At 37.8% G+C, this 72,089-nt stretch overlaps 2 protein-coding genes and 1 pseudogene across 10 annotated transcripts; 1 reads left to right on the forward strand and 2 right to left on the reverse strand.

The window, feature by feature from the left end:
• Window positions 1-32,931: 32,931 nt before the first annotated feature.
• Window positions 32,932-36,104, reverse strand: LOC149181195 (uncharacterized). The gene is made up of 2 exons (XM_089416484.1): window positions 33,233-36,104; window positions 32,932-33,078 (listed from the first exon to the last, which is right to left on the reverse strand). The coding sequence occupies exon 1, from the start codon at window positions 35,981-35,983 to the stop codon at window positions 33,245-33,247; it is 2,739 nt and encodes a 912-aa protein (XP_089272610.1). The 5' UTR covers window positions 35,984-36,104; the 3' UTR covers window positions 32,932-33,078; window positions 33,233-33,244.
• On the reverse strand, window positions 32,932-52,033 carry LOC149181196 (replication protein A 70 kDa DNA-binding subunit E pseudogene; annotated as a pseudogene). 8 transcript variants are annotated; one of them, XR_016256998.1, is made up of 5 exons: window positions 51,577-51,988; window positions 51,226-51,338; window positions 42,941-43,021; window positions 42,404-42,499; window positions 32,932-33,075 (listed from the first exon to the last, which is right to left on the reverse strand). The product of XR_016256998.1 is annotated as a replication protein A 70 kDa DNA-binding subunit E pseudogene, transcript variant X8 (transcript). The 8 variants fall into 8 exon arrangements; XR_016256995.1 differs by lacking the exon at window positions 32,932-33,075 and adding an exon at window positions 36,018-37,870 and having other exon boundaries at window positions 42,941-42,985; window positions 51,268-51,338; window positions 51,577-52,033; XR_016256996.1 differs by lacking the exon at window positions 32,932-33,075 and adding an exon at window positions 36,018-37,870 and having other exon boundaries at window positions 42,941-42,985; window positions 51,475-52,033.
• On the forward strand, window positions 43,370-48,646 carry LOC149181197 (leucine-rich repeat receptor-like protein kinase TDR). The gene is made up of 2 exons (XM_089416483.1): window positions 43,370-43,958; window positions 45,907-48,646. Exons 1-2 carry the CDS (start codon window positions 43,667-43,669, stop codon window positions 45,915-45,917), a joined length of 303 nt encoding a protein of 100 aa, XP_089272609.1. The 5' UTR covers window positions 43,370-43,666; the 3' UTR covers window positions 45,918-48,646.
• Window positions 52,034-72,089: the final 20,056 nt, after the last annotated feature.

Raw genomic sequence — 72,089 nt, forward strand, 5'->3', positions numbered from 1 at the left:
GTTTTTACCATCCTACGACGACGTCGCCACTCATGTATATGATCAGATATGTGGGTGGCAGTCGTCTGTTTTAAATTGGTAAGGAGTTCTGTTCCCGTTTCATACCTTATCGGTAATTGAAAATGGGTTAAAAAGGTTGTGGCTAAGGTACTGAAGTTGTCGAACGAAGCTCTAGGAAATTCAATGTACCATTTTGCCGCTGGACCCGTTAACGTCCTCTGAAAGAGGCGAAGTCTTATCGAATCATCATTTAGGGTGTTCGATGAACACCATAGATGGAATGTCATCACATGATTTGACGGATCTTCACCCGGATTTCCATTAAATTTAGGAATGTCTGATGGAAGTTTATGCGGAATCGCTGGCCACCAAGGGGCATAAGCAATTGGATCATTCGTCAGCCGGTTTAGATCTGGTAATTCTAGAGTTGCTACAAAGGGCAACTGTTGATTCAGGTTAGGCGAAGCATATCCAGGGTAAGATGGAATCGCCTGAGCAGTGGGTCTTTGCATACCAGCATAATGTTGGCAACTTTGACAAGGTTGATGGGCATAACCTTTATAGTATGGTTGCCCATTACTTACAAAGACTTGTTGCTCAGGTCCTTGATATGATTGTTGGAATTGCGGTTGTTGAGTTCGAACCAGCTCTGGTTGTTGGACCATTTGCTGATGCCCAATACTAGATGATTGACCAAGATGAGGAGTCACAGTACTTGTTTGATCCTGAGTCGCTCTAGATAAGGAGGCACTGACCTGAGGTTGCGATTGAGATGTCGAGACAAGAGGCTGTTGTATGGCAACCTGAGAAACTTGGGGTTGACATTCAGTAGGCAGCGCTTGTACTTGCGACGCAATCACCATACCAGGTATAGTGGCAACATTCGACACAGGGTGGACTGGTTGCATAGAATATACAACTCCTGGTTGTTGAGGCAATATTGGTACCCAACCGCTGGATGTAATTCCAGTTTGACCTGAACTTTGTTGTGAACTCACGGATGGGTATCTTCCCGGAGGAGGTAATGAAAGGGCATACTGCCCCCCATACGGTATCAATCCGGAACTCAATGGGATTGATTGCCCAGATTGACCTCCAAATGGATCAATTTGGCGAGTTTCAACATAAGAAATACCAGATGATAATCCGGATGAAGAAATAGGAACTAACCATGTCATCGTCCCTGATGGGACTCCGGCTTGTTGTTGACAATTTGCCGGGACAGATGGTATACCAGCGAACATCGTTGGAGTAGCAGCAGGAGGCTCTGCTGCTGCTGTGTCGGACGACACAGTCCTAGATGTCGACGGTTGTTCAGACATATCTAGTCTATCCAAAAGATTTCTTAGCGATTCTACAGGAACTTCCACTTGTGGTGGACTAACTTCGAAGATCAACGAGGGAAGGGTGATGATTATTCCGCTTAAAATAAATTTTATAACGACGCTTTAGACACAACTTGCTTTTTCAGTTTTAAAGAGTCAAGAAAAAGCTAAAGATGACTCTAGTCTCCTTCGATGTTTTAACGAGCCCGAAGTGACAAATGCTCGGATGGACTTTTTCAGTTATAGAGTTTGAAAAAGGCCAAAAGAAACTGCTCTGGAGTTCTAGGCAGAGGGTGTGCCAAACCTTTCGCAAAACCACGGAATACGTTTTACGGTACGTGTGGTCAATCTTCGTGAATGCTGTGTTCACTGCATTGCGATCAGTAGGGCGGCCGACACGGCTTCCTATGGATAAAGGCTTTATTCCTATAGGGGTCTCCCAATATATACGCGACGGTACGTGGGAGCACAAGTCCGTATTAGTGCCACCGACTCTCAGGAGGAATCACCCACCTTCGTAGAGATCGACAGTCACTAAGTTTAACGACGCCGGAACACGTCTCTAGCTTAGACCTCTATATGTTTGCGTTATGTTTCAATGCGTTGTTAGGTTCATTCAGTATATTTTAAGTTGATCTTTTTAAAGTTTGCCTTTCAAGGTTCACCACAAGATGTATATGACAAATTCCTAAATGCAGCCTAAGATGAGAAGCAAGCTTTTTCAAATCTTTTTGACTGATGAAAATCTTAACTACTGAGGGAGAAGAAAGGCATATCTTTTCACACAGTTCATACAGCACAAACTAATGCACTTTCTCCTAAATCATCATGCAAACTTTTTCAAATGCAAAATGCACAATGCATGTATTTTCTTTTTCCCTTTCTTAATGTTGATATATTACACAAAGAAAGTTGTTATTTAACTTTGATTTCGATTTAAAGCGAAAACAAACAAGCTTGTCCAAAATCAAAAGACACCTTAAGATTTACTTGTTTAATCACTGGAAATACATGAAATCAAACCATAATGACGAAAGTAAAAAGACTAATCAGCTATGGATAGCAAACAAGCTAACTCTTTAGATCAGCAAAATGCCTAACACAGGTTCAGATCTAAGAGGCCAAAGCAAGACTAGTTCACTTTCGTTATGGGAAATTGTAAATGACGTAAGAAATACAAAAGAACAAGTACAATTTCGTTATATAACCGAGGTGGAATAATGGCAAGTAAAGTTGGTTTCAGATAGGTACATGGACTGGTAACTGGCTGCAAAAAACAATAGTGAAAAAAGGGCAAGAAACAGGAGGAAACCCCAACAGCACTAGGCAAAACTGGATCAAAGCAGGTAGTACACTGCCAGTTTGACATTCAGCGCAGGTCCCGAAGGGGCTACCTCCGTTGCAAAGCAGGTAGCCTGTGTACAACCTGCTTTGGAAAACGAAAGTTGCGTTTTCACAGTTTCCGGGTCACAGTTTTCTCAAAAATTCACGGTTTTTGCTCAAATCAGAAGCTATCAGTCAAGCACACACTAAGGGATGACAAGGAAGATGAAAATCTATCACTAAGAGCTTACAAGGATCCTTGTAGATCAGCTCTTCAAATCATGAACATGCTCAGGAATGAGCTAGAGTAGCTTCCCTCTACTTCGCTTTTGATATAGTCAAAAGCTTTTCGATTTGGTACTCTTTTGTTCAGGAAATGAATAGAAAAATACTACAAATAATCAAACAGATACGATCCCCAGCGGAGTCGCCAGTTTGTTGTAGGGAAAAGTATCCGACTCGGATGACCCTATCCCACTCTAAGGGTGATAGTACCTCAGCAACAACTGTAAGGAAAAACTACTTAAGGTTTACTTCTTTATGAAAGCAAGAGAGAATGAAGAAATGCACTAACCGTTGCCTTGCGCTTAATGTCGAATCCAAACTCTTCTCTTTGCTTGCTTGCTCCCAGCTCCTTGCTCTTTTGCTGGCCCAGCTACAATGAGATCCTGCAAAATAACAAAGAAGGAAACTACAAGAAGCACGCAATCATAACTGATTCAAGGATTAGCATAAATCAAATATACAATTATCACAACACATCATTGAAACAAGTGCATATAGAAGAACCTCAATAGCTTTTATTAATAGAAGAAGTAAAGTTCTGAGAGTGTTACAACCATTGAAGGCTCCAATCCAGCAACACCTCCCAGCAGAAAGAATTTCTCCTCTTCACCTCCTTCAAGCAATCACCCAATAGCTCTATAGTGAAACCAACAGCATATCATTACTTTGCACAAAATTCCAGCCTCTTGAGCTCATAGGAGAGAGCTCAATATATAGATGAATTGAGAAAGGATGAGTCAGCTTGCAACTGATGTGTAGCTGCCTTGTGTCCTCTCTCTCTTCAGTTGATCTTCAGTTCTTGAGTCCACTTGGAGAACCTTGCTTCCACTTGGAGAAACAGAGCCTCTGACTCATCACAAGGTGAAATCCCTGATCCAAGTGTCATTTTTGGAAGATTCCAGAGCAATGACTCATTGTGCCACTTGTCCCATCTCGCTCAGCGCAGGTGGCCTTTGTTCCACTTGCTTTGCAACGCAGGTACACCATGGAGCAACTGAGTTTCAGCGCAGAAGCCTAGTGGAGCACCTGCTTTGATTTCAGGATTGCTTGTTTTTGAGTGTTTTCAGGTGGAGAACTGATCTGAGAGCTGTTGGCTTGCTTACCTTGTTCCTCTAGGGGTAGGAACATCATGTTTAGGGACTTTGGATCCCTTGGATTATTGACAATTCATGCAAGGCACAAAATTGTCTATAACAGACCTGAGCAAAATGGAGTTGCAAAAAGGATGAACAAATAGTTGATGGAAAGGGCAAGAAGCATCCTCAGTGGTGTCGGGTTAGGATAGGAATTCTGGGCAGAGGCGGTGGAGACATCATGTCACCTGGTCAACATATCACCTTCATCAGTGTTTGTTATGAAACCAACTCACAAAACTATATAAAAGATAGATGAACGCCTTAGAAATAAGCCTCTTCGAGGGGGAAACCTCCTTTACATTACACAAATGAACAATTCTTAGATGATTCAAATGACAAAACCTCCTTTTTATATATCGAAGTCTAAGGGGTCACAATGTAACCAAGCCGACCTAACAATAATAATATAAAGGCACAAAAAATAACAATAGAGGGATTCGATGGGGCACAGTAATAACAATATGGGGACAATAGGGGCACAACAATATTAATAAAGGATACAACTACAATATTAATTGGGGCATCACTAGTATTATAGGGACCTAACATGCCCCTCTCCTTAAAAAAAGTGTCATCCTGAATGCTTGAGTAGTTTTGGATGCTTCTATATAAAATTCTCATCCTCGCATGTGGAATCTTCAGCGGATAAGTTCTTCCACTTGATGAGATACTCTGAAATGGATTGATTTCATAGCTGTCGAGTTCTTGTTTCTATGACTGCTTCCGGTTCCAATATAATTTTTCCTTCCTATTCAAGTTTTAGCAATATTGTTTGAAATGGGAGCTTGTCGCCTATAACCTTCTTTAAACATGAAACATGGAAAATTGGGTGCACTCGAGAAGCTGCAGGAAGCTCCAATATGTATGCCATAGTACCAATCTTTTGCAACACCTTGTACAGACCATAATACTTTGGTGACAATTTGTTATCCTTCTTAGCTTGCCTGAGGGACATTTGTTTATATGGTTGTAGCTGTAGGAATACCCAATCACCTACATCAAAACTTTTTTCACTACGCTGTTGATCTGCCTGTTGTTTCATTCTATTCTGTGCCAACATGAGGTTATCCTTTAGGAGTTGGAGAACTTGTTGTTGATGCTCGATGTGATGTTCCACTGCTTGAACCTTAGAATTTTCTCTTAAATATGATGTGATGGATGGTGGCTAATATCCATAAAGTGCCATAAATGGGGTCATTTTTGTTGCAGTATGGAAGGAAGTGTTATACCACCATTCAGCCAGAGGCAACCATTTGACCCATTGTGTCTATTTATCAGATACAAAGCAATGAAGATATCCTTCCAAACATTTGTTTACTATCTCTGTTTTCCCATCAGATTGAGGATGATAAGATGAGCTATGAGCTAACTAAGTACCAAGACAAGAAAATAATTCTGTTCAAAAATTTCTTGTAAAAATGGGATCTCTGTCACTTACAATAATCTTTGGGTTTCCATGTAGCTTTTGAATTGTTTCTATAAATGTCATAGAAATTGTGCTGGATTTAAATGGATGTGATAATGCACAAAAGTGTGCATACTTGGTAAGTCTGTCAACTACCACCATGATGACACTCTTTCCTCAGACTTGGGTAAACTTGTGATAAAATCCATTGAAACATCCCCCCAACATTGGCTTGGAATGGATAAAGGTTGTAACAGACCTAGTGTCTTAATTGTTTTATCGTTATTTTGTTGGCATACCAAACATCCTGCCACAAACTTTTAAATATCCGATTTAATGCCATCCCCAAAAAATCCTTCTTAACCCTATGGTAAGTTTTTAAAAATCCTGAGTGCCCTCCTAAGGGAGAAGCATGCAATTCCAAATGAATCTTTTGTTTGAGTTGAGAATTCTCACAGAGGTATAAGCGATCTTTGTACCATAACGAATCATTTTTCTAGCTAAATGTATCAGATGTACTAGAATCTTGCTGGAACTTTCGAATAAGTTCCCACACTTCTTCATCATTCTTCCATTCCTCCCTTGCTTCGTTTATCCAATCTGGTTGGATAATAGAAATGGCGCACAACAATGCTTCCACTCCTCATCCTTTCTTGAGAGTGCATCTGCCACAACATTTTGCTTCCCTTTTTTGTATATGATTTCGAAGTCATAACCCAACATCTTTGTGACCCATTTTTGTTGTTCTTCAGAGGATAATCTTTGTTCTAAAAAGTATTTAAGGCTATCATGATCTGTTTTTACCTTGAACTGTCTTCCCATTAGGTAGGGTCGCCATTTCTTAGTTGCATGTAGTATTTCCAACATTTCCTTCTCATTAATAGATTTGTGTAAATACTTTCCCTTGATTGGATGACTTTCGAAAGCAATGGGTCTTTCATTTTGCATTAAAAAAACACCAATTCCATTTCTGAAAGCATCACATTCCACAATAAAGGTTTTTGTGAAGTCTAGTGTAGGTAAGACTGGTGCTTGGCACATTACCTCTTTAAGATATTCGAAGGCCTTTGTTGCTTCCAGAGTGCATGAAAATGCATCTTTCTTTAACAATGTTGTTAGAGCTGCTACTATTTTCCCATAATTCTTAACAAACTTGTGATAATATCTTGTCAACCCAAGAAATCCTCACAAATGCTTTATGGATGTGGGGATTTCCCATTCCTTAATGGCTTTAATTTTGTTAGGGTCTACCTTAACTCCTTCATGAGATACAATATCACCCAAATATTCCACCTCTTGTACTCCAAAGAAACATTTGGATCTTTTTGCATATAATTGTTTCTCCTCCAATAGTTGTAGCACCCTCTCATCGTGTTCAACATGATTCTTCCAAGACTTGTTGTAGATTAGTATATCATCAAAAAATACTAACACAAATTTTCTAAGGAAGGGTTTGAAAATGGAATTCATCAAACCTTGAAATGTAGAAGGTGCATTGGTAAGGCCAAAAGGCATGACCAAAAACTCATAGTGACCCTCATGAGTTCTAAATGTTGTTTTCGAAATGTCTTGAGTCTTCATTCTAATTTGATGATATCCTAAACGAAGATCTAACTTGGTGAAGTAAATTTATCCATGCAATTCATCCAATAATTCATCAATGACAGGAATGAGAAACTTATCTTTAATAGTGAGCTTGTTGAGCTCCCTATAATCCAGAAACATGCACCATGATCCGTCCTTCTTGTGCACCAATACTGCTGGAGCAGAGAAATAACTTTGGCTAGGTTGAATTATACCAGCCTCAAGCATTTTTGCAACCATACGTTCAATTTCACTCTTTTGGGCATAGGGATATCTGTACAGCCTGATGTTTCGAGGAACACTTCCTGGAATCAAATGAATAGCATGATCATGATGACGAATAGGTGGGAGACCTTTGGGAGTCTCAAATACCTTGGAATGATTGTCCAAGACATTTTTGAGATTTGGAAAAATAGATGATTTCGATATGGAAACATCTAGCGAACATAATTGTGCAATTACACCTCATTGTTCCTTTTTTAGAAGCTTTGTCATACCGTTAAAGCTTATTATTTTTCCCGGTTTCCCTGCAATACCCCTTAATTCAACTTCCTTTCCTTCTACATAAAATTTCATGAAAAGTTCTTGAAAATTAAAAGCTATTGTACCTAAGGATTGTAGCCATTGGACTCCTAGTACAACATCAGCACCTCCCATTAGAATGGAAATCATTGGGCTTTTCAACACATATTCTCCCATGGATAGCTTGATATTATGGAACTTTCCAGAGAAATTTATCATTCCTCCATTTGCAACCATCACTTGACACTCTGGTGTTGGATATAGGAAGCAATTCAATTCTTTTGCTATCTTACAATGAATAAAATTGTGGGTACTTCCTTAATCAATCAACACTATTACCCTTTTCTTCATGATTTGTCCTTTTATCTTGATGATTTGAGGAGTGGTAATTCCAGCCAATGCATTACAAGATATGGTCGGATTAATTTATTCTTTATCTAGGCTTGTTCCTGGAGTATATCCTCTTCTTTTGATCTTTCTTGCTCCTTTTATTCTTCCTCTTCACAATCTATGTAGAATAATTTCTTCTCAGCACACTTATGACCTTTAGTGTATTTGCTATCACAACTGTAACAAAGCCCTTTTACTCTTTTTTCTTCCAATTGTTGTGGTGTCAACCTTATAGTTTGTGGAAGGCTAGGGGCAACAACACTTCCATCCTTATAGTTGTGAGTGGTATGCTTCTTGGTTGCCATAATTTTGCTTTCCATTTTTCTTGCTAACCTAAATGCCTTCTCTAATGAATCAGGTTCCCGAAGGTGAACATCACGTTGGATATCATCCTTTAAAGTCCCTATGAACAAATCAATCCTATGCTCCTCTGGAATATTTTTGACCCTTATGTTCAATTTTTGGTACTCCTCAATGTGCTCCATTATTGAACCCTTTTGTTTGAGACTTATCAATTGGCTAAAAAAAGTGTTGCTTTTTGTATCCTCATAATGTGCTATCAATTCTTCCGTAAAAATTTCCTAAGTGATAATTTGTTTACGAGAACAAAGCCATTGATACCATACAAACTGATTTGGTTCCAAATATAAAGTTGCAATACGTACCTTTTGTGTGTTTTGCACATTATTGAGATCGAAAAATTGCTCCATCTGTAATATCCATGTTGTGGTATCCTTGCCATCAAACTTCCTCATATCGATTTTTGGAATATTGTGGTTCTTCGATCCAACATTAGAGTCTATGAAATCATGATTAACATTTTTTTTGTTCTCATCATGAGTTTCATTTACTACCCTTTCACCATTAGTAACCATTTCTTGTAGCAACTTATTCAAATTTATCTTAAATTCTTCCATCTTATCATCCATGCCATCCATTTTAGCGTCCATGCCATTCATCTTAGCTTCCATGCCATCCATCTTAGCTTCTACGCCTTTCTTTAAAAAATCCATCTTAGCTTCTACATGTTTCTTTAAACCATCCATCTTAGCTTCTACATCTTTCTTTAAACCATCCATATTAGATTATGTTACTTTTTGTGCAAGTGACACTTGTTGCACTTGGTCTCGTAATTTTGATATATCATGTTGCATTTCTTCCTCTTCTTCATGAGTCATGCTAGAGCTTTCAGGTTGCTTACTAGGTGTTTACATTTTCTTTCCTCAAGGCATCAATTACCGATAATAATGCTTTACTATGCCCTTTGAATTCCTTCAAACTAATTTTTCAAACCAAGCTTATGCAAAAATTTAAAAGAAAACTACACACCTTTTTTCACTTTGTAGGAGCTTGATATTGAATCTGATGTATCTCTGTAATTTCAGATCATCCAATTCTAAAATTGTGACCTATAATAACCCTCCGTGTCCTCTTTCCAATGCCACCAGTTTGATCAAATTTAAATTTTCCAAGGCAGTGTTATGCACAATCTCCCAAGTTGACCTGATTATAGACCTTTCCAGAAGAGCGAACTTGTATGAGGTGCCATGTCTCACTGTTTCGAACTTTGGTTCTAAAAAATATATACAAGAAACTATAGTCCGTCCTCTTTCTGTACCTTCTTACGAAATTTCAATCCGATTCTCAAAGAGAAAGTTATGAAGATTTTCCCTAGGTCACTTGTTTGGAATGTAATTCAGGAGTCTACAAAAAGACCAAAATCCTCAGATCATATCTCCGCAAATATAGCGCGAAAAGCTCTGAAATTCAGACCCGAGGTTTAGTGTAATTTCGTCTCAAATGGGTTTTTTTTCACTTCTGAAACATCACAGAAAAAAATTTTGAGCGAACATTCCACGATGACTTATTTGGAGCAGCGAAACCCTAGAATCCAAACCTCTAATACCAAATGTTATGAAACTAGCTCACAAAAAGATAGAAAAGATAGATGAATGCCTTAGAAATAAGCCTCTTCGAGGGGGAAACCTCCTTTACATTACACAAATGAACAATTCTTGGATGATTCAAATGAAAAAAACCTCCTTTCTATATATAGGAGTCTAAGGGGTCACAATATAACCAAGCCGACCTAACAATAATAATATAAAGGCACAAAAATAACAATAGAGGGATTTTATGGGGCACAGTAATAACAATATGGGGACAATAGGGGCACAACAATATTAGTAAGGGATACAACTACAATATTAATCGGGGCATCACTAGTATTATAGGGACCTAACAGCGTTAGAGGATAAGACTCAACAAGAGATATGGACTGATAAGAAACCCTCTCTTTCGCATCTGAGGGTATTTGGATGTGATGCATGTGTACATGTTCCAAAGGAGAAATGAAACAAGTTGGATAGTAAATCTGAAAAACGAATCTTTATTGGGTATAAGGATGGTCTAAAGGGTTATAGGCTTTGGAACCCAGTAATAAGGAAGGTTGTGTGCAACTAAGATGTGGTGTTCAAAGAGGTAAAATATGTTATTAAACATGAAGTCCAACAAAAGGAACCTGAGAAGATAGAGTTTGAGCTTAAGGAGGAAGAATCAGACTCTACAACAGAGGAGGAATCAGAAGATGAAGAGCCACAAACTCCAGGTGTGAGAAGATCATTTCAAGAAAGAAAGCAGCCAGAAAGGTATAGTCCATTTGCTTTCTATTCAAATTTTTCTTTATCTATTACTGACGATGATCCCAAAATTGTGAAAGAAGCAGTAGATTCAGAGGATGGAAAAATTTGGAAAGAGGCCATCGTTGATGAAATGGCATCCTTGCACAAAAATGAGGCTTGGCATCTGGTGGAGTTGTCGGCTAGAAGGAAACCCATTAGTAGCAAATGGGTGTTCAAGAAGAAGACAAAGGCAGAAGGAAAGGTGGAGAAATACAAAGCTCGATTGGTAGCAAAAGGTTATTCCCAGGTGTCAGGAATTGATTTTGGTGATATTCTTTCTCCTGTTGCCAAGGTAGCTTCTATTAGATTACTTTTATCTGTTGTTGCTTCTTTTTATTTTGAGGTAGAATAGATGGATGTGAAGACAACATTTCTTCACGGGATCTGGAAGAGGAAATATACATGAAGCAACTTGAAGGCTTTGCAGCAAAGGGTAAGAAAGAACTGGTATGCAGGTTAAAGAAGTCTCTGTATGGGTTAAAATAGTCACCAAAGATGGGGTATCAGAAATTTGATACATTTATATGGGGACTTGGCTTCAACAAAAGGAAAGCTGATCATTGTGTTCATTTCAAATTAATTTGTGATCGTGTTATTTATCTGGTCTTATATGTGGATGATATGTTGCTGGTTGGAAATGACAAAGAAATTAACCAGGATTTGAAGACCCAATTGTCCTCCAAATTAGACATGAAAGATCTTGGTGCTCCAAAATATATTTTGGGCATGGAAATTAAGAGAGATCGGGCAAAGAGGAAGCTTTGGTTAAACCAGAGGAAGTATGTTGAGACAATACTACAGAGGTTTAATATGCAGGATAGTAAACCACTGAAGGTTCTTATTCCTATAGGTATGAAGTTATCTGCTGAATAGTGTCCCAAGACACAAGAAGAGGAAGAGGACATGTCCCATGTTCCATATGCAAGTGCAGTCAGTAGCCTGATGTATGCAATGGTCTATACTAGACCAGACATTGCACATGTAGTGGGAGTATTGAGCAGATTTATGTCAAAACCAGGGAAGGAGCACTAGACAACAGTGAAGCGAGTTTTCAGGTATTTGCATGGCACTAGTGATTATGGTTTGTGCTACCAAGGGAGACCAGGATTGGACAGAGTGTTGGATACTCATGGCTTTGTTGATGCAGACTGGGTTGGAGATCTGGATCAAAGAAGATATACACGTGGATATGTGTTTAACCTATTTGGAGGTGCGGCCAGTTGGATGAGTAAGAAATAATCTGTAGAGGCACTATCAACTATAGAGGCAGAATACATGGCAGCCACTCATGCAAGCAAGGAAGCAGTTTGGTTGCAGAGATTGTGTTCAAGTATGGGGTTAGTACAGGGAGCTATAAGGATAGACTGTGACAACCAAAGTGCAATTTTCTTGGAAAAGAACCCTGCATATCATTCAAAGACAAAGCACATTGATGTTTAGTATCACTTTTCGAGGGATATGATAGAAGACGAAGAGTTGTTGTTGGTAAAGGTGGACACATTGAAGAATACTGCAGATGCATTGACAAAATATGTGAGCTCTGAAAAGTTCTCTTGGTGTAGAGAAACAATGGGCATTGCAGGGATGGATAAATGATTAATCTCTCTTGTGGCCCCATGTGGAAAGAAAACAACAAGTGGGAGAATGTTGGGTTGTGTTATATTTTCTCCACGACTAGCCCATGTAGTTAACCAGGAGGTTAGAGGAGGGGTAGAGCCCCCCCTTCGTTGCACCGATTGTGTAGCGAGGGGGTCACAGGGGGTTTGAGGGGTGCAGGTAACCCCCCTATATGGGGTCTGGGGTAGCGCCCTAGAAAATTTTGTTTTTTGGACACTATATTAGGTTGGGTGGACCTACCTATGGTTTTGTGCATGATTTTCCCACATGGTTTTGGACGCGATGGTTTTCAGTCCATGGTTCTGGATACGATGGTTTTCGGTCCATGTTTTTGGACGTGATGGTTTTTGGTCCATGGTATTGGATGTTTCGGCATGTATACATATGTATTGTAACATTGAAATGAACATAATGAAAAATCAAGTTGGTAGTCCTAGTTTTGGGATCCAGGTGGAAATCTATGTGTATATGTGTTTTATGTGTTATTCTCTCGCATTGTTTATTTTCTGTGTTTTAGAATTCATAGGCAAGTAATTTCTATACGGGGTTAAAACCTACAAGAACAGGCAGATCAACATTGTAGCGAAATAAGTTTTGATGTAGGTGACTAGGTATTTCTATGGCTACAACCATACAAACAAATGTCCCTCAAGCAAGCTAATAAGGATAATAAATTATCACCAAAGTATTATGGTCCATACAAAGTGTTGCAAAAGATTGGTACTATGGCATACAAATTGGAGCTTCCTGCTGCTTCTCGAGTGCACCCAGTTTTCCATGTTTCATGCTTAAAGAAGGTTATAGGTGACAAGCTCCCAATTCAAACAATATTTCCAGAACTCGACGAGGAAGGAAAAATCATATTGGAACCTGAAGCAGATACAGAAACAAGAACTCAGCAGTTATGAAATTGATCAATTTTTGAGTATCTCATCAAGTGGAAGAACTTACCTGTTGAAGATTCCACGTGGGAGGATGATAATTTTATATAGAAGCATCCAGAACTACTCAAGCATTGAGGACAATACTTTTCTGAAGGATAGGGGTATGTTATACCCCTATAATACTAGTGTACTCCCTTATTATTATTGTCATTGTAGCCCCTTGTTGTTATTGTTGTGCCCATGTTGTCCCATAGAAGCCCACTATTGTTATTCTTGTGCCCTTACATTATTATTGTTATGTTGGCTTTGACTATATTGTGACCCCTTAGATTCCTATATATAGAAAGAGGTATTGTCATTTGTATCATCCAATAATTGTTCATGTGGGTAATGTAAAGGAGGTTGCCCCCTCGAAGAGGCTGATTTTGAAGGCGTTGCTCTATCTTTTATTTTATTTTGTGAGTTGTTTGCATAACATGGAAAGCATACTAATGGTCCTTCCTTCCCATGTTAAGTGATTTTCTAACAATATAACATACCACCTTGCTAATTCGGGTTATGCAGATAGATCCCCTTCTACATTAGCTTCATGACCTTCTCCCTATGATCATCAATGACTTCCAAAATGCTAGAGACTTCTAATGAAAGACAATAGCCCCCCCATGAGGGTGACCCATCTAACTCCCATTGATCTAGGTGGATATTGGTGACCACCCTCGTATTCCACTTGGACCCTCACCATTGTTTCTTTCTAGTTTCCCTAACTTACTATTTTTGATAGTTTTTTAGGTCCAAAACATCTTAAGCTATTTTGCGGGACTAAAAGAGGCTTTCAGGGAAAACGGAGAGACCAGAAAAGTGTCAAACTCATTATTTAGTTTATTTTTGGCCTTCCCTTGAAGATCTTTGAAACAAGGTATTGTGATGGTCAAATGAAGATCGTATGCCAAAGTTACGACCACGGGAAGTTCATGTTCCAACTTACCCCAATGGGGCCCACAACCTTTTGGCGCTTCATCTCCTAGGGTTAGGTTTTTGGATGATTAGGGTTTCTCATTGTTTCAATGATAAAAAGGTCATCGAGCCTCATTGTAACACAGTTCAGAGGCATGTAGCCACCACATATCTTCTCATAGATAAGCTACTATCGCCCAAGCTAGTTTATTTCCATTATGTATGTAAGCATATTTCAGTTCTTTGATATTAATGAAATGAAGTTTTATTTCTGCTGCATCTATGTGCTTATGTTTGTATATGTATTCTGTTTCATTCTTGTATAAGTCTGGATCATTGGTATAAGACCGGTCTTCTCTTTCTTTGTTTTTCTTTGCATGTCCCCAACGAGGTCAGGGTATAATGAGTTAGGGCTTGAACTGATTGAACCTTTGCAAGAATAGCCTCGCAAACCTAGACAGTCTCCCATGGCGGAAGAAAAGAAAGACGAGGGAGCAGGAGATCCTTTCAAAATATTGCTCGAGGAAGCCCTCGAGTGATAAAGGAACGTGGTGATGGATAAATTTTCCTAGATCCTTCGACCGCTACTCACGGTGATGCATATTCATCCAACATCAACTCTGGAGGCACCACTTCCTTTAAGGTACAAGTCAACTTTGAAATTTCCATATTTGAAGGCTAGATAGATGTAGTCATTGTAGATAGATGGTTAAATATGTTGGAAGGATATTTTTCGGTTCATGTTTTTTCCAACTGGGAAAAGATTACTTTTGTACTCCTCAAGGCCACCCTCCATGTCAAGGACTAATGGGAAACCTATTGTGAACATAAAGATTAGAGGGAATCCTCATTGTGTTCAGTTGCACCCATTTTGGATTCATTATGAGGTGCCATCAAGGAACAATATTACCCTGTGAGGAGATATGAAGATAAATACATAAAGTGGACCACACTTCGGCAGGGAAGGGATCAAGACCTGTCAGAGTTCACAAATATGTTTCATACCCTTTCCATAAAGTTGGGTATCAAGGATTCTAAGCGGCATTTGGTACTCAAGTACCGTGACTGTCTACACAAGTACATCCAAAACGATATGGATTTATTGGAGATCTCCTCACTTGGCGCCTCCTATCGATACGCTGTCAAGATCAAGCATAAATTTCAACATAAGAAGTGAGGCTTTGGATCTGCAAATTTGAAGCAGGGGAAGGCACCTCCGAACCACCGAATAAAGGAAAAATCCAATGGGGTTGACCTAGGACAACCCGCCGAAGCCGCAAGAAAATAACAACACCACGAAGGCAAACAAGGACATAAGGAAATGGTGTGAGTTCCATAAGAGCTTGTTGAAGGCTGGAACTTGACTGCCTCAACATCAAGGAACACCAGCCAGTCGGGAGCTTAAAGAAACTCCGTTCCCATTGAAATTGACGGGTTCAAATCGATATAAAGGGACCAATTTCCTGTTTTAAAGAGATTTAATATAGTAACATAATGAAAAACTGATGAAATGATTTTATAGCTAATGGTAAAATTATTGAATAAACTTATTCTACTTATTTCTCAGGATAGTACATCTTCACATGTGATTCAAAGAAAGATTTCGAAAAGTAAATAGTGATATAGATCATTCAATAATTTAATGAATAGAAAGCATATATGATCAACTAAATTAATTAAATAGTTAATTAATTTAGTTGATTAAATCTCAATCACATAAAAATATCTTGTTATCTCATACATAATAAAAAATCATCCAATCCTACACATCAATAGTGATAATGGCTGGTTTTTTCAAAGCATTTATGTAACGAAATAACGCATAATAGATTCACTGTCTAAATCAACCATACATAATGATATCACAAAGATAATAATACCCGATCCATTATCACTCTACTTATGAAAAAGATAGCTTTCAGGCTCAGCTTCTTAATTAGATAACTCTGAATCAAACAATAAGGCAAGTTCAAAAGATGTCTACTCAAAATACTAGACCCCTTTCTAATTGCTTGAAAGGGGTTTAAATAACCTGTTAATATTACAAAAATTGTAAATTTAAAATAAAAGTCTTCAAAAAATCTTTAACAAACTAAGCTAATATAAAGGACAACTAAATTTGTGATCTGTTGCAACAAGAACTCATGACTTTGCTCTAGATTGATTCTTCATCTACTCTCTAAGATTGTATATGTCCGTGATGTTGAAAATGGCAACAAGAAATGCTAAAAATAGCACTGCTATAAATACCAGTTCGGGTACCAGTGTTGGACATAGCAACAAGGAATGAAAAATGGAAGTGCTAAAAATAGCATTGCTATAAAGAGCATTTCGGGATGGATTCCAATTTCAGTTAGTCCCTGAACTAAAATTGAGAAGTAAAATTCGAATTTGATCTTAGTAGCTGTTTGTAAAATAATTAATTGATTCATTTTGAGTTAATTAGTTGTAGAAAATCAAACATGAAGTCTATGTGAAGACATACAATAGTTTCTCCATTGATTGAGGAATTTATCCCGTGGTTAAAGAGATAAGGATGAGTTGTAATTTGAGTTGTAATTAGTTAGCTCAGTTAACTGAGTTAAGTCCAGTTGGATTACTTCAAATAGTTTGTTGAACTAATTGTGAGTTCAATTAGTTAATGAATGCATGCATGTAACTGTTGCACTTTAGATAACTGAATATTCTCTCATAAATAACTCATGCCTGTCAGTTCAGACAGAGACCTAGTTGAGATCAGATGGAGGGACAGTGTACTATCAGTTGGAGTATTTTTCCTAAATAATAAACTCATCCAGCCGAAGGAATTATCTCCTTCAGGATTGCGCAGTTATTTTAGAGGTCAGTGTTGTGTGTGAGGTGAGAATCACAGAGGTTGCAACTAGAGGACCCAGGAGAAACTGCGCAAGGAAATAGGAGGCTTGGAGGACTGAAGGAAGGCATATGTGTTGTCTATTCTGTCTATAAGCAGTAGTGAGGGATTGAACTGAGAGTTGGATGGCTTGTGAGCTTAAGTTTTTTGTAATCCTGAGATATTTCCACTTGTATGATAATACAGAGATCGGGGTTTTTTAGCTGAGGCTTTCCCCAGAGTATTCTTCTGTGCTTCATGTGTATGATTTCTTATTCTCTGCTAAGTTAAGTCCATTTAGATTAGTTCAAATAGTTTTTTGAACTAATTGTGAGTTCAGTTAGTTAATGCATGCATGCATGTAACAACTGCACTTCAGATAACTGAATATTCTCTCATAAATAACTCATGCATGCCAGTTCAGACAGAGACCCAGTTGAGATCAGATGGAGGGATAGTGTATTATCAGTTGGATGAATTTTTCCTATAAAGGAAGCTCATCCATGCAGAAGGATTTATCTCCTTCACGTTTGTGCAATTATTTCTGAGCCAAGTGAGCAGTTTGAGGTGGGAATTCACACATGTGGAAGCACTAGGCCCTAGGAAAAACTGCGTAAGGAAATAGGAGGCTTGGAAGGCAGAGGAGAAGGTTGTGAAAGCATTTGATTGTCTATGAGCAGCATTGTTTGATTATAGAGAGAGCAGGATAGCTTGAGAGCTAATTCTTTTTGTAACTTGAACAAGATTTCCACTTGCATGATAATACAGAGATTGGGGTTTTAGGCTGAGGCTTTCCCCGAGTTATTTCTTCTATGTTATGTGTGATTGATTTCTCATTCTCAGTTATATGTGTTCTCATTGATCTTGCTTAATTCGATTAAGCTTCCGAAAAGTTTGTTGTAGAAATAGATCTTGTATTTTGCTTTAGTATATTGCATAATCTATTGATCTACAATGGGAATTTCTAAATGGTATCAAAGCCAAGTTTATCGGAGCAGTGAATAGTATACGAAGAAGAGAATTTGAAGTAAAAAAAAATAAAAATAAAATAAAATAAATAAATAAAAAATTGTGTTTTGAGTTTTCAGAGTAGATCTGAATTTTTTTGTGAAAATTTTTCAGAAACAAATAGAAAATCTGGATTCCTTGCGGAAAAATACCCAAATTCAAAAAAAAAAATCGGTTGAATTAGAGTTTGAATGAGGGATATATCGCTGATTTAAATTCAACTCTTTTTCTAGAAAATTTCGTGACGGCGGGAAAGATGAAACAAATTGGTGTCCTAGCCAAGAACTTGTATGTACTTGAGGTAAAATATGCATGCAAAACCTTAAGGAGAAAGGCAAAGGTTAGATACTTAGTAGTTGAGAGGGAGAGCAAATTACCTCTCAACATGAAACCATAGAAAAAGTCTCAGATAATTATGGAGGAGCCACAATTGGTGAAGCAGCTTCAGGAGGTTGTGGAGCAACCACAACTGGACATGCTGAGAGGAGACTGAGTGTAGGCATCCACTCATGCAGAGACCTCCAGTAGGGGGAAATTTTGAGCCAAGTGGGCAGAGGGATCACATGCATCCATACCTCCAGGTCAGAGGTGGGGCAATGTGGAGTGACAGTCCCAAGAAGGCTAGAATAGGGGCAGGATCATTGAGGTACCCAACCTCTTTGATTAGACCTTGCTACGGGAGCCCCGATGAGGAGTAGCAAGACTGGCTGAGTGGGTAGAGACAGATGTGGATGGAGTGGAAGAGAGAGCTACAGTGCAGGAATCCCAAGACAGCGCAGAGCTAGCAGGCTGCAACAATGCAAGAGGTACAGGAGTGTTGCACCAGCGCAGGATGGCACAGAGAGGTTTGCAATGGTGCGAGATGCATGGAGTGTTGCAGTGGATCAGAAGTCACAGAGGGAGCACTTGTCAGTGGCAGAGGAAGCTTCAACATCAGAGGGTGTTTCTAGCCCAACAGGGAGGTCAGTTGGGAGATTTTTTTGTTTCTAGAGTTGCTGGAGTAACAACACTTGGGAGAAGTGTTGCATGCAGAACATTCCAAAGGTTCAGGATTGGGTTCAATTTGAATGCCTTTCTTGTTGAGAGGGAGTGTTGAAAATGGCAACAAGAAATGCTAAAAATAGTACTGCTATAAATAGTAGTTAGGGGACCAGTGTTGGACATAGCAACAAGGAATGAAAAATGGAAGTGCTAAAAATAGCTTGCTATAAATAGCATTTTGGGATGGATTCCAATTTTAGTTAGTCCTTGAACTAAAATTGAGAAGTAAAATTCAAATTCGATCTTAGGAATTGCTTGTAAAATAATTAATTAATTCATCTTGAGTTAATTAGTTGTAGAAAATCAAACATGAAGTCTATGTGAAGACATGCAACAATTTCTCCATTGATTAACGAATTTATCCCTTAGTTAAAGAGATAAGGATGAGTTGTAATTAGTTAGCTCAGTTAACTGAGTTAAGTCTATTTAAATTAGTTCAAATAGTTTGTTGAACTAATTGCGAGTTCAGTTAGTTAATGCATGCATGCATGTAACTGCTGCACTTCAGATAACTGAATATTCTCTCATAAATAACTCATGCATGTCAGTTCAGATAGAGACCCAGTTGAGATCAGATGGAGGGATAGTGTACTATCAGTTGGATGAATTTTTCCTATAAAGGAAACTCATCCATGCAGAAGGATTTATCTCCTTCAGGTTTGTGCAGTTATTTCTGAGCCAAGTGAGCAATGTGAGGTGGGAATTCACACATGTGGAAGCACTGGACCCCAGGAAAAACCGCGCAAGGAAATAGGAGGCTTGGAGGGTAGAGGAGAAGGTTGTGAGAGCCTTTGACTGTCTATGAGCAGCATTGTTTGATTGCAAAGAGAGCAGGATAGCTTGAGAGCTGATTCTTTTTGTAACTTGAACAAGATTTCCACTTGTATGATAATACAGAGATTGGGGTTTTAGGCTGAGGCTTTCCCTGAGTTATTTCTTCTATGTTATGTGTGATTGATTTCTCATTCTCAGTTATATGTGTTCTCATTGATATTGCTCAATTCAATTAAGCTTCCGCAAAGTTTGTTGTAGAAGTAGATCTTGTATTTTGCTTTAGTCTATTGCATAATCTGTTGATCTACAGCGGGAATTTCTACACGTGAGTGGCTTAAGTGGGGGGGGGGGGGGGGGGGGGATGTATCAGCTGCATGTGCATTTGTCCTGTAAACACTAAATCATTAAGTGATAGAAGAAACTGTATTGCTATGTTTGAGAGACACCTCAACACGAGCCACTGACTATGAGGCTTCACCAGAAAATGCCAATAACCTTCAAGGTTCGCTTGCGATAAAATCTAAATGTCTTGAACCTTCCTTTTAGATGTGTCTTTCCAAGATTGTTTCAAACTTGTGACATCTGTCAAGGTGTCCTTTGGCCATTCCTGAATTAGATTGGCTTGCAATAAGGTATCTATGATGTATTTAGTGAAATTTGAGGCAAGATTTCTGGCTCTAATAAATGCAATCTCTACCCATTCCATTTTGATATCCCAGTCACCAAATACGATATCCTTCTATGATTATTCAATTTGAGGAAGATCAAATGATCTTCCCTAAGCACTGTCTTGCCAATATATATACTCAGAGATTTTCTCGTCGATATCTTCCTAAAACGTCCTTAACTCAGACAATTGATTTACTAAAGAATCACTGGTCTTTGATAAGTTATGAATTAAGGCCAATTTGTGACAGAAAATGGCCTACTTCTTTGTTAAGAGTATATCCAGTTTTGATGCTTCCTTACGGACTTCATTTATATATGGATTTTCTCCCAGTTGGTCTATTCTTTGTTGCAACTTCAGTATCTGTTCATCCTTATCATTTACTTTAGCTTCAAATTGTATCTTTAAAACATTAAATCTCCTTTGTAGCTTAGTAAGATTTGTTTTCCACTGTTCCTCAATTGCTTTCTTTTCTATTTGAAAAGTTTGTTCCAACTGGACAATCCTTTGATCCTTTTCCTTCATTAGCAATTGTATTTCTCCAACTTTTTTGATGGTAGCACTACCATAAGCTCTTGCGAACTGAGATAATCTATGCAATTATTTGTTCGGGGTTGTTTGAGTTCCTTTCCAAAGAACTTGAAAATGAGTCTCATTTGTAACTAGTGCTTGCAACTGTTCTAGATTTATTTTCTTCCATGACCTACTCATTACTGCTTTATGCTTTATACTGTAAAATACATCCAAAGGTGGGATTTCTTCAATTTTGAGGACTATCTCAGTAGTAGGAAATGCAGGGATTATATCCATATCATCAGCAACATTTGATTGATTTACAACCTCTGCATTAATATTATTCTTAGGATTTTTAGGAATAGTATCTGGTTGGGAAGCTTCAACAGTAAATGTGGTTGTCCCTATAGTCTCTGGAACCTTCTCTGTTTCTCTTCTGATTGAAACTTTTTTTGCTTGTATATTGGCTGAGACATCTGTAAGCTGAGCTTCTTTTGTTATCAAAACATGGTTGAAATCCTCCCATAATTCATCTGGTTGATTTCTCTTATGTGCTCAACAACTATAGTAGTTGTTTCAGATACTTGGGGAGTAATTGGAGCATTTGAGGAGGAAGATGATGCATCTAAAGTTTCTGAGTTATGCTAGAATTTCTTTAACAGGGATTTAGGAAAATGGGTTATTCTTCGTTGACGATATTGATTGAATTTAATCAATTCATTAGGATTTAGACGGTATGTTGCTAATTTTTCTACCATGTAATATTCCAAAACCATTTCAAACATATCATCAAATTTGTCAGGCTCGTTTAAAAATGGTTTGAGCTTAGCTTGTGTTGTAACATATTTCGCTACACCATGCGAATCATATGGTCTATTCAATATGGTTGGAAAATTAAAGGTTCTTAATTGGTCAATCTCAATTGAAGAATTCTTGAAATTTTCTAAGGCATAGGTACCACAAGAAATAGGAAAACATGGCCAGGTAAATTTCTTAGCATCTTTAAGTACTTTAGTTAAGCCCTTACCAACTGTTTGATAAGTGACTTCTTTGGCCAGCAACTTACTTCTTTGGCCAACAACTTATCTTGGACAAAAAGGTGCAAAACATGAGGATGGGCAAGGCTACCAATTAAAACATGAATGTAGGTAAATGATTCTTCCCCAAACCATTTTCCTATAAGCTTTATATCTTTATTGGCTTCTTCAATAAGTCTAGGGGATTTTCTGACAAAGGCTTCTTGGTGGATGGGGAGCATGGCTTCATGACATATTTTGTAGAATTGAGCATGATATTTTGATTCCCAAAGGATATCGTGATAAACATAAATAGGGCTAGGAAATTGGTCTGTCCATTTCCATCCAAGAGATGCAAAATCATAAGAAAAAGAAATTGTGTCCATGACATAGGCACTCATAAAGAAAGGAGGACTCGTTCTTTTGATAACATTGTGCTTTTGTCTGTAATTTCGGATCTGGGTGGTCAAATTATTGGATAATATAGTCACCTAATCCATGATATAAACATCAGGAGAGGCTTCTATCAATGGCACCCAATCTTTAGAGAATTTATGCGTATTTGGATAACCATAGAGGCAACATAACATAGAAACAATATGAGAGAAAGGGACAATGATGGAGGCTAATGAATACATAGGCATTTCCTCTCACTTTTGTTTTTTCAGGTCCCTTCTCCATTCTTTGATCATGCCTGCAGGGTTTGGATTCTCTTGCATGAATTTATGGACGAATTGTATATCATACCTCTTCTGAGATGAAGGTATATGATACATTTTCCTTAAATCCCTATCTTTAAAAGACCCAATAATTATCTTCCTCGGTGTTATAAATGTTCTGTCTGTAATGTCCCACTGATCGACAACCCATGTTACCATATCTATATATGGTAGGATTTTAGGGCGAGCAACAATTTTGTGAAGGAATGAATTGGCCACATCATTCCATGTGGCTTCATTACTTGGAGGAGAATCATCAGTAGTAGCAGTCTGTTTCACAATTACCCTCATATTTTCATCCTTGAATGGTTTGTATATCACCTCCAAGGAGGCTGAACTTGCGTCTGGAGTGCATGTAGTATCTGTAAAAAATGGAGACATTTCAGACATTTCTTCAGGTGGAAAGAGTGGTTCTTGTTGTGTTATGGACTTCCTCCTTGCCTTGAATATTCTTGGCATGTCCTTTAACTACTCTTTATTATAATTTTTCTGTAAAGAATCAAACCAAGATAAGCAACAAAAGCTTTGAAGGATGCAAATGGTCATATCAATTCAATGCGAGCTATATGGAAATCCCTTCATATTAACTAAAAATTATTACCAAACAATAAAACCTTGAAATTAGAACTATGCAGAGTGGTCATTAGATTTCCAAACATTTTTTCACATGATACTCACACTTGTCATTATACTAGAAAATATTTTATTGGTGTGTGGTATCGGGCGACATTACATAGCTTAGCAATTTTGCGATTTTCGAAAATTTATATAGGTGTGGGATCTATATTAGTGAAAGAAAAGAATTTAACAAAATGCGATATGACCCGCATCCATCAATTGACAGAATGTGATATCGGCTCGAAATTTTGCATTTCAACTTATCACAATTTCACATTTTGCAATTTCGCATTTCGCATTTCGCATTTGTATTTGGCTTATCAGTTTATCACAATTTCACAAGTTCACATTTCAGCTTTTCACAGTTTTAGCTTTGCTGTTGTCCTCTAAAATCACCGATACTATGCATATTATTTAATAAGACCTACTATTTTATAGCTTTTTCATTAATTTCGGGATTCATTTAGACTTGTAATTCATCTTTTAAAACTACAAAAGTATTCCTAAAAAGGTTTATGACCTTATTCATAAACTTTTTTGTTTTATTCAAAAATCAAGGAGCAAAAATAAAACTTATCCTATTTTATTTAAACAAAGAAGGATTCTATCCTAAAATTTATAAAGGTTCCCTATTATTCTTTCTCCTAAGTCTAAAGATAATGGGGGGTTATTGAGTACCACAACAATTGGCGACACACTGGACGAAACAGTTAATCTCTGTAAAATGTTAATCTTTATTAAGAAATTTCTTTAGAAAGTTTAAAAACGATTAAAATCTAGATTGATATAGATAACTTTGAAATGAAATAATTTTTCTCATCGTAAAGCTTCTCAAGGTTTGTGATAGATGAAAATATTTTTTGTCTAAAACAATAGCTAATAGGTTCAAAAGATAAAGTAAAAACTATTAGAAGCTTAGCGTATTGAGTAAATTTATAAGTCGTTGGTAGAGACACTACTGCCAGCAGGCGCTTATAGACTCGACAGGGTTACCATTTAACCAAAATGAACCAGTATCCCATCCACGTTATAATAACATTTTTTAGAGGGAATGAAGAACCTTTTTTATTTTTATTTTTTATTATTTTTTATTTTAAAGTAAGTATCCTAGTCTGCTAGCCAGAAAATGATAATGGAATTCACAAGTTGTAATAAAATTGAATAAGCTGACTCGTGATGAGATCTCTTGTCTCAAAGTTTGGTGACTAAAAGCCACTATCTTGGTTTGGTTGTCAATAGTGATAATATCAATTTTATTAGTTTCCTATGATCATGGTAAACATGCTTGTGATGAGACCTCTTAACTTTTAAATTTTTTATATTTTTGAATTACACTCTGAAAAAAATTAAAATAAATAGATGGGGAGGTTTCATTTACTCTTTACGAGTCTTGGAGGACCTATTTAAGTAAAATATGCTAAAGACTTCATAGTAATTTCTACTTTTATAAGGATAACATTTGAAAACCAATTCACAACAAATAGATTTTTTAAAGAGTTTGAAACCAAAATATTTCATAACTAAATGATTATCTTATTTCAAAGCTTTAAAAGAGATTCAATACTTAGATTCCAATTTAAAGTTTTGGTTTCTAAATTGTCCCTTAAATAAGTTTAACAATTCAAAAATAAAGAGAAACTTCCAATGTGTTTTTCAAAAGTATAGTACTTTTAATAACAAAAGGAAATGATATATAAAAATATTTACATAGTGTACAAAAGAACTTATGTTCCTTCAAGAAAAATATTTTTTGAGTATAAGTCCATTAACATGAAGAATTTCCTTCTTCCCTTGTAAATCTTGCAAAATGAAGGTTGATGGACCTATCTTCTCAAAAATCTGAAAGGGACCAAGCCAGAGTTTTTGAAATTTTGTATGTTTTCCTTTGTCCTCATGCATTTTATCCCATTTCAAAACTAAGTCTCTGATTTCAAAATTTTTATCTTTGACTGAATTGACATCAAATGAAGCATTTACCAATTGTTGATGGTGAGCATGGACTATCTTAGCTTTATTTATTTCTTCTTCTAGCTTTAGGATTTGAGACATTCGTAATTACAAAGCGGAAGAAGGTTGTTCTTCAATAAATTGAACCAGGCCTAATGAGGGGATAGATAGATTTGGAGGTAGAATAGATCCTTTCCCATATACCAAATGAAAATGAGAAGTAGCTATTGAGGTTTTCTTGGTTATTCTATCATCCCATAAATCAAATGTTAAAGCTTTGTGCCAGTTCTTTTGATTTTGGTCGATAGTTTGTTTTACGATCCTTATAAGATTTTAATTAGTGGATTCAACTAAGCCATTTCCCTAAGGGTAATAATTTACAGAATACTTAAGTTTAAATCCTCTCTTTCAAGCAAATTCAGTCATTACATTTCCAGAAAAATAAGAAGCATTGTAAAAAATAAGAGCCTGAGGGATATGAAACCTGGTAATAATAAATTGGTCAATGAATTCAATGATGTTATCATAATTGGCTAGCTTCAGGGGTATTGTCTCTACCCATTTCGTAAAATAATTTTTTGTAGTCAAAATATACCTATGTTGTTTGGAAGAATGAGGAATGATCTCACCTATTATATCTAGTCATAATTGCTCAAAAGGTTGTTTGATGTTCACTGGTTGCAAGGGCATGGAAAGTTTCCTTTGTCTACCTAAAGCAGTTTGACAAATTTTGCATCTTCTTACATACATGTGGGTATATCTGAATAAAGTTGGCCAGTAATATCCAACATGTAGAATTTTGTGAGTCGTTGTATCTCCACTATAATGTCCACCTGCTGGTCCATCATGCATTTCCTGTAAGACCTTTTCTGCTTCAGGTTTTTCCAAACATCTTAATAAAATAGAATCATAATTTTTTTCTAAATAATACATCGTTGATGAGTTGATATTGATTGGCTCTCAATCTCAAGGCTCTCTTTTTCTTAACATCCATTTCAAGTGGAGCATAACCATTTTTCAAATAAAATATTAAGTCAGCATATTGAGACTGAGTATTAATAGGGATTACCTCTGTGATTTGTTCAATATTACCTGTTACTTCATTTATTGATGTATCATTCATTCCTATGACTAACCTGCAAAAACCTTGACCTTTTACAATTTTAGCGGGTTTGATTTCTAGATCATATTCTTGTAATGCAGTCACCCAGTTGGCTCTCTTTTCTCCTAACTCCTTTTGAATAAGTAATTGTCTAACTTCTGAGAAAGGAATAATAATGTTAACATGAGTTATTTGAAGAAAAGGTCTAAAATATTTGATAGCTTTGTAAATTGCAAAGGCTTGCTTTTCTACTCCTAAATAATTTAATTAAGCTCCTTGAAAATTTGAGTTGAAAAAAGCTATAGGAGCTTCAACTTTCTGTTCATTTGGTTGTGTTAAGACCGCTACATATGATAACTCAAAGGCAAAAGTATACAAAATAAATTGATCAGAAAAATTGGGGGTTGATAGAGAAGGAGCATCAATAACATCTTGTTTGATTGCTTTAAATGCAACTCTTTCATGATCACCCCATTTAAAAACTGAATCTTTTTTTATCATTGTTTGTAATGGTAAGACAATTTGAGAAAATTTGGGGACAAATCTCTTAACAAAATTGATTTGGCCAAGAAAAGACTGCATCTATTTTTTTGTATGTGGTAATGGAATTTCAGAAATGGTTTTAATTCTTTTTGGATCAATACAAATTCCATGTTTGGATACAATAAAACCAAGGAGTTTACCTTCACTCTAGAGAAAAAATGATTTCTTGGGGTTTAGAGAAATTCCATACCTTCTGCACCTTTCAAAGATCTGCTTTAAATCGTGCAAATGATTATTTCTCTTCTTTGAATATATTGTAATATCATCAAGATATACCACAACAGTGTTATTAATCAACCCTTTGAAAGCAATGTCCATAGCTCTCTGGAATGTAGCTCCTACATTCATTAATCCAAAAGGCATTTTTTGATATGCATATGTTCCCCACTTGATTCTGAATGTAGTTTTTTATTGATCTTCTGGATGAACAAGGATCTAATTGTATCCTGAAAATCCATCTAAAAAGTACATTAATTCAGAACCATCAACTGATTGCACAACTTGTTCCATTGATCAGAGAGGAAAATTATCCTTTTCACATGCCTTATTTAGATTCCTGAAATCAATACAAATGCAAATATCACCATTTTTCTTTCTAATCGGTACAAGATTGGAAACCCATTTAGAATGTCTTACTGGAAAGATGATTTTAGTTTTTAAAAGTTTATTTAATTCGCTCTTAACCTGAGTTTTCAAATTCGGATGTATCTTTCTAAGTTTTTGTTGAATGTGTTTAACATATGGTACCATTGGATGATATGTTGAATGATGGAGGTATCATATATTTTTAGATCTTGATAATTCTAGGCAAAGATATCTTTATATTTCTTTAATAGACGAATAAATGCATTTCTTTCTTCAGATAAGAGACCAAGACCTAAGTTAATATTTTGGGGTTTTGTATCAGATCCTAGGTTAACTAATTCAAATCTCAAAGTTGAGCTTTGAAGTTTGCAGTTGTTGACCTTTTTAAATCTATCTTTAAGATCATAAAGATCCTCAAGCTTAACTACAGGTTTTGGTAGAGAATTTTTTTCTTTTGATTTATTCAATTGAGAATCATGTTCGTCCTCATCAATTACTTGGTCAAGATAGGATTCTTTGGATGTTAAAAAATCTAGGATATCTCTATCATCATTGAATACTCGCCAATTGGTGACATTATCGGGAATGGATGGGCGAAAAATCAATTCTATAGAAAATATGTTTGGACTAAAATCTTCAGAAGGGATTAATTTGGATGCAACGTTGGCCAAAAGATTAGCACTGGCGTTTTGTATTCTTGGTATTGGAGAAATATTGAATGCTACAAAATGTGAGGTAAGTTTTTGAATTAAGGATTGATAATGTCTAAGGTGGTTTGAAACACAATGAATATTATTTCTGACTTGTTTTATAATGATTTTAGAATCACCAAAGACTTGAAGATATTCAACACCAATATTTATCACTTTATACAATCCTTGTACTAATGCTTCATATTCTGCAATATTATTAGTACATTCGAATTCTTGTCTACATGCTAGCATTGTTTTTTTACTAGTAGGGCTTATTAATATACATCCAGATCCTGCACCTTCACTAGATTTAGAACCATCAAAATAAAGCGTCCAAAATAAAGATTCATGTTTATTTACAACAGTATCTACAACATTAATACATCGAGTCAAATATGTTTGCAAATAATTTTAAATTTGAGAAGAAATAGAGTTTGCTAAAAAAGGAGATTCTTGAGCTGTAAAACTTCCAAAGAAATATTACGCAGAATAATTTCCAAGGATGTTATTCGTAAGAACTACATGCTCATTCTCTTCATCCAAATCACTAACCGAGTGTTTCATATGCTTTTCTCTGTCTACCCAAACCTGATTTGGTTTTCCATTATAAGGAAGCCAGTTATGCGACCAGTCTGTGGCGAAATAACCATGTAATTTCTCATACCAATCCCTTCTTAAGATAAGACCATAAAATTTAGGAATATGAGCAATCAATATATTAATAATCTTACAAACCCTTGGATTTGAAGATAATCTTATTAAAACATAATTTAATTCTTCTAAGACCTTGACTTTGGTTATAATTGCACAATTTGCACAACAGACTTTTCAGGTGTTATGTTCAGTTTGAGACAAACTAAATATGGCATTATATTTGAAGAAGCACCTAAGTCTATTAGGCAATTGTGAACATTTTTATTGAAAATATCAAAGGTCAATAAGAAAGGACAGGTATGAGAATTAGACCAATCTCCAATTAAAATTACATTTGAGGCAACAATATTGTTAGGAGTATCATCTGGAGGCTTTCCTTTTCCTAATGAGGCTTTTGCAGTTGGAAAAGGAGATGTAAGGAAATTATTTAATTCTTTTAGCAAAAAAATTTGTTGTTGCTTAAGTTTACTTACCTCATACATGGAAATATTGGCTTTCACTTTCTTCATATCTTCCATGATATTATACTCTATATCTTTATAAGAAACAATAAGAGTTTTTGATGTAGAAGGAGAATTGGAAGGGGATGGGATGGATTCAGTATATTTGGGAGGGGACTTCTTCATTGTGTTTTTATCCTTATTGACAGGAGTAATTGGTCTCTGTTTTGCACTTGAAGAAGGTGATTCAATATATTTTTTACTTCTAGTCTTTACTGGTAAGGCTTCTTCTTCTTCCTCATTTTCTGATGTAGTGAGGATGAAATCCCATAATCCATGTGCTTTGATTAGCTCTTCTTCTTCTTGGAATTTGTCGGCAGATAATGTTGTTTCTTCCTCTTCCTCCTCTTGATGAGATTCAGAATTTGATATGACATTAGGAGGTTGAGGGTTTGTTGTTTAGGATCTCCTAAAATATTGGAAAGTTTTTTAGAATACTCAGCTACCTGTTTTTTGATATCTACTATGTCATTTGACATAGTTTTAAGAAATTTTTGTAATCCTTCATGATCAAAAGGATATTTAGGAGTTTTCTTCTTTGGTTCTTCCTTAAAATTCACTTTTTTAAAGTTCCTCTCGAGTAGTTTTCTTCTCTAAAGCAAGAATCCTTTTTTCTACAACTATTGACTCTTTCATATTATCAACTAAAGTGGCTTTATTAGCCTTGTCTACAAAAATTGCAATGTTAGAAGGAAGAGCAGAAATATACCACTCAATTTGAACATCAACACTAGGTTTAAAGGCATCTGGAATTTTATTTAACAATTTATTAAACCTGGAATTGAAATATTTGATATTCTCATTGGGGTTGGCTTTAAGATTGGATAGATCATTTACTAGAGTAGCAGTAATGTGATCATCACCAAACTTGGTCAAACATTGTTCTTCAAATATATCCCAACTAGTGATAGATGTTGGTGGTAATCAGAAGCACCACGAATATGTAGATCCTTCAAGGGTATATGGGAATAATCTCACTACACAATCTTCTTCTACTACTCCATTAATATTAATGGCGAGCATAAAATTATGGAGATGTTCTTCAGCAGGAATTCCATCATCAATATGGAACTTTGGTAACCATCTTTCGGGATGCTTAGGTAGGGGATGGATAGATGTTGCCATCTGAACAGCTCCAGGACTAGTCCATGGTCTAGCCGTTGGTGGGTTTTGTTGCCTACCTACCATTATGGGAATTTCAAAAGAAGAAGTTGTAGTGGTAGAAGAGGTTGACTGTGTGGAAGAAGTAGCCCCTATGATAGCATCACTTGGACTAGCACCTATCGATTGGGAATGAATGATAGGTACGAATAGATTTTTTGATGGGAAGAAATGAATGAAGCAGAGTGAAACAATGGTATTTTTGGTGGAGATGAAGATAAAATGTCACTAGTGGATGATTGAAATTATGATTTGTGGGTTCTTCTTCGGTGAGAAGGTAAGGGAAACTAAAATGGAGTTATCCTGAATTTCTCACTTTGAGAACAAGTCAAAATACGTGAAGTGGGAAAAGATGAGGATACACTACCTTCAAATAACTCAGAATGTTGAGTCTTTTCTTCGGAAATAGATATTCCCTCTAATTTCTCAATTAAACTCTAAACTTCGGGTAACTCTTGTAAAGGGGTTTGATCAGTTGTCTTAGGGTGTGTACTAGGATATTTAGTTACAACTTTCGGTCTAGGGGTTGGAGATTTCGAGTGAGATATGGAAGCTGGGGGAGATTTTGAGGGCGAATGATTCTTCTGATGACCTTTTGATTTGAGATTTTATTTCCATTCATATTCAAGAGTGCTCCTTCTAGCGCCAAAAATGTTGAAGGTTGGAACTTGACTTCCTCAACATCAAGGAACATCACCTGGTTGGGAGCTTAAAGAAACTTCATTTCCATTGAAATTGGTGGGTTCGACTGGATATAAAGGGACCAGTTTCCCGTTTTAAGGAGATTTAATATAGTAACAGAATGAAAAACTGATGAAATGATTTTAGAGCTAATGGTAAAATTACTGAATAAACGTATTCTTATTTCCTGGGATAGTACACCTTCACATGTGATTCAAAGAAAGATATCACAAAGTAAATAATGATATAGATCATTCAATACTTTAATTAATAGAAATCATATATGATAAATTAAATTAATTAAATATTTAATTAATTTAGTTGATTAAAACTCAATCACATACAAAGATCTCATTATCTCATACATAATCACAAATCATCCAATCCTGCACATCAATAGTGATGACTCATTGTTTTCAAAGCACTTATATAACGAAATAACGCACAATAGATTCACTATCTAAATCAACCATACATAACGATATCGCAAAGATAATAGTACCTGATGCATTATTTCTCTACTTATGAAAAAGATAGCTTTCAAGCTTAGCTTTTTAATTAGATAACTCTAAATCAAACAATAATGAAAGTTCAAAATTTGTCTTCTCAAAATTCTTGACCACTTTCTAAATGCATGAAAGGGGTTTAAACTAGCATTTGCACCCAGTGTTGCAAAGGAAACGCCGTAAGGCATAGTGTGTGGAAGAATATTGAAATGTGAATAGGTTTTTGTGGGTTTTTTTGGAAGCAAGGGTCGATGAATGCGAGCTTTTATTTGGGGGAGCGATGCCGGAAACCGTTGAAATAGAATGCAAGCAGCCATAAATATGCATTGAACCTGTTTAGAGACCTTTGTTTGTTGTTGGAAAAACTGTGGAGTTAAAGGTGAAGATAAATGAATGAGTCCATGTGAACAACAAACGGGCAACCATATTGATTTGGAAAGGGGTATTTAAGAAATCATTATTCAAATGGGAAATTAAATTAATATGCGAACAACAACCGAGCAACCATATTGATTTGGAAAGGGCTATTTAAGAAACCATTACTGAAATTGAAAATTAAATTAATATGAAGATATTTTGAAAACATGTATTATAATCATTAAAGTCAATTGATTTTGTAAACAAAATATGTTAAAACCCATTGACAATGAAATGGTTGTGAGGAAATAAACTATCAAAATGGCATTGATGTCGAAACATCCCTTTTTTAAGTTTGAAACGGGAAACACAAATAGTTGGGAGGACATGAACTATCAAAATGGTATTTGATGTTGAAACATCCTTTTTTAAGTGTGAAATGGAAAATACAAATATTGTATTGTAACATCCTTTTTAAAGTTTGAAATGGAAAATACAAAGTGTGATGTAACATCCTTTTTAAAGACTGGAATGGAAAACACAAATAGTTGTGAGGAAACAAACAATGAAAACGGTATCCGATCTTGAAACATATTTTTTCAAGTTTGAAATGCAAAATACAAACAGTGAATTGTAACAAAAGAGGTTCGAGAAGGAATATAATAGTCTAAAGAACATTGTGCTTGTCATTCCATATTTGAAGTTGTATGAAAACATGGCGGAGGCAGCGAAGGCCTTGAAGATGCAGCAATGGGCCTGCAAAATTTATATTTTGTTAGAATTAGTAATATGTAAACCAGTTGCAGAAATGTATTAGTAATACTCTGCAGGTGAGTTGTGTTCAAATGAATCTGGAATGAATGGTAATGAAGTTACCTTTGCTATGGGGATCCATATATTGTTAGTGGAAGATGCATGGTGAATAACGGCATATTGAACACAATTGGAGGTCAATGCACAGCTGGAGATGCAGTTTTTTTGCTTGCCAATCTACATGTAGTTGTGTAGGTATATTATTTCTGAGCCCATGTGGCCTGCTGCAAAAGAAAGAAAAGGTAAGAATGAGATGTATAGACAATATAAAGACATCCTAATATTTGCTTATTTACTAATAATGATTAAAGTTTGTTGTTGTTGAAAGATATGAAAAGTATGTTAATAAAGAGAATGAGGTAAATAAATGGAGGAAACCTTTTGGCGATGTCAAAGTACGGGTTGGAGCAGATTATCTGGAGGCGGCATTGAACGGAGAATTTCCTCCGCGTGTTTTCTGCGAGCAATGTTTTTGTTGTCCTTCATTTTACCGTAACGATCGAAACTGAATGCGGGGTTAATCCGGAGATCTTGCAGAGAAGGCACTCTTGAAATAGCTGTGAATGTGAGACCTTGACGTTCTGTTTTTCCAATGTCAATTGTTGCTCTTGGAAGGGTCATACCTTGAGATTTATGTATGGTTAAAGCCCAAGCCATCTCCAGTGGAATTTGTGCACGACCATTTCTTTTTACTGCTGGAATAGGCAAGTGAGTGGGGTTTCTTTCATCCCAAGGAGGCCCAATGTACTTGGGGAAATCTACGACAACAAATGTTGGAATTTGTGGTGGTGCAGTTGATTCTTTGTAAAAGATGGTTACAATTTTTCCAAGGGAACCATTAACAAGACCGGCTGAAACCCAAAGGTTGGAAGTCAACATAACTTTTTCGCCATTGCATAGCAATACAATTCGCTCAAGTTGCTCATCTTCAGAGGAAAGGCTGGAATATGTGGTGTCATCTTCAGCAATGGATCGTGCGATAGGAGTGTTAAGAGATTTCATCATTTGCTTATTATGGACCGTTGTTTGAGCATTTGTTGGAAATAAATGCATGGAATCATGGAATGAACGTATTTCTTCTTCTGATAAAAAGGAATCTGTGCGCGACATGAGTATGTTGTAGTCATCGATTGTTGGATTTGCATCTCTAATGTTCTGTAGAATGTTCCTGAAAGTAACCTGTGCGATGTCGTCGCCTTGTTGACGAAATATTGTGTCCAATGTGATGACTGTGTCGAAGGTGCCCCACAATGCGCTTCCGTGGCTCGTCCCTGCATACAGAGGTATGTCTTTGACGGGTGGTAGCTGACCGAGATCACCAACTAATATTATGGAACAACCACCAAAAGGAGTGTTTCTTTGGTGGGGAAATGCCTCGCGAAGACGTGCATCAATATGGCTGAGAAGCTTTGGCCCAATGAAGCTCATTTCATCGATCAGTATGTATCTTATATGCTTGAGTTCTTCCTGGAATTTTGCAAGAGCACCACCTTCTAACGGCATAAGATCCTTTATAGGAAGGTGCAAAGCAGAATGGATTGTCGATGCTTGTATGTTGAAGGCAGCAACCCCTGTAGGGGCGAGGAGCATGATCGGTGAAGGTTCCAGGCTTGCAAGGCCTATGAGCATATCTTTGATGCAATTAATAAGGAGGGATTTTCCCGTACCAGCAGTGCCTTGTATTATCATTCTGAGAGCGGGTAAATAATCCTTCCTAGAAAAATGATTAAAAATAATATTCAGAGCTTTTCTTTGCATTGGAGATAATGTAGTAAGGGTCGGCAGGGTATGTCGATGTGTTTGAAGAATGCGGTGGATGGAGCGGCTATTCTCAATGAATTGTATTGCATTATTTTGTAGATCCAATGGGATAGTGGTATGATTCCAGTTATGGGTGTCATCAAAGCCACGAAGACCAAGCATGTCAAGGTCATTTATGAGAAGCTCATTTGTAGGGTGTAATTGGGAAAGTAATTCCCATTCATTTATTTCCATGGCGTCTGCTGGATTGGCTTCATTCATAGTTGAGGTATCATTTGCGACAGATTCAATATCAGATGGTGTGCGGTGTTGATGCCAAGGATTGTAGAATGGGCGAAATGTTTGCCAATTTGTGATGAAATCTGCAGCAGAATCTCCTATATCTTGTACGATACGGCGAAAAGGTTTGTATAGCATAAGCTCAACCCTGCAAAAGTCAGCGTAGCAAGGTTCTGTTGTGGATGGTATGGAGGAGTAGCGTGGTATGACCCGAACAATTGCCTTTGTAGGCCTTTGTTTCCATTTGTTTGTTTTGCGACGAGGATCATATGACCAGGATCTTGCCGACTCTATTAGTGATGTGGACTCTAGGGTAGAAGGGCGTTGGATATATGTATCTATGAAGTGCGGGGATGTAGTGGAGGGGGCGTCCGTTTGTGGAAGGCGCATAAGAATTTTTTGGCTTACATTTAAAGAAATGAATGGCCGACTACATAATGTTAACGGTAATTTTTGCAGCATATGGCAGGTTTCCTGGGCTCCAATGTCACGATCAACAAGGGTTTCAGCAAGAAATTTTCGGAATGCGGATGTTGCTGGGTCAGAAATGGGTGAAGCAAGGACAATTCTACGTAGCATGTCGTGGAAGCTTTCAGATTTTTTTTCAGCTTTGGATGCATATTTGGCGATATATTTTTGTACAGCGTGTATGGAGAGAACTGGTTGGTAGTCAACATTTGCACGCCAAATAGATAGGATGGTAGGGTTATGGCTATTGAGTCGATCGTCGTTCCGAGCAGGGGTGTATGTTTTTTGGCCATTGGAATCAATGAATAAGGCCGATTTTGGATGCAATTCCCACGGTGCTTTATAACGACATTGGAGTGAGGATCCATTTTTTCTTAGGCACGTGCTTTCTGAGCATTTTGTGTGACGTTCAACACAATTGACGAGTTGTTCATAGTCACTGAAAGGATTGGTTCTGAAGATTTGCGGTGTGGACAACAGGCAAGGGTCTTCGGGATTTGTCCAAGCATTTGGTTGGTTTGAACTCGAAGGAGCACGAGGGTTCCAAGCGGAAATATATTTGTCGAAGAACTGCCTTGCAATATCGACTGCTTCTGTGTCTTCCCAGTTGAGATTCCCCATATCAGGTGCATTTTCTATCCAAAGGAAACCATGGATGTGCACAGATCCCCTATGTTGCCATTCATACCTAACAAGAATGCGTTTTTGTAAGATAATTTTGCAATAGGTGAGGAATGATGTTTAGAGTTCTTGGAGGAAAAAAAAAATGCGGTAGAATGCGTACCTGTACCAGTAATCTTTTGTATTCAGGTGTTTCTCCAAGATAATCTCACGAAATGCTGTGAATCTATGGTGCATATATAGCGATGTTAAATGTGGGTTAGAGATAATGTTATCATTTCTCCACTTTTGTTGTTTTCCAATATCAGTAGGAAGGCATCCGGGCATGACTGCATGAAGATCAGGCCATTTTGTATCAGCTGCACTTAATGTGAAGAAGAATGTCGGGCAACCGAGTTGAGATATCATGTCCATTAGCTCATTTTTAGCTTTGTGCCAAAATGACCTTGTTCCACGTAAAGAGCTACCGAAGCGCATGACTTGCTCCGCCAATTGCTCATCTGGAAACTGTTCTAATCGAATGTTCAGTTCTCGAATAGATATTGGAAAGTTATCTGTGATGTTTTTTTTCACAAAAATCGACGCTGTTGCTTGACTGCGATGCCGCATCATGAGATTATATATGTAATAACGAAAGCGTGGGTGGCTTCCAAATCTGTTATCGCAGTAACGTATGAGATGAAGTGCATATTCATGTAACTGCACTGCTTTCATTCTTGGCTGATTTGGCATTGCAGCGCCTGTTGGGAAAAGGGCGGGGAAAGCCATAGAGAGTAGACCTTCTGTGTTGTATTCATTGACTGGCGATAAACCAATTGTTGGCCACTCAATTGTAGTATCAGATTGGTGGTTGCAAGCATGCAAATAATGGCGGATTTCTTGAATTTCTGTATTTGTATTGGGTATGATGGGTACGAACGATGATGTTTGGGCAGCAGATGGGTCTGCGAAATCTTCGGTGAGCTCATGGGGTGGTTCAAGTGGAAGGCGAACAGTGGTTTCTGTAGTATTGGAATGGTGAAGCGAGGAGGAGACATCGGTGGGGATTGCTGGTAAGGATGCCAGTGCATTGGAATCAATACGAACATTCTTATAGTATGGGTCATTAGCCAATTTGTATTCCAATGCAGCGAGAACGCGATGTCTACTGACAATGAAATCATAAGCCTTATGGTCATTACCATGACGCGTGACAATTAGGATGTCCAAGTGCTCAACACGTCGTGGCAACATGTTTGCGATTTTTGTTATGTCTTGAGGAAAACAAATTGTGTGGCCACTGTATTTATACTGGCCACCACGTGCATGTGTTACCTGCAATATAGGGTTAACCCTAGCAATGAGCATTTCTTCTATTTGCGAAAGAGACGTAAGAGCAGCTGGTTGAGGGCCAGGGTCCATGTTGTTTGATAATGAGAAGCGATGACCCTTTGTTTCAGAGGCACATCTAGAGCAGCAATCCATGTGGTTGGAATTGCGGATATGTATTCCAGGATATGATTCAAGACAAATGGAGCATGGACATTTAGGTGGAAGTTTATCAAGCTTTGAACGGAAATCTCGATGTGCTTGATCGGTATAAACGTTGTTGAAAGCATGTGCAAAGGAGGGGTTAGGGCAATGAGGCATGGCTGTATTTGTTTGAGAGGTTTGCTGAGAAGATAAAGAGCCTGATAATTGCAAGGGAGGATTGTTTTCAGGGTGGGGCATTTCAGACGAGGAAGGTTGGTCACCCTTTTGTTTTTTGTTTTTTTGACATTCTATGATGTTTTTTTTTGCTTGGTAAAGCTCACGGCGTCGTGCATTTATTCGTTCTTTATTTGTTGCATAGTATCTTCGAGCACGTTCATTATTAGAAGAAGAAGCCATTCGCAAAATTTATGGTACCTATAAGTAAGGGAGGGGAAAACAAGAATGTTATTTAGAGACAACAACCACGTTATTGTATGAAAGCGAAAGAAGGGTAAAAAATGCAAGCGAAAGCGAAAGAAGGGGAAAAAAAATCTAAGTTCTGAATAGTGCCATGTGATTTTTTTTATTTGAGAAATGTTTTTGAAAGAACGTATTAGTATTTTTGATGCATACATGTAGGTAGTTTCATGTGTAAAGTTGATAAAAGGAAAAAAAAAATGTGATTTTTGCTACTAACATAATGCTAGATACAATGGAGAACAAATATTTATTTCAATGGTATATAAGAAATTTTCATAAGAAGACATGCAACAATATATCTTGTAAAGTTGTATTTTTAAAATTGGGCAATAGGAATTGCCAAAAAGCAAGGAACACATTCTGCAATATTTATTTACAATGTCGAGATGCTCTGAATTTCTCGAAGGATGTTTTTGCATTCTGTCGTGAAATGTAGTTTTTCTTCTTTTATGATAACGCATTTCAATCGTGGGACTTCTTTAAAAGTTTCTGTCTTCACCGAAAGTGTGAAGATATGATCTGTCCATAGAGCTCTAGAGACAATTTCCTTGATTAGTTCTGGATCTGAAGATAATAGATAGAAGTCTTTGGCATTATTTCCAAGAATTGTAGAGCCCGCGTCTTCGAAAGCAACAGTTGAAGTCAATTCACCAGTGTGATCTTGTATGTCGATTTTCAATAAGTATCTGTAATCACAGTCGCTTACTTCAGCGTTGCACTTTGGACAGAACCACACCCCTGTATTTTGTGGAATAAGTTTTTTCATGCATTTTTTCCCACCAACAATGGACGGGCAAGAAATGTAGTAAAAACTATCCATACCAATTTTTGTTATTGTGCCCTTTAATTGGAAAAATGTTGGTTTCTCTAAGGAATCCATACTGTAAATGTCAGCAATTGTTATTTTTTTTTGTTGGGGGCAAAAAGGAGATCTTGTTGTCAAAGATGTTGAAGCAGCAGTGGAGCCTTCTTTTTTAAACCACGACTTTAGCGTCTGGGCCTCTTCAATGTCAGGATCCACAAGAACAATGGATCTCGATGTAGTGCCGATATTTTTCCCATTAAATTCGCCAACACGTGCAGATTTGATTGCAACGATGGGGTTATTGCCTGTAGCACATAGGGAGGAGATTTCCTGTGAAACGGCTTTAAAATTATCGCCCCAAAAGATTGCATCTATGCTATACCCTGACATGTCTTGAAGCTGCACTGTTTGTTTATTGACTTCAGAGCCATCTCTTCTACGTATAGTGCATACACTGGAAATGTCTGTGACAACACCCAAAATATCAACAATGGAGTTGACGTTTGTTGTTCTGATATCATCAATTGATTTTATACTGAATTGAACTGCTGGATTATGTTTTTTTTCACTGGCAACATGTTCTATGGTAGATGTTGCATTCAACAAAATTTCCCAGTCATTGTTCAAGTGGTTGTATTGCTTATTAGCCATTTTCACATTCCCTTTAGAAACAATGTAGACATTTCCATTTTGGATTTTGTCGAAGAAATAATCTGCGACATTGTTGAAACATGTAATATGGATTTCTCCACCCTCTGTGTCGAACAGGTCAAAGCCAAACACTTTACCGGGTCCGTATTGATTCTGAAATTGTCGAAGAGCTGTTTTCCTTTGGACATATCCTTTTATGCACCAGTTTGAGTGGTAAGGGTTTAAAGATTTGATGGGAATTTGAACCGGTTGAACGGACGGGGCTGGAGTAGTTGGAAGAGGGCAGGGCCTTTTTGATGGAGGATGTGGATCCGATGAGGATGGAGAGTTTTCATCAGATGTGATGGGGAAACTCATAGTTGTTGGATTGCCAATTAAGGGTGCAAATGAAGTAGATATTTCAAAGTCTAATAGCTTTATAGACCTACACGACAAATGAGAGTCAAAGGAATAACTGTTAGAAGTGGTTGTGTTATAAGTAAAAGAATGTTAAATTTGAAATAAGAATTTTATAACAAACTTACGTTGAAGGACCAATAGCTGAGGTAGTCCAACTTTTAACATTTATAATAGAACCCTTTTGTAGCAAGCCTGTTGCTACGAGATCATTGAAATCTTTTGGAAGCATGATGTGTTTCTTATGTGTTCCGTCTGAAATTGCAGTACGATATCGTGGAGTTGAGTTTTGCATTGGTTGTATTGGCTCAAGCTCAGCAATTTGCAGGTATGGTTGAATATGAGCTGATCCAGATAACATTGAGGAAATTGCATTTTCAGTGAGGTTTGATGTCATTTTCTGGTACAAAACAAAACACAAAAATGTTGTAAGAAGCATGTTTAGTTTTTTTCTAAATGAGTGGGCATCTAAGCTTATAAACATAATGAAGAAAGATATTTATTACAACATCTTTATACGTTCATTTTTTGTAAGCATACTTCCACGAAGCGCAGAGGAAGGAGAGGGAGAAACAAATGAAATAGAAGGTTTGGGGATAACTCCAGTATCATCTGGTTGCTGATTTGATTGCCCAAAAATCATGGTGCTTTGAACGACAGAGGTCGAGAAAAGCCATACCAGCAGGCGAAGTGCAAGCCATGGAAGGGACAATGTAGCCATATGAGGTACACCAACATCTCCCCTAGAGGAAAAGGGAGTAGGGGAAATCCTTAATTGGCGGACACCATTTTGTCAAACTGAGACCAACGAGGGAGCAGTGTTGTTATTCCGATTTGAATAAATTGTATGACACTTTGACACAACTGCTTTTTCAATTTTTAAGAGACGAGAAAAAGCTAAAGACGACTCTAGTCGCCTTCGATCTGGGCAACTCTAGTAGCATCTGGTTGCTGAGTTGATTGATCGAGAATCAAGGTGTTTTGAACGGCAGAGGTCGAGGAAAAAGTATATTGGCAGGGCAATTGCAAGGCCTGGAAGGGTCAATGTAGCCATATGAGGTGCACCAAGATCTCCCCTAGAGGAAAAGGGAGCAGGATTCCTCCATGGGGAAATCCTTGAATGGTGGACTCCATTTTCTTACCCTAAGACCAGCGAGGGAACAGTGAGGTTATTCCGATTTAAATAAATTTTATGACACTTTGACACAAGTTGCTTTTTCATTTTTTAAGAGTCGAGAAAAAGCTAAAGATGACTCTAGTCGCCTTCGATTTTTAATGAGCCTGAAGTGACAAGTGCTCAGATGGTCCTTTTCTTTTAAGGAGTCTGAAAAGGAATGAAAGTGACTACTCTGTGAGGTTATTCCGATTTAAATAAATTTTATGACACTTTGACACAATTTGCTTTTTCATTTTTTAAGAGTCGAGAAAAAGCTAAAGATGACTCTAGTCGCCTTCGATTTTTAATGAGCCTGAAGTGACAAGTGCTCAGATGGTCCTTTTCTTTTAAGGAGTCTGAAAAGGAATGAAAGTGACTACCCTGTGAGGTTATTCCGATTTAAATAAATTTTATGACACTTTGACACAATTTGCTTTTTCATTTTTTAAGAGTCGAGAAAAAGCTAAAGATGACTCTAGTCGCCTTCGATTTTTAATGAGCCTGAAGTGACAAGTGCTCAGATGGTCCTTTTCTTTGAAGGAGTCTGAAAAGGAACGAAAGTGACTACTCTGGATATCTAGACAGGGGGATTACCAAACCAATCGCAAAACTGCAGAATACTTTTTATGGTACGGCAGTCAATCTTCCTGAATGCTGTGTTCAGTGCATTGCGATCGATAGGGCGGCAGACACGGCTTCCTAAGGATAAAGGATATAGCCTACTGTGGTCTCCCAATATATACTCGACGGTACGTGGGAGCACAAGTCCGTATTGGCACTTGTCATTTCAAAGAGGAGGAATCACCCAACCTACGATGAAAGTGATAGTTACCAGGTTTTACGACGCCGGAACACGTCTCTAGCCTAGACTTCTAAATGGTGTGCGTTAGGTTCCAAAGCGTTTTTATGTTTATTGAAATGTATTTTACAGTTGATCTTTCTTAAGAAGTTTGCCTTTAAGGTTGATCGCGTGATGTACAGATACAATTCCTAAATATGCAATCTAAGATGATAAACAATCATTTACTTTCTTTTTTTTGCAATGAAAAGCCTAGCTACTAAGGAAAGAGAAGCGAAACTGTTTGAACATAGAGCAGAGAGCACACGCAAAGTCCTAAATCAATTACCACATGCATTCTAAATGTAAATGTACATGCATGTATTTGTTTTCCGCTTTCTTAATGTGTGGATGACAAAAAAAATGACAAGTGGAATATAATATCAACACACACTAAAAAACAAGACAGCCACGATGGCACCACTTTGCATTAGTTAAACACAAAGGAATAAAGTTTAAATTATCAAGAAAGCATATATATAACTGAATCATTTCAACCGGAAAATAATTTTGAATGAAATTTATAAGACTCTTTAGTTGCTCAGTGGCTAATGTACAATTGATGGAAGAGGATTTTGTATCATGGCCCATGGATGAAATAGAAATGGAGCAAAAGCTCGGAAAGGAGATTAAGGTTGTTACCAGAGATGAAGCAATATAGAAAACGCCCAGAAATGTCCGTCAACGCTGAAAGTTGGATTGCCCAGTGACAAAACAAAGTAGGCCAAGGCAAAGTATCTGTATTTAACATTGTTGTGTGAGTAACCAAAACAAGCTGCACATTGCTATGCAAATTAATAGTCTTTGCGAGAAGAAAACCCAACATAATCCACACAATCTAATCCTCGCAAGGAAGGTTTTGCAGGGATTTAAAGGCTTTCTTATGCTATAAAATCCTAGGCAAATGTGGGTGCCCCAGCAAATAAAAATGTTTACCATAATACCCACTTACTATTAAGCATTGTCTCCAAAGGAACTTGAACAATATGATAAAAGACTGATCTTTTACTTCTATAATATACATAATGTTAAATATATGAAAAACACTTTCTGCTTGCAAGTAAGACTCTATAGTTGCTGAGTGGCTAATGTACAATTGATGGAAGAGGATTTTCTATCATGCTCCATGGATGAAATAGAAATGAAGCAAAAACTCGGAAAGGAGATTAAGGTTGTTACCGGAGTTGAAGCAATACAGAGAACGTCCAGAAATGTCCTTCAACGCTGAAAGTTGAACAGCAACTACAAATTAGTTTGCAACTGCTTCACACATAGTAAAAAATGGATATTGTCAGATAAAGGCAGGGAGAAATTCAATAACAAAGCAGAGATTAAACTACGTGCAAGATGATCCGAGAACAAGTAGTTTAATATCATCTGTTAATATAATTTGATGGTTAAAAAAATATGTTGCATCATTCAAAAGTTATCAATTCAAATTTACAGATTGAATATGCATGACTTTGCACACTAAAAATAGAATATGCATAACTTTGCAAACTTAAATAGTGATTTCAGAAGTAAAATATATAAATACATTTTATGAGTCAAATTACTTCCAAAGTTAACAAGACTGGATCTCGTTACAAGAACTTCCAGCCACCTTGTTGTAAGACCTTCATATTTAAAAACATTTTACCCTACTTATACTCTGTAATTGAGAGTATAGCTAGAATATAAGGCTGTACTTCGTTACACGGGATATATAAATATGCACATCAAAGCCTGATCGAATAACATGAGAGCATAGTTCAAAACACCAAGTTGAAGCCTAGATTTATATTTAATGTTGCACAAAATTTGGCATAAAGCATAGGATAAACCACTGACAAAGTTAACAAAGCCTGATTGAATAACCTGAGAGCATAGTTCAAAACACCAAGTTGAAGCCTAGATTTATATTTAATGTTGCACAAATTTGCAAATGACAGATATGGTGGAAATTCATATATCTGTATTGTTCAGAGTTTTAAGAAGCACATGTATCTAAGAATCCAGGAACCTGAGGCTCTGGGCTTATGCTATCTTCATCAAGATTGCCGTCCTGCCATTGTACACAGAGATGTTAAGCCTAGCAATATATTGCTTGATTCTGACATGACTGCAAGGGTTGCAGATTTTGGAGTTGCAAAGCTGATTCGAACTGGTTCGGAGGCCATGTCTTCTGTTATTGGCTCCTATGGCTACATTGCTCCAGGTAAAGTAGTTTCAAACTTCAGAACTATAAGTGGTCATTCTTTTTATGGTAACATTAATTTTCTTTTCAGAAACCATATACATTCTAACATCTTAGGATATAGCTTGTTCTTGAATGATACTCTGTCCATCCATTTTATGTTACATGATTGTCTCTGATGTGAGCAATTTACTTACAAAGTGTCTAACATCTTAGGTTACTCCATCAATCCATTCTATGTCAACATGGTTGTCTCTGGTGTGAACAATATACTTGCAAAGTGTCTAACATCGTAGGTTATACTTTGTTCTTGAATGATACTCCATCAATCCATTTTATGTTAACATGATTGTCTCTGATGTGAATAATTTACTTACAAAGTGAGTTAGGATGGTCTAAGTGCATTTTTCTTTCAGTTTCATGATTGTGTACCCTGGAAAATCTAAGAATACAAAAGGAGAATCTTGTATTGGTTTTACATCCCTAAAGCATTAAGATTAGCTGAACACAAAAGTAAAAGGGAATCGGTTTTAGCTACTGTTTGGATTTGAAGAAGGAATTCAGAAATATGAGTATTCTCAGATCAGACAACCTTATGGAAAAGGTCTTATTATTTTTATGTATTTGTAAGTTAGTTTGTGTATCAGATTCTCAGTGATTGATGGGTATGGAGTTGTGTTTAGCCCAGCTTAGTTCAAAATCCTAAATTTGCTATAAGGTAGCATTCATTGTTTTCTACATAGCCAATCAAATTCTTACACAGATTTTCTCTTGTAATATATACCTGAAAGTTATATGTTAAACCTAGCACAGACTTGTACTGTTTCATTAATTGAGGATGGTAGCAATCTATTAAGTCCATGAGTCTGGAAGGTTCCCATAGATGTAATTGCCTTCACTGCTATATCTCTTGGATTGATCTATGTTGGATCTTGCAATGATGAAGTGTCTCAGTCAATTATTATTGCCTTGATGGAGAGAAGTGATTCTGAGCTAGGAGAGCCACTTACTCGATTTCTTTGTTTAGGCCTTGGCCTCTTATATCTTGGAAAGCAGGTGAGTGGATTGATTCTGAACAGAGTCCATTAACTGCCATTATATCCTCCAGACATATATTGGTCAATGATTTGTGCTTACTTTGGGAATATGCTGTAAGAAAAAGAAACATAAGATATGCTGTTTTTTTTTAAAAAGAGTGAAGAAAGAGGTATATTTAAAGGAAAATTATGAAATATTTTACATGAGATCCCGTCCACACAAACTCCAGAGGAGCTGCTCAATTACCAGCTAATACAGTGATTAAAGGGAAGTGGTCCACAAAATAATTGAAAGGAGATAGGACATAGAGGTTTCTGGGAGTGATGACTGATTAGAGATTGCTGATGTTCTCAACTCCCTGGCATTCCCAGAAAAGTGTTAGAAGCTCTATTTAATGTTGTATTTGTACTAACATTGAAGGTTGTTACCGTGTTGTTTAGCCAAGAGGTCGTTTTTAGGAATCTTGTTTGTTGCCATCTGTATGATTTTCTAAAGCACTCAACTATACAAACGTATGCAGGGAATTTATAGTTTAGTAACTTCTAGAAAAATACCTTTTGATAGCATTTTGACAAGGAACAAGTAAAACATTCATTTATATAACATACTGTTGCGGATTCCTGGGTGCTATTTTTTCTGCTTTCTGGTATTTCAACTTTTCCAAGGTGGAAAGATCTAGGTAAGCGCATGTAGGTAATGGTTTAAGCTAAAGATTAAATGAGGGTCACCATGCCGTTTCCAATATGTTGAAGAAGATTTATTGCCAATGATGCTATAGGTATTAAAGAAGTGTTTTGTTTGATTTTTGTGAGATGTTATGGCACTAGGTAGTGATGTATGCCTTGCATAATGTCTGTGCTAACAAGAATACAGGTTTTCCTTGCTTTTGCTCAAAGTCACAGGCTTTTAACTCTTCTCTTGAAATAAACAGGAAAAAGTTGATGCAACTTTGGAAGTAGCAAAGACATTCAATGAGAAAATATCAAGATATTGTCAAGTTACGCTGGAGTCCTGTGCATATGCAGGGACTGGAAATGTTCTCAAGGTAAGAAATGAATTGGCTGAAATGAGACCTGTTCTAGATGAAGCTATTAAAGCTAAAGAACAGATTACAAGAGATTTGAATGTTATAAGCTGGAGACATGTCCTACAATGGTTGAAAAAGAACAACTTGAGACAGAACCTATGAGAACAAGGCAGCTGACTGATGAACTTAATGGTCAAATATCTCAACTTAGTGATGAAATGCATGAAATAAAGGCTGAAAAGGTTAAAGCGATGAATGATCTTGATGAATTCAAGGTCTTGGTCAAAAAATTAGAAAATGAGAGAGCAGAGCTATCTGAATATCTTCATGTAGTGAGAGCTGAGCTGGAGCAAATGAAAAAAGAAGCTGATTTCCACCAAAAACATGAAGAAGAAAGGAATCGATTCTCTGAGGAGAATGCCAAACTTTCTGCAGAGTTATATGATTGCAAGGAATATTTATCAAGGAGGCAAGATGAAAAATCAGAACGTGATAAGCAATTGAGAGATATGGTACTTGAGCTTCGTAAAGCTACATCAGAAAATATGAATTTTGCAAGCAATGTGTGCAAGCATAGACATATGTTAACAGAGGTAGAGGGTGAATGCTTTCTACCTATCCCTGAGGCAAGATGCGACTCAGCTTTGTTGCAGAGACAACCTTATGGAAAAGGTCTTATTATTTTTATGTATTTGTAAGTTAGTTTGTGTATCAGATTCTCAGTGATTGATGGGTATGGAGTTGTGTTTTAGCCCAGCTTAGTCCAAAATCCTAAATTTGCTATAAGGTAGCATTCATTGTTTTCTACATAGCCAATCAAATTCTTACAATTTTCTCTTGTAATATATATCTGAAAGTTATATGTTAAACCTAGCACAGACTTGTACTGTTTCATTAATTGAGGATGGTAGCAATCTATTAAGTCCATGGGTCTGGAAGGTTCCCATAGATGTAATTGCCTTCACTGCTATATCTCTTGGATTGATCTATGTTGGATCTTGCAATGATGAAGTGGCTCAGTCAATTATTATTGCCTTGATGGAGAGAAGTGATTCTGAGCTAGGAGAGCCAATAGTGGAGCGTTTACCTGGAGTTCTTTGGTGAAAAAATAAAAACTATGAACAGGAAAAACCATATTAAAGATTTATCTGGCATAATCTTAGAAAATGTTTTTACAGACAAATTCAGTGCATGTATCATTGTAATAGGGATTTTGGCCCTGTTTCCTCCATGACCTCACGTGCAGCACACTCCTCCCAAGTCTCTCATGCACATATGTGCGAATAAACAAGGATTTTGCATTCTACCCATTAATGAGTACAAGGGAAAACAATAAATTTGCAAGAGAGAAAGAACAAACAAAAAAGACCACTATTGACATTGTGGATGCAACATTCACTAGGCCTTGTAATTTGTATATGGATAAGTCCCTGAATCTATGTTAAGTTTGCAACTTAAAGCATGACCAAAAGCAGCACATTGGTAGAATTAAAGCTATTTTGCCACAGTAGTTGCAGGGCACAAAAGCCTCTAAAGACACCAATGCAATGATTTTGAATCAGGTTTGATTTGGACATGGAAGGCTCCATTAAAGATATCCTTGTAAGGAGCTATGTTTGAAGCTCTCAACAGGCTTGATCTGTTTGGCCCCCTCCTCTTGTGAACAGCACTATTGGATCCATTGAGCGGAGGCAATTTGAAGAGTGCCCAAGGACCCAGGTCACTTTGACTGCCATGAACAAAATTATAAATGGATGCCGTACTCATTAGGCGTTGTCTATGGGCAGACCCTAACCCTGGGTTATATATGTTGTGACAGAAAGCAACACAGTTAAGTCCCTGAATCTATGTTAAGTTTGCAACTTAAAGCATGACCAAAAGCAGCACATTGGTAGAATTAAAGCTATTTTGCCACAATAGTTGCAGGGCACAAAAGCCTCTAAAGACACCAATGCAATGATTTTGAATGAGGTTTGATTTGAACATGGAAGGCTCCATTAAAGATATCCTTGTAAGGAGCTATGTTTGAAGCTCTCAACAGGCTTGATCTGTTTGGCCCCCTCCACTTGTGAACAGCACTGTTGGATCCATTGAGCGGAGGCAATTTGAAGAGTGCCCAAGGACCCAGGTCACTTCGACTGCCATGAACAAAATTATAAATGGATGCCGTACTCATTAGGCATTGTCTATGGGCAGACCCTAACCATGCTGGAACCATATGACAGTGAGGAAAATAATAGACAGACCATCAATATACGAAACATTCACACAACTGTAGAATACTATCAAATATGTCACAGGGATTGCCTGTAAGGCAATCTATACATCCTTGACATGCAGATCGAATCCCAGCACTAATGTAACATTGGTGCATAAATCCATCAATCAGTATGAAAGGCACGCACATAAACTTTGCAATTATTCATATTTCTCTAGATGTCATAGCATCAACCATTGAGTAGTAGTCACCATATAGGTAATACCCTGGATTCTTACAGGCTTAAACTTTACAGCATATTGGGTTTTATTCCAACAGTTTGTAGTAGTAATAAAACAACTTACATTGTTACCCAAAATCTTATAGTGAAGTTGTATATACAAGAATTTTAAACAGAGGATATAACAACATGTTATAATAATGCAATTGCTACAGCTATTGCTGAAAGTTCATGATGTAGCAACGTATTAAAAGGTAACAGCATTTTCATATCAGCAGTTTGAAACAATACTTGTCAACTACCTATGTGTGATAGCAGATTGCTTGTGTTCTTTTATTGATTGTATTAACACACTGAGACCGTGCAATACTAGTGGGTGACTTCATAATTCGAAGTTGCAAGGATCACTTGCTGTCACGAGTTCTCTCTATGAAACAAAGATTCATGCTGAATCAATTACTGTGGTTATAACTTGGGCTTTTTCACATAGAGAGAACTCGTGACAGCAAGTGATCCTTGCAACTACGAATTATGAAGTCACCCACTAGTATTGCACGGTCTCAGTGTGTTAATACAATCAATAAAAGAACACAAGCAATCTGCTATCACACATAGGTAGTTGACAAGTATTGTTTCAAACTGCTGATATGAAAATGCTGTTACCTTTTAATACGTTGCTACATCATGAACTTTCAGCAATAGCTGTAGCAATTGCATTATTATAACATGTTGTTATATCCTCTGTTTAAAATTCTTGTATATACAACTTCACTATAAGATTTTGGGTAACAATGTAAGTTGTTTTATTACTACTACAAACTGTTGGAATAAAACCCAATATGCTGTAAAGTTTAAGCCTGTAAGAATCCAGGGTATTACCTATATGGTGACTACTACTCAATGGTTGATGCTATGACATCTAGAGAAATATGAATAATTGCAAAGTTTATGTGCGTGCCTTTCATATTAATAATTGCACAATCATTAGAAAGAACACATGTTACTAGCACAATTGTAAGAGAATCTCAAAGCTGCAAATTGCCCAGAACAGAGTAATATTAGATCACAGTCAATGTACAAAAGCTAGCAATGTGCCTTTAAATAATTTTGATGTATTCTTCCTATCATAGTCAAAGATTATATTTGAGACAGTAAGAAAATTCCCTCCCTAATTTCACAAGGTCTGTTACAGTGCCTGATGGCCCAAACTTGTTAAGACCTTGCATCATTATGCAGAGGTATATTGGTAAATATATTGATTCAAAATCCATTAGACCACCCCCTACTAAATCCAGTCGGAAAACCCTGATTTTAAGGCGTTTAATTCCGAGCGACCTAGATTGGTAATAGCATCAGGACCCTAATTCTCCTCCCAACCATTGACAGTCTGTCAATAGAGCAGCTGCCACCCCCTAGCCTAGGACCAAACCAGGGATTCCAGAGGTTTTTTCCACCTCCACCCTGCAAAGGTAAGCTTATACCGGGATTCCAGAGAAAATCCTCCTCCACCCATCAGCCATTAAAGGGATTCCAGACTCAGAGTGTCTCCACCCAGAAGAATTGCCGCTTCAGTACCACCACCCTATGTTGGGAATCCAGAGGGTACTATAACTGATTATTCAGTAATGGAAACCAGTGTAGGCCTCCACCCATTAGATACTGAGGGACTCCAGAGTATAATCCTCCACCCTCGGTTTAGCTAAGAACCCTAGAGAACTAAGCAATAACTATGTTTAATGGAAGTCAAAGGGTTTCAAAGTTATTTTGCAATGTTATGGGATATGAGAGCCATCCCAAATATTCTGGAGTTCTTTGGTGAAAAAATAAAAACTATGAACAGGAAAAACCATATTAAAGATTTATCTGGCATAATCTTAGAAAATGTTTTTACAGACAAATTCAGTGCATGTGTCATTTTAATAGGGATTTTGGCCCTGTGTCCTCCATGACCTCACGTGCAGCACACTCCTCCCAAGTCTCTCATGCACATATGTGCGAATAAACAAGGATTTTGCAAGCCTCAAATTTTTTTTAAATTACCAATCATATTGAAATACCGCAAGAGAAATCATGAAGATTATATAGCCCTCTGCACACAAATATGTATAAAACCATATGACATAAAAGAAGCCCTCTGCTAAAATAGATTCAGTGAAGGTTAAGTGTTGAATGTGTAGACTGTACTGTAACCAACACTACAGATGATTGTGTAAAGAATTTCAATGATATAAGGTGTTCTACGTGTCCATCATTTGATAGTTTTATCAGCGCAACAAGAGTTTCCATAAACAGGATACACAGTGGCATCACATAGAGTAGAGATAGAAAGTCATATACAACAAAATAGAATAATGGCTGAAGAGCTAGAGACAGTGAAAAAACAAAAGGATGCTTTACAGGTACAACTTGAGGAGGCAGAAGAGAGATCATCAGTAATAAGGGAGAAACTGACTATGGCAGTGAAAAAAGGTAAAGGGTTAGCTCAACAACGAGAAAATTTGAAACAATCTCTGGATGAAAAAATAGTAGAACATGAGCAGCTAAAAACGGAGTTGCAATTACGTGACTCTGTGATTAATGAACATAAGCAGAGAATCAGCGAGTTGTCAAGTGAGCTGGAGCGCTTTGAAAGTCTAGAAACAGATGTATTTTCCTTAAAAAGTCATTGTGCCGAGCTAGAGAAGAAGTTACTTGATAGTAACAATACAAGACAGAGTATAATGAAGACATTAAACATTATTGACTTTACAGATGAAGTTTTATACCAGGATCCGGTCAAGAGTACCTGAATGTCTCAGTCTACCAGTGACTTGCAAAGCTTGAGTACCTGAATGTCTCAGTCTGCCAGTTCAGTGGTTCAATTCCTCCCCAAATTGGTAATCTGTCTGAGTTAACAACCTGGAAAAACATTGAACAGGAAAAAAAATAAGTTGGGAAGGCTACCTTCCCATCTGAAGCGATTTAAGTAAAATAAAAAAATGATATCAAAGGATTATGTGTGCAGAAGAAGAGGACTTGGATCATAACTGGATACCTGACAAACCCAGAAAGCATGTAAGCTTATAGAAGAGACAGCTATGTAGTATGAACAGTAGGAAAACGTAAACGATGAGGGTTTGATAGCTGTGGGTCGAACCTTAAATAGCTACTAATCCACTGAATCATGGAGGCCAAATAACTGTCGACAAAGAATCTCTGCCAGCATGCGAAGGCAGCAGAAGAGTCTCATCGCAGAGTCTCTTTGCCAGCATGGGAAGGCAGCAGAAGAGTCCGCCTCCGCAGGTCGCAGGTCCGCCATCGCAGAGTCTCTTTGCCAGCATGGAAAGGCAGCAGAAGAGTCCGCCATCGGAGAGTCTCTTTGCCAGCATGGGAAGGCAGCAGAAGAGTCCGCCTCTGCAGGTCGCAGGTCCGCCTCTGCAGGTCGCCTCTGCAGGTCCGCCGCCGCCCCCTCAACACTCTCAAAACCCTAAAAATCTTTAAACTGTTAATCAACGGCTCATTTTTCTCCCATCGTCTAACACTAGATCTAAGGGCTACAATTTCGACACGAAGACATTTTGGGAGGTCCCTCTCAGAGGGAACGCCTTACGGCGTAATAACCTATTAATATTACAAAAATAGTAAATTTAAAATAAAAGTCTTCAAAAAATCTTTAACAAACTAAGCTAAGATAAAGGACAATTAAATTTTTGATATGTTGCAACAAGAACTCATGACTTTTCTCCAGATTGATTCTTCATCTACTCTCTAAGATTGTATATGTCCGTGAGTGGCTTCAGTTGGGGGGGGTGTATCGGCTGCATGTGCATTTTTCCCGTAAACACTACATCATTAAGTGCTAGAAGAAAATGTATTTCTATGTTTGAGAGACACCTCAACATGACCCACTGACTATGAGGCTTCAATAGAAAATGCCAATAACCTTCAATTTTCGCTTTTGATAAACTCTAAATGTCTTGAACCTTCATTTTAGATGTTTCTTGCCAATATTGTTTCAAAGCTGCGACATCTGGCAAGGTGTCCTTTGGGAATTCCTGAATTATATCGGCTTGTAATAAGGTATCTGTGATGTAATCGGTGAAATTTGAGGCAAGATTTCTGGCTCTAATAATAGCCATATCTTCCCATTTCATTTTGGTATCTCAATCAACAATTACGATATCCTTTTGTGATTCTTCAATTTGAGGAAGATCAGATGATCTTCCGTGAGAAATGTTTTGCCAATCTATATACTCAGAGATTTCTCATCAATATCTTTATAAAATTTCCTCATGTCAGATAACTGATTTACTAAAGAATCACTAGTCTTTGATAAGCCATCAATTAAGGCCAATTTGTGACAAAAAATGGCCTACTTCTTTGTTAAGAGTATATCTAGTTCTGATGCTTCCTTGCAGACTTCATTTATATCTAGATTTTCTCTCAGCTAGTTTATTCTTTGTTGCAACTACAATACCTTTTCGTCCTTATCCTTTACTTCAACTTCAAATTGTATCTTTAAATCATTAAATATGTTTTGCAGATCGGTAAGATTTGTTTTCCATTGTTTCTCAATTGCTTACTTTTCTATTTGAAAAGTTTGTTCTAATTGGACAATCCTTTGATCCTTTTCCTTCATTAGAAATTATATTTCTGCAACTTTTTCAATGGTAGCACTAGAATAAGCTCCTACAAACTGAGATAATCTATTCAATTCTTGATCTGGGGCTGTTTGAGTTCCTTTCCAAAGAAATTGAAAAGGAGTCTCATTTGTAACTAGCACTTGCGACTGTTCTAGCTTTCTTTTCTTCCTTGACCTGCTCATTACTACTTTATGCTTTGGACTATAAAATATGTTCAAAGGAGGGATTTCTTCAATTTTGAGGACTAGCTCGGAAATAGGAAATGCATGAATTATATCCATATCATGAGCAACATTTGATTGATTGACAATCTCAGCATTAATATTATTCTCAGGATTTTTAGGAATAGTATCCTCTTGGGAAGCTTCAACAAAAACAAGGTTGTCCCTGTAGTCTCTGAAGCTTTCTCTGTCTCTCTGTTGACTGTAACTTTTTATTCTTATATAACAATCGATACATTGGTAACCCGAGCTTCTTTTGTTGTCAAAATGCAGTTGAACTCCTCCCATACTTCATCTAATTTGTTCTCCTCTTTGATTCCTCTTGTGTGCTCAACAACTATAGTAGTTGTTTCAGATACTTGGGAAGTAATTAGAGCTTTTGAGGAGGAAGTTGATGAATTTGAACTTTCTGAATTATGTCGGAATTTCTTTAACATGGATTCAAGAAAATTGGTTATTCTTCACTGACAATATTGATTGAAACTAATCAATTCATCAAGACTTAGACAGTATATTTCTAATTTCTCTACCATGTAATATTCTAGAACCATTTCAACCAAATCACCAAATTTGTCAGGCTCGTTTAAAAATGGTTTGATCTTAGCCTATGTTGTAACATCTTTCGCTACACCATGTTGTTATAGACATTTTTGGGCACTGCAACCCCAAGCATAAAATGTCCATAAACCAAGGGCTCCTAAGTCCCTAAAAGTGTTGTTCCAACCCCTAAAGGAACAAGGTCAACTGATTACAGCTTCTCCCAGAAGTTCTCCATGAAAAACTACTCAGAACTGGTCAAAACAGGATCATTTCACCTGCTCCATAGGCAAAGTGCGTTGCATCTCACCTAAGTACACTTAGTGGGTGCATTGCATTTCAAAAATCCCTTCTATGGGGTGCGATGGGTGAGAAGAGACAAATGGCAGTGTCAATCCGCGAGGTGGAGAAGCATGGAATCTTCCAGAAACTTCTCCTGTGACACTTTCCTTTCTGAATTCGACCAAGGATGAGTAAGAGATCATCAATCTCCAAGTGGAAGCAAGAACTATCAGAGGGAAGACACTAATCAAATCACAAGCTGACTCATCTCCCTTACAGATATCTATATATGGATCCCTCATCCCAGAGATCCAGAGGTTGGAATTTTGCATCTTGTAAGGAATTGTTGTTGGTTTCTTGAGGCAACATCATAGTGTTGGGTGATCTAAGCTTTGCATGAGGTGAAGAAGGGCTTACTTGCTGAGAGGATGATGTTGGGTCAGAACAACTGGTTGTAACTCTCTTGGCTCTTTCTTAATTATCAATAAAGCTATTCAAGTTTTCCTCCATACTCTTGTGTAATCTATGTTTTATGCATTTGTATGGTCAATTTACATCTGATCCTAGATTGTTTATGATAATAGATCCATGTTCTCGTATAGTGTTATGCTGCTTTGATTCTACAGGTACTCTATAAAGCTGGGTATACAAGGAAGCAAGTAGCAAAGGACTATCAAAAGAGAGAGGAAACGAGCAAGGAACCAAGTGCAAGACAGAGGTTGGTCTCCTCTATTCTTCTCTCATCTATCTTTCATAAAGGAAAACGAAAGTAGTTTTACTTTGTTTGTTTCTAAGGTAGCTACCACACCTTAGTGGGATTAGCAGTTCTGCATAGACACTTTTCCCTGTAACAAAATGGCGACTCCGCTGGGGAGCGACTAGGTTGTTTGTTTATCTACATTTGTTTACTTTATAAACTTACAGACGAAGCCTAAAGTTGAGGCAGGTAGCTTTCGAACTGCATTTGCTATGCAAATGCAAAGTAGATAAATGTCGCTTCAGTCAATCTCTGGGTTTTGTTAATGAATTAAACAACTGATTTACAAACTCTCTAATTGCCCTTGTGGTGGCTCTAGTAACCTCCTTAGATCTACCCCTGTTGTTGATTTGCTGATTACCACTTGCTCGGCCAAAATCCCTGAACTGAACTGCAAATTGTGACCCGGAACCCAAGCAAAGTCTCGTCCCTGGCCCAACGCACTCTCTGTTTTGTGAATCTGAAATTCAACGCACTTCCCGAGTGTAGTAGGTGCACTGCATTTCAAATTCACTGTGTTACAGGTGCGCTGATCAGACTAGGCATTGTTCCTGAATTTTGGTTTTTGTTCACTCTTTTCAGATCTATTCAAGAATTTCACTGCCTGTAGTCAGTACACCTCTATTTGAAACCCCTTTCCTTGCTGATATTCCGACTCCATTGTGCAAAGAATTGTAAATGTTTTTATGTATTTGTTGAGTCATTTTCAGTTCTCCTTTGCAAAAAAGTAACGTAATTGTACTGTCGTTTCTTGATTTGAAAGTGTCGCAAGTGTTGTTTTCAATCATAGAAGAGAGTATGATTGCTCTTGATAGTCGATTACCTTGTTACTATTGTATTTGATCTGAATTAGTAGTTTTTCTAGTGTCGAAAGCAAGTCTTCATTTCCAAATCGCAAAGTGTTGTCATTGTCTTCATTTTGATTTTGAAAAGAAACTTGTTAGTAATTGTCGCTTTGAAAAGTAATTCAGATTTGCGCATTAGCTTTCTTTTTATCATTCACATATTAAGAAGGTTGAAAACAAATACATGCATGTGCATTTGCATTTAGACTGTTTGATTGGTTTGATTTAGGACAGTGCATATAGTGTGTGCTCTTTGCTCTTTGTTGAAAGAATTCTGCCTTTCTTTCCTTAGTAGCTAGGATTTTCATTGCACAAAGAAGATAAAAGACTGTTTATCATCTTAGATTGCATTTTAGGAATTGTACATCTACATCACGTGGTGAACCTGAAAGGAAAATTTCTTAAACAAGATCAACTATAAAATAATTTTAATGAATCTAACAACGCTTTGGAACCTAACACACAACATTTATAAGTCTAGGCTAGAGACGTATTCCGGCATCGTAAAGCCTGGTAACTGTTGTTCTCACTGTTGGTTGGGTGATTCCTCCACTTTGAGACGATAAGTGCCAGTACGGACTTGTGCTCCCAAGTACCGTCGAGTATATTTTGGGAGACCACAATAGGCTTAATCCTTTATCCATAGGAAGTCGTGTCTGCCGCCTTATCGATCGCAATGCACTGAACACAGCATTCAGGAAGATTGACTGCGTACCATAAAAAGTATTCTGCAGTTTTGCGATTGGTTTGGTAATCCCTCTGCCTAGATTTCTAAAGCAGTCCCTTTCGTTCCTTTTCAGACTCCTTAACGGAAAAGGTCCATCTGAGCACTTGTCACTTCAGGCTCATTAAAAATCGAAGGCGACTAGAGTCATATTTTGTTTTTTCTCGACTCTTTAAAATTTAAAAAACAAGTTGTGTCAAAGCGTCTAAAATTTATTTTAAACGGAATAATCGTCACCTTTCCTACGTTGGTCTTAGGTTGAGAAAATGGAGTCTACCAACCAAGGAGTTCCCCTTGGAGGAAATCCTAGTCCCTCCTCCTCTTGGGGAGATGTTGGTGCACCCCACATGGCCACATTATCACTTCCAGGATGGACGATTGGCTTGTCCGTATGGCTTTTCTCAACCTCCGTCATTCAGAACACCACGATTCATGAACAATCGAGTCAGCAACTAGACAATTCCAGAGTTAAACCCAAACCCTCTACTTCGTCCAATTCTTCCTCTCCTCCTTCCTCTTCGCTTGATGGGGCTGGTAAAGCCAAAAATCAAGTATCTGAGAAGAAGAAGGAAAAGAAGAAGAAAGAGAAGAAGAAGAAGGAGCCAAAGGCGAAAAGGGGCAACCAAGCATCGTCTAGCGAAAATCCACACACTACACCGACTAGGCCTAAATCACCATGTGTCATTTGCAAAGGAGACCACTATCATAGAGATTTTCCCTGCATCCCTTGGATCTTAAGGGACTGGTCTCCTCGTTTGCACAACCTGGTGTTGTCAACCTCTGATGATCATGTTGAAAACACACCGTCGACTAGTGAAAGTGAAGTCCCTCAACAAAAAGGAAAGTGCAAATTTCCTTGTAAACTGTGTGAAGGCAATCACGTTGTCCATCGTTGTCCCTTCTTAGACGAGGCTAAAAGAGTTTTGGACGATCGTCTGGTTTCGCTGTTACAACTTCCTCCTGGATATAAGAAACTCTTGCCGAGTTCGTCGCTAGTTGAAAATACGGCTGACCCGCCCAGGTGGTCGGCCGAAGCATCTACCATTGAAGATAAACCATCTGAACCCATACAAGACGAAAGTCAAAAGGTCGAGGCAGCAGTTGACCCGGTCTTGCCTTCAGAGTTCTTATCTTCAGATGATACAGTCACCGAAGAGAACAAGGATGACACCATCCAAATTATTTTCGTAAACACAGACTCCGATGAACATGGAGGCAATTTACCCATTCCTTTACCGCAGGAAGGAAGTTCGTCAGAGTCATAGTCGGGCGTCTATTCATTCCCACCTCCAAGCAACCTAGTTGTTTCCTTCGACTGGAATCAGCTAGGCAAACCCCGTTTACCGGCTAGTGTACCATTCTGAATCATTGCTCAAGTATATAGAATGGTTATGGCTGGTACCATCATAGATGAAGGGGCTTCTGTGAGTATCCTTTCCTCGACTGCTTGGAAAGCACTTGGTTCGCCATCGCTTTTTCCTGAGATGAGAAATCTAACAGGCTTTGACAAAGGAACCAGTCGACCATTAGGGATCCTTCCCAATGTGCCCATAACATTGAGAGGGAAAACTGTTCACATGAATGTAATGGTAGTCCAAGGACCCCTGGATTATAATCTACTCCTTGGACGAGACTATATTTATTGCATGGGAGCCATTGTCTCATCACTCTTTAGAGTAATGTGTTTTCCGCACGAAGGAAGAGTGGTCAAGCTCTTAGACCTGCTTTCATTCCCCGGTTCATGCATAGAAAATAGTCATATACCATCCCTGAATGGTCTTTTCACACAAGGAATGTCTCATCAATCCCCAGTCCGTCCACCTGATGAGCGCGAGTGATTCAGGGGACATGACTGAAACCCAGGGGGCATGCACCCTAGTCTGCTTCGGCAGGAAAACTTCAGATATAGGATAGGTTTCCGCGAGAGATATATGACTAGTCCGACACTCCCGTCCGTGATTAGAAAATGGGTTGGACTGGAATAAGATTCCCTTGTCAAAGTTATGTGGGTGGAGGCGTCTGTGCCACCCGCCTTTGTCTATTTCGGTAGGCATCGCCGAAGAAGTGTTTTGTTTGCACTGCAGATAAAACAATCTTTGGTAACCTGAAAGACGTAAACCTTTCCCGATAAAACAAATGTTTTGTCGGTAGAATAAGAGGTGACCTTGAAACTCTATTTTATACCTGGGGGCATGCAAACCTTTTGGCGTGCAAGCGAAGAGCGACCATTTATTTTTTTAAATTTATAGGTCCTCTAACCCTTTAAACTCGTAGGATTGGTCGTTTCCTAATTTGCATAAAGAAAGGATGTGGGGCAAAACTTTAAAAATTGTCGTTTTCATATATGAGACATTCTTATTATACGGCTGGATTAATCGAGTAGTTTTAACGTGGACTTCATGCTCGTTAAAAAATAAACATAAGCAATGAGAAAATGTTTCCCCCAGCGTTTAAGCTCAATAAAAAATGAACCAATTCCCGATAAATAATCATCGTGAATGTAGTACTTCAGCCTTTAAAGCCTTGGTCGTGTTCCCATCATCACCCCCACTCTGTATAGGCTAATCATTCACCTCCATTTGATTGTTCACCCCTTTTGAGGAACAGCTGCGAAGAGTGATCCTATTAGCCATCCTTGTAACACTGTCGTGATTGGAAAATTCCAAACCTTACCTGGAATCAGCTGCTACCCAATTTTATCACTCGTTCCTCAAAGATGAGTCTCCTTTAAGCTCTTTTCAACTGACTCGTAAAATATGAAAAGATTGCCGAGCCATTAGCCTCTCCGGCTCGTTAAAGGGACCGGAAGTGCTATCCCTCCTTTAGATTTTAATCTTTTTGGACCTGAGGGATTATTACACAAAAAGATTGAGCACTTGTTTTGTTCGGCTCGTTAAAAGTATCGAAAATTCATTCCTTCTGTATTGTTTTATACTTTTTCAGACTTAAGGGATTAGATGACCAAAAAGGATTTTTGGAGTTTCCTTTACGTCCCTTTTAGACTCTCTAAAATTGAAAAGGACCGAGTTATCTTTGTCATTAAACTCATTAAAACCTAATAGCGACAAACTTTTCCATAGCAGACAAGAACGAGTTTCACTATCGCTAGGCTCATTAAAACATAGCGATGGGTTTGCCCAAAGGGCAAATTATAGAACAAGAATATGTTATCCTCCTCAAGCTTGACAAAAATAAAGTGGTACTGGTCAGCAATGATTGGGGAAAAATTGGGAAGAAAACTTGAAGAAACTTTGTTGGTAGCAAGTCGCTCTTGAACATGACACTTTCACTCCGCATCCAAGTCGGGTTAGGTTGTTTCATCCACCGGGCACATCACCAGTCACATCACACCATCCACATTTGGGGTTAATGCTACCAATCCATCATGTCAGTTTCGTCGATATGTTCAAGAGAAGTCACTCAGAGAATTCAGCTGTGTCTCACCCACTGCAATACATTTACGCTCCATTCTTTCATGACCGCCACCCTGAACCTTATATCACCAGACCGTTTTCACCTCCATTAAAATCATTTGCTCCATTCCATGTCATTGATGTGGGATTCATTAAGGCCCTCCTATGATGGATCACTTCTTGTCGACATCAGCTCATTATCCAAGAAGTCGATCTAGGGACACCCCTTTAAGTACTTTGAAGCTTGCATGCCTCAGTGGCAATTTTCTCACTTCCGGCGACAGGTTTACATCAATGGCCTTTGACCGAAAGATTTTGCGTGGTGTTCAACGCCAAGTCCTTTATTCACACCACGTGAATTGTACTGCAATAACTTGAGGGTCATTATCATTATCGGTGATTCCTCTTGCGCCTGTTAACAACTTACATCATTGGCTGGTAATCAGGCAATGTCTTTCCATGTTCGACTCCAGAACATCTCTCACATGGATCGACTTGTACTCTGACTGAATATCGAACAAGATTGAAGACCCCAGATCTAGTTTCATCCATCCGGGTTGCGATATATATTCAGGAAAATAAAGACATCAAATGTACATCATTGCTGCACAGATAATCATCCAATCAAAGGGATGATGGCTCTACCAGAATCATCAGTCTACACTCAGACGATTGTCTGTCCTATGTACATAAAAATGAATTTGTAAAGCTAAGCATGGGAATGCCTGCCTCAGCTAGATCATGAAAATATTATGAAGATAATGTATTGTATTGTATCTTATTACAGGTCTCCTTCCAGCTTGAAAGAACTTCGGATCCTCATGATGAAGCATTTCACCCGACATCAAAAAAGATTAACGACCTCATGCTTTAGGGGGCAACTGTTATAGACATTTTTGGGCACTGCAACCCCAAGCATAAAATTTCCATAAAGCAAGGGCTCCTAAGTCCCTAAAATTGTTGTTCCAACCCCTAAAGGAACAAGGTCAACTGATTACAGCTTCTCCCAGAAGTTCTCCATGAAAAACTACTCAGAACTGGTCAAAACAGGATCATTTCACCCGCTCCATAGGCAAAGTGCGTTGCATCTCACCTAAGTACACTTAGTGGGTGCGTTGCATTTCAAAAAGCCCTTCTATGGGGTGCGATGGGCGAGAAGAGACAAATGGCAGTTTCAATCCGCGAGGTGGAGAAGCATGGAATCTTCCAGAAACTTCTCCTTTGACACTTGCCTTTCTGAATTCGACCAAGGATGAGTAAGAGATCATCAATCTCCAAGTGGAAGCAAGAACTATCAAAGGGAAGACACTAATCAAATCACAAGCTAACTCATATCCCTTATAGATATCTATATATGGATCCCTCATCCCAGAGATCCAGAGGCTGGAATTTTGCATTTTGTAAGGAATTGTTGTTGGTTTCTTGAGGCAACATCATAGTGTTGGGTGATCTAAGCTTTGCATGAGGTGAAGAAGGGCTTACTTGCTGAGAGGATGATGCTGGGTCAGAACAACTAGTTGTAACTCTCTTGGCTCTTTCTTGATTATCAATAAAGCTATTCAAGTTTTCCTCCATACTCTTGTGTAATCTATGTTTTGTGCATTTGTATGGTCAATTTACATCTAATCCTAGATTGTTTATGATAATAGATCCATGTTCTCGTATAGTGTTATGCTGCTTTGTTTCTACAGGTACTCTGTAAAGTTGGGTATACAAGGAAGCAAGTAGCAAAGGACTATCAGAAGAGAGAGGAAACGAGCAAGGAACCAAGCGCAAGACAGAGGTTGGTCTCCTCTATTCTTCTCTCATCTATCTTTCATAAAGGAAAACGAAAGTAGTTTTACTTTGTTTGTTTCTAAGGTAGCTACCACACCTTAGTGGGATTAACAGTTCTGCATAGACACTTTTCCCTGTAACACATTTGGGTCATATGGTCTGTTTAATATGGTTGGAAAATTAAAGGCTCTAATTTGGTCAATCTCAGTTGAAGAATTCTTGAAATTTTCTAAGGCATAGGTACCACAAGGAATAAGAAAACATGGCTAGGTGAATTTCTTGTCATCTTTAAGTACTTTAGTTAAGCCCTTACCAGTTGTTTGATAAGTGACTTCTTTGACCAACAACTTATTTGGGACAAAAAGGGGCAAAACATGAGGATGGGAAAGGCTACCAAAAACATGAATGTTGGTAAATGATTTTTCTCTAAACCACTTTCCTATAGGCTTTAGGTATTTATTGGCTTCTGCCATAAGTCTAGGGGATTTTCTGCTAAAGACTTCTTAGTGGATGGGGAGAATCACTTCATGACATATTTTGTAGAAGCGAGCATGGTATTTCAATTCCCAAAGGAAATCGAGATAAACAGAAATAGGGCTAGGAAATTGGTCTATCCATTTCCATCCACAAGATGGAAAATGATAAGAAAATAAAATTGCATCCATGACATAGGCACTCATAAAGAAAGGAGGAGCTATTATTTTGAGAACATTTCAATTTTGTCTTTAATTGCAGATTTGGGTGGTCAAATTGTTGGATAATATAGTCTCCCAATCCATGATATAGCCATCAACAGAGGCTTATATTAATGGCACCCATTCTTTATAGAATTTATGTGTATTTGGATAACCATAGAGGCGACACAACATACAAACAATATGAGAGAAAGGGCTAACAATGGAGGCTAATGAATACATACCCTTGTCCTATCGCTTGTGTCTTTTCGAGTTCCTTCTCCATTCTCTGATAAGGTCTACAGGGTTCAAATCCTCTTGCATCAATTTCTTGGTGAATTGTGTATCATACCTCTTCTAAGGTGGATGTAGATGATACATTTTCCTTAAATCCTCAGCTTTAAAAGACCCAATAACTGTCTTCCTTGGCATTATAAATGTTTTGTCTGTAATGTCCAGCTGCTCAACAACCCATCTTATCATATTTGTATATGGTAGGATTTTAGGGCGAGAAACAATTCTGTGAAGAAATGAATTGGCCACATCATTCCATGCAACACCGTTACTTGGAGGAGAATCATTAGTAGTAGTAATTTGTTTCACAATTACCCTCAAATTTTCATCCTTGAATAGTTTGTATATCACCTCCTAGGAGGTGAAACATGCATCAGAGTGCATGTAGTATCTGTAAGCAATGGAGACATTTTGGACACTTATTTAGGTGGCAATACTGGTTCTTGTTGTTTTACGGACTTCTTCCTTGACTTGATTATTCTTGACATGTCCTTTAACTTCTCTTTATTAGAAATTACCTATAAGAAACAGACCAAGATAAGAAGAAAGAGCTTCAAAGGATGCAAATGGTCATATCAATTCAATGCGAGTTATATGGAAATCCCCTCACATTAACTAAAATTTATTACCGATCAATAAAAACCTTGAAATTAGAACTATGCAGAGTGGTCATTAAATTTCCAAACATTTTTTCACTTGATACTAACACTTACCATTATACCGGAAAATATTTTACTGACATGTGGTATAAGGTGACATTACATAACTTAGTTATTTTTTAATTTTTGAAAAGTTATATAGATGCAGGATCTATATTAGTGAAAGACTAGAATTTAATAGAATGCGATATGACCTGGATCCATCAATTGACGGAATGTGATATCATCTCTTGATGGAATGAAATATCGCCTCGGCATTTCACAATTCGGCTTATCGCAATTTCGCATTTCGCAATTTCACAATTTATCATTTCTTATTTGTGTTTGGCTTATCAGCTTATCGCAATTTCGCAAGCATTTCGGGTTTTCGCAGTTTTAGCTTTGCGGCTGTCCTTTGAAATCGTCGATACTATGCATACTATTTAATAAGACCTAGTATTTTATAGATTTTTCATTAATTTAGGTATTCATTTATACTTGTAATTAATCTTTTAAAACTACAAAAGGATTCCTAAAAGGTATTATGACTGTATTCATAAACCCTTTTGTTTTATTCAAAAATCAAAGAGTAAAAATAAAACTAATACTATTTTATTTAAACAAAGAAGGATTCTATCCTAAAAATTTTAAAGGGTCCCCATTATTATTTCTCCTAAGTCTAAAGATAATGGGGGGTTGTTGAGTACAACAACAGAGCCACACTCACAAAACAAGTGAGTGTCAATCCAAGTAGTCACTAGTGGCCGAGCTGAAAGCTTCTGAATCAAATGTGTGTTCCGACTCTAAGTCAAAACCCAACCAAGGGAATGAAAAAGGGAAGCATATTATTGATGCAGAGCCTAGTGCCACCATTACCACCACCAAGTTCCAGAAGATTGAGCCTGAAGATCTAGAGGAGGGGGAGTGACTCTTCCACTCAAAGATGTGGGTGAAGGGTTCTCTACTGCAGTTCATTGTCGACAACAAAATCCAAAAGAAACTCATTTCAGCAGAGGTTGTGAAGCAATTGGGCCTACTGACCACATCGCACCCATAATCATACACCATCAGGTGGCTTCACCAAGGATGAGATATCCATGTTAGCCATCAGTGTCGTCTTCCGTATAGAATTAAGCCCTTCACATATAAGGTACTGTATGATGTTGCTTCTCTTGAAGTTTGTGATGTATTATTAGGCCAACTAAACTTTTGGAAGCATCATGCTATGTATGAGTCTAGGTCTTGCACTATTATTATTTCTTTCGGAAATAAGTTATACAACATACTAAAGGTATCACTGCCTACCGCCATCTATTTTATCTTTGTGAAGAAATGCAATAAGATCATTTCCTGAACTGGAAAATTTGTCTTCCTTATGATTTTCCCTCTAGGCAAGAAGAAGGTTGTGGCCACATCTGCGGCCTCTAGATAGGGCTCCTTCTCACGGTAGTAGTAGATGTACAAGGTTGTGGAGGAGTATAGGGATATATTCACCTCACCCACAGGGGTACCCCTACACTATCAGGTCAAGCATTCCATCGATCTGACCCCAAGCGCACCGCTACCCAATGGGCGATTCTATCAATGCTCTGTTCTAGAGAATGATGAAATCGAGAGGTAGATTCAAGAGCTATTGTAGAAAGGGCACATCAGGTTGAGTTCAGTACCTTATGGGAGCCCAATCATGTTGGTATAGAATGAGGACGAGACCTGGAGATTCGATATTGTCTAGCAGGCGCTGAATAAGATCATTGTCTGGAATAGGTATCTAATCCCATAGATTTATGACCTTCTATAATAGCTCAAAGGGACCAAATATTTTAGCAAGATTGACTTAAAGTCTGGCTATCACCAAGTACCAATCAAACCCTCCGATGTGTGGAGGACTACATTCAAATCCAAGGAGGGCCTTTTTGAATGGTTGGTCATGCCTTTCGGGTTGACGAATGTCCCCGCAACCTTCATGAGGCTGATGGAAAACATCTTGAGGACCCTCACCAACTCATTCATGGTAGTGTGTTTGGATGACATCCTGATATCCAACCAGAGTTGGGAAGAGCAGCTCCACCATATTTGAGAGGTCCTCCATGCCCTACAACAACACACTTTGTGTACCAATCTTGAAAATACACTTTTGGTATGACCTAGGTTCAATATATGGGGTACATCATTGATGAGCGAGGTGTGCATGTGGACCTAGCCAAGATAAAAGTTATTTGGGATTGGCCAGCCCCAACCACTCTAACAGAGTGTCGCAACTTTCCAGGTCTTGCCAATTCCTACCGTAGGTTAGTGTTGGGGTTCTCTCATATCACTTGGCCTTTGAGTCAAGTCACCAAGGGTGGAGCAAAAGAAAATTTATTTTGGCCTGATCGTAATACAAGGTGTTTTTCAAGTTGAAGCATCATCTCAGCTCTGAACCAATGCTCATATTACTAGACCTGTAACAACTATTTGAGGTTGAGGCAAATGCCTTTGACTATGTTATTGGTGTAGTTCTTATTTAGCAGAGGCAACCCTTGGCATATCAAAGTGAGACACTTTCAAACACAGTCCGAAAGTATCCCACCTATGACAAACAGATGTATTCCATTGTGCAGGCTTACCAATAATGGAAGCACTACATTCTAGGGAAGGAAACGGTCATCTAAACAGACCACCAACCTCTGAAGTTCATATAGACATAAGGAAAGTTGCAGAATGATCAAAATAAAAAATGATCCACATACTTGCAACAGTTCCATTTGAACCTTAAGTACAAGAAGGGAAGCACCAATAATGTTGCATGATTCCTCAACTGACCATCGATCATGGTGTTGACCACTGTGCTTGAATCTTGTGGACACGAGACTTCGGGGTGGTTGCATCTTTACAAGAGCTATCCATAATTCAGAAACACATACCATATGCTCCTTGAAGGAAATAAAGTTGTTGCTTTTCACCTCCAGGGTGCATCGATATGCCACCTGGGACATCTTTGTGTTCCTTCAAGCGAGTGTGCCAAGATTATTTTGGAGGCACATTGCAGTGGGGTCGCTGGACATTTCGGAGTAGAGAAAATAGTGACAGTGTTGTAGAAATATTTTTGTTGGCCAAACCTTCGACAAAATGTTGGGAAGTACATCAAATCCTGCACTGCTTCTGCCTTTCCCAAGTCGACCATCAAGAAGCAAGGCATATATACTCCTCTGCCTACTCCTAGTCAACCTTGGGAATCCATCTCCATGGATTGCATGTCGAGCCTTCCTTAGAATAAGCATGGAAATGACTGTGTTTTTGTGGTCATTGATAGATTCTCTTAGATGGGCATTCTCACGGCTTACAAGAAAAGTATCACAACAGAAGCCAATGTTAAGATCTTCTTTGAATGAATGTGTGTACACTTTAAGATCCCACAGTCCATTATCTCAGATTGGGATAGTAGGTTCCTAAGTACATTTTTTTCAAGCATATGGTCGATGCTAGATACCAAGATCACTAAGTCCACGACCATCCACCCCTAAACCAATGGCCAAATAGAGGTTGTCAATAGGATGATCATACACATTCTGTGCATGTACAAGTCAAAGCATCCACGTACATGGGATGAAAACCTCTCCTATGTCCATCACAATTACAAGATAACTCTCCATAGATCAATTGGACACATCCCCTTTCAGGTGGGATTGGGATTCCAACCACTATGTCCCATTGATGTGGCCATACCATTTGTAGCTATCAGGTAGATTCAACTCATGTCTAGGCCGAAGCTGACAGGACTGACAACTTCATTAAACACATTTAGCACATCCTCCAATAGGTCCATCACATATTGGACGAAGGAAATTCTAAATACAAGCAGTGTCATGATCAGCATTGAATGCCACATAGGTTTCAAGAAGGTGACAAAATTTGGTTACATTTGCAAAAGGAGTGTCTCGCTAGGGCCCACTGCAAGCTTAGTCTGCTCTGATATGGGCCTTAAACCATCACTAAGGTTGTCGGAGACAATGCTTTTGAGCTCATCATTCTGCCTTTCCTTGGCCTGCACCTAGTGTTTATTGTGGAATGCCTTTGGCCATACTTCCCACCATTACTTGACACATCAGACATTACAGAAAATCTCACACCAATAGAGCTAAACCCAGACTGCATGGAATAGGCCACAATTGATCGAATCATGGACACATAGATCAAGAACACTTGCTAGTAGAAGATGCAATTGTATCGGGTTGTCAAAGCTGGCTAATATATCCACCAAGGCAAGTGGCTCACCAAGGACCAAGTTTAACAGAAGCTCCCCCATCTCATGGAGGCACTCAAACCAATGGGGACCATTGCTTCCTAAGGGGGGAGCACTGATCCAGGTGGATATTGGTGGCCACCCACCTATTCCACTTGGACCCCCACCATTTCTTCTTTTTAGTTTCCTTAAGTGTAGCATAACTTACTATTTTTGGTTTTTTTTTGGGTCCTAAACTTTTGGAGTCATTTTGATGGAATGAAAGACGTTTTTAGGGAAAACAGAGAGATTGGAAATGTTCCAATCTAGTTTCCAAGTTTCTTTCAGCCTCTTCTTTGAGATCTTCAAAATGAGGTATTATGATAGCCAAACGAAGATCATGTGCCAAAGTTACAATCCCAAGAAGTTGACGTTCCAACTTAAGCCAATGGGACCCATAAAATTTTGATGCTTCATCTCCTAGAGTTAGGTTTTTGGATGTTTAGGGTTTCTCATTATTTCTCAATTATAAAAAGGCCATCGAGTCTCATTGTAACACAATTCATAGGCATGTAACCACCACATCTCTTCTCAGAGATACACTATCATCGCTTGAGCTAGTTTGTTTCCATTTTGTATGTAAGCATATTTCAGTTCTTTGATATTAATGAAATGAAGTTTTATTTATGCTCCATCTCAGTGCTTATATTTGTATCTGTATCCTGTTGTATTCCTGTATAAGTCCGGATCACCCATGTGTTCCCAAGATCAAGATGGGGAAGGAGCGCAAGAAGAGGACCATAGTGGGGGACAACTAAAGTCTTCCCAAGCATGGTGTTAAGGTGTCTGCTACTTTGAGAAGGGACAAATCATCACACTAAAGGAGGATTGAGTGAGTTTTCACTTAAGCACTCATCCCCTACAAAAAAAATCGTTTTACAATGAAGATTGTCAGTGAATATGGTTTTACTCCCGACGTAAATTATAGGTAGTTTAGAATGTATTTGGGAATGTTTCTCTAGTTAGCAATGATTTATACTAGCCAATTTGTTAGAGTTAGGATGAGGAAAGGCAAAAACACTATGGGCAATGTTTTCGTGATGATTCAAGATAAAGAACTAGACCCTCCTAACGTTGTCCCTTTACCTTGACGTGTATGTGATATTGGCCAACACTCATTTTTAGCCAACCTCACAAGCCATAGAAGCTTCAAAGCCACCAATTAGACCAAATAAATTTCTAGTTGCCTCTTTCTCAGGTATATTAGTAACTTAATTTGTGTCATATCATTGCTTTCATTTGGCTCTCCTATAGGAGTGTGTTGTCTATTCTCTATAGTTGGAAACAATCTGTTGTAATTTGGGCAATTAGTACTTCTTCCTGTATTCTCTTCCAACACTTGCTTCTACACCCTCCCTCTATTTTGTTTATACTCTTTCCTATGTGGTCAAGGTGCCTAAAGAAAGAAGTTGGGTGCATCTGGGGTGAGGGTCGTAACTCTAATTCCTGAGTGATGGAACAAGCCTAAGCCTCAACAAATAGATATACTAAACATGCCTCACTAGTGGTCCAACAAAAAATCTTAGATATTGAATAGGAATTGGCGGAAGAGAGGCAAGAACTCTTAGATTTTGAAGTTATGTTAGAAGTGGAACATTGGGTTCTAAACTTAGGCACACAAAGTGCAAGGCACAATCAATATTTTCACATCGTTGACTTATACTGACATGTTAATAATTTACTAGGAAAAGTACGATTTGACCACAACAAGACCGTAGATTAACTCCTCCTTTGCATGGAAGAACTCCATCTTCTATACCTTATTATGGATGAGAGGATGCAAAGCATGTTAAAAATAGCAACAAGAAATGATAAAAATAGAAATTCTAAAAGTAGCATTGCTATAAATAACATTTAAGGAATAAATCAACTCTGTTGGAAATAGAAAAAAATAGAAATACTAAAAATAGCATTGCTATAAATAGAATTTTGGGATATATTCCAATTTTGATTTGTCCATGAATCAAAATTGAGAATTAAAATTTGAATTTAGTCTCACTAGCTGTTTGAAAAATAATTAATTCATCTTGAGTTAATTAGTTGGAGAAAATCAAACATGAAGTCTTTGTGAAGACATGAAACAGTTATCCCTTTGATTGAGGAAGTTATCCCTTAATTAAGGAGATAAGGATGAGTTGTATTTGAGTTGTAATTAGTTAGCTCAATTTAAGTCCAATTAGATTAGTTCCAAATAGTTGGAGGAACTAATTGTGAGTTCAGTCAGTTAATGCATGCATGCATGCAACTAGTGTTCTCTAGATAACTGAATATTCTCTCATAAATAACTCATGCATGTCAGTTTAGATAGAGACCCAGTTGAAATTAAAGACAGGGACATTGTACTATCAGTTGGAGGAATTTTCCTATAAAGGAAACTCATCCATGCAGAAGGAATTATCTCCTTCAGGATTACGCAGTTATTTCAGAGGTCAGTGTTGTGTGTGAGGTGAGAATCACACAGGTTGCAGCTAGAGGACCCAGGAGAAACTACGCAAGGAAATAGGAGGCTTGGAGGAATGAAGGAAGGCATATGTGTTGTCTATTCTATCTATGAGTAGTAGTGAGGGATTGTACTGAGAGTTGGATAGCTTGTGAGCTAATGCTTTGTGTAATCCTAAGATTTTTCTACTTGTATGATAATACAAATAGCAGGGTTTTTAGTTGAGGCTTTCCCCGGAGTATTCTTATTTGTTCATGTGTGATTGATTTCTTATTCATCTGTTATATGTGTTCTATTTGATCTTTCTCAAAATCGATTAAGCTTCTGCAAGTTTGTTTGTAGAAGTAGATCAAGTATTTTTCTTTAGTTACATTGCATTATCAGGAGATCTACAGTGAGAATTTCTACATGGTATCAGAGCTAGCTGATGCATAGAGAAATTTCTACATGGTATTAGAGAAAAGGTGATCAAAGAAGAGAACAGTATACAAAGAAGGGAGAAGTTCGAAGTTTGAAGTTCTTGATTATAGAAATCGAATTCTTATCACATCTCAAATTTCACCAATGGCGTTCAACGGTTTGAGACTCAAGTATGCCCTGGATGGTAGATCGAATTATATAGCCTAGAAGGATCACATGGAAGCGGTATTAGAGGACAGTGGTTTGAAGGACTTCATTGATCAAGAAGTCCCCAAACCAGTAGCTTCTAATGCCCAAGAATTGGTGGAATGGAAGAAATGTGTGGCTAGAGTGAGGAGGATTCTTCTGGAGGGAGTTCGAGACCACATTGTCTCGAGTCTCCATGGGAAGGAGACATCATTTTCAATGTGGAAAACATTGAAGGATCTATATTAGAACAACAGCGATCAGAGGAAGCTGGCGCTGAAGGAAAAGCTTCAGAAAATCAAGTGTGAAAAGGGTGACATGATCTCTACATATTTGAACAAGCTCACTAACTACAGGGATGAGCTTGGAAGTGTAGGAATCATGACAGCTGATGATGACATGGTGAGTCTTGCTCTCCTCGGTCTTCCTAAGAGCTGGCATATCTACCAAGACTCAGTAAATGGAAGAGAGAAACTGTCAGATTGGGAACGACTATGGTCGGATATGATGTAGGAGGAGATTAGGAGAAGCACCAGAGATGGATCTTCATCAAAGCATGATGATGAAAAAAATCTAGCCTTAGCGAGTAAGGAAAGGAAAGGAAAGGAGAAGGATTCTCATCCCAAATCGAGTTCTTCTCATGGTGGGAAGAAGATTGACAAATCTAAAGTGTGATGCTTTAATTGTCATGAGGTGGGCCATTATGCAACTAATTGTCCTTAGAAGAAATCCAACAAGAGATCCTCGAAAGGATCTAAAGGTGAGGCATTGGCCTCTCAGTTCAAATTAGATTTCACCCTCAGCACATGCATGATTTCATCGATGATGGGTTGTGGTTGGTTTCTTGACAGTGGAGCCTCATTCCACATGATTGGAAATAAGAGTTTGTTTAGTGTCTTGGAGGAGAAAGACCTCCAAATGCGCATAGAGATGGGTAATGATGAAAAGTATAGTGTGTCAGGAGTAGGCACGATTGCTTTTCAAAGGGAACATGGAGCTCTCATTACCTTGACAGATGTAAAGTATTTGCTTGGACTAAAGAAGAACTTGGTATTGATCGCGATGATTGAGGACAAAGGCTATGATGTAGTCTTCAGTAAGGGAAAGGTTTTCCTTAGACACATCACCATGAGACAAGTGAAGCAGATCGGTTCACGAGTACAAAACCTGTATGCTCTTGAGGTTCAAGATGCATGCAAAGCCTTGAGGAGCAAGGTAATTGTTAGAGACTTGGTGGTTGAGAGGGAGAGTACATTACCTCTCAACATGCAGCGCCAAAAGAAGTCTCAGACAATTGTGGAGGAGCCACAATTCGTGAAGCAACTTCAGGAGGTTGTGGAGTAGCCACAACTAGAGAAGCCAAGAGGAGATCGAGTGGAGGCATCCACTCATGCAGAGACCTCTAGTAGGGGGAAATTTCGAGCCAAGTGGGTAAAGGGATCACATGCAGCCATACCTCAAAGTGTGAGGTGGGGCGATGTGAAGTGATAGTCCCAAGAAGGCTGAAATAGGGGCAGGATCCTTGAGGTACCAAACCTCTTTGATTAGACCTTCCTATG

Source organism: Pinus tabuliformis, chromosome 3_2 (genome assembly GCF_031772625.1).
Source record: "Pinus tabuliformis cultivar Carrire ecotype Pingquan chromosome 3_2, CPIR1, whole genome shotgun sequence".
NCBI lineage: Eukaryota > Viridiplantae > Streptophyta > Pinopsida > Pinales > Pinaceae > Pinus > Pinus tabuliformis.

Excerpts from the sequence above, each read along its gene's own strand:
- LOC149181195 (XM_089416484.1), bottom strand. The coding sequence starts at position 35,983 with ATGGGGAATCTCAACTGGGAAGACACAGAAGCAGTCGATATTGCAAGG.
- LOC149181197 (XM_089416483.1), top strand. The coding sequence starts at position 43,667 with ATGTTGCACAAATTTGCAAATGACAGATATGGTGGAAATTCATATATC.